At 47.1% G+C, this 72,089-nt stretch overlaps 1 protein-coding gene across 2 annotated transcripts; it reads left to right on the forward strand.

The window, feature by feature from the left end:
• Nucleotides 1-32,587: 32,587 nt before the first annotated feature.
• Nucleotides 32,588-52,538, forward strand: rnf7 (ring finger protein 7). 2 transcript variants are annotated; one of them, XM_072571955.1, is made up of 3 exons: nucleotides 32,588-33,637; nucleotides 45,399-45,446; nucleotides 52,216-52,538. In XM_072571955.1, the coding sequence occupies exons 1-3, from the start codon at nucleotides 33,428-33,430 to the stop codon at nucleotides 52,270-52,272; spliced, it is 315 nt and encodes a 104-aa protein (XP_072428056.1). In that variant the 5' UTR covers nucleotides 32,588-33,427; the 3' UTR covers nucleotides 52,273-52,538. The 2 variants fall into 2 exon arrangements, with proteins under 2 accessions (XP_072428056.1, XP_072428055.1); XM_072571954.1 differs by having other exon boundaries at nucleotides 33,323-33,644.
• Nucleotides 52,539-72,089: the final 19,551 nt, after the last annotated feature.

A 72,089-nucleotide genomic window follows, 5' to 3' on the forward strand; every position in this document is an offset into this window, starting at 1 on the left:
TTCCTCCTCTTCTTCCCGACATCATTTGTGCCGATGTGTACCACCACCTCTGGCTCTTCACCTTCGTCCTTGAGGATTTCCTGCACTCTGTCTGTGATGTCTTTAACCCTGGCACCAGGAAGGCAACACACCATCCTTAAGTCCCGCCTGCTGCCACAAAACCCCCGGTTAGTCCCTCTCACTGTGGAGTCCCCTATTACCACGGCTCTGTGCGATGTCTGACTCTTCCGCTCTGTCTCCACGCCTGCTTTTGATTGACAGACCTGGCTGCCTCGCGGACTGGCAGTGTCATCTGTCTCTACTGTTTCTAAAAGATTCAACTTGTTCCTGACAGGAACTTCCCCCGGGGTCTCTTGCACCTGTCTCCTCTCTGCCTTCCTCATCGTCTACTCTCTTCTGGCCTGATTGGTGTAATAACCTCGCTGAAGGTTTTGTCCAGAAAGATCTCGATCTCTCGGATGAGCCTAAGGTCCTCGAGTTCTTTCATCAGTGCTGCAATATGCTCGGTCAATAGCTGAACGTGCACACACTTTCCACACTTATAGGAGCCACTTATAGAACACACCCACTCAAATAACAGTCACTTACCTTCCCGACCGGCTCTGCCTTCACTTCCGCTGCTCTCTGCTGCGAAAAGGCCTGGATGGAGTGGGCTGGAGGCCCGGAGTGGAATGGGTTGGAGGCCCGGATTGGAGTGGGATGTAGGCCCGGATTAGAGAGGGTTGGAGGCCCGGAGTGGAGTAGGCTGGAGGCCTGGAATGGAGTGGATAGGAGGCCTGGAGTGGAGGGGGCAGAAGGCCTGGAGTGGAGGGGGCTGGAGGCCTGGATGGAATGGACTGGAGGCCTGGAATGGAGGGGGCTGGCGGCCTTGAGTGGAGTGGGCTGGAGGCCCAGAGTGGGTTGGGCTGGAGGCCTGGATGGAGTGGACTGGAGACCCGGAGTGGGGTGGGCTAGAGACCCGGAGTGGGGTGGGCTGGAGACCCGGAGTGGGGTGGGCTGGAGACCCGGAGTGGGGAGGGCTGGAGACCCGGAGTGGGGTGGGCTGGAGACCCGGAGTGGGGTGGGCTGGAGACCCGGAGTGGGGTGGGCTGGAGACCCGGAGTGGGGTGGGCTGGAGACCCGGAGTGGGGTGGGCTGGAGACCCGGAGTGGAGTGGACTGGAGGCCCGGAGTGGGGTTGGCTGAAGGCCCGGAGTGGAGTGGGTTGGAGGCCCGGATTGGAGAGGGTTGGAGGCCCGGAGTGGAATGGGTTGGAGGCCTGGATGGAATGAGCTGGAGGCCTGGAATGGAGGGGGCTGGCAGCCTTGAGTGGAGTGGGCTGGAGGCCCAGAGTGGGTTGGGCTGGAGGCCTGCATGGAAGGGGCTGGAGGCCTGGATGGAGTGGCCTGGAATGGAGTGGGCTGGAGGCCCGGGATGGAGTGGGCTGGAGGCCCGGAGTGGAGTGGGCTGGAGGCCTGGATGGGTTGGGCTGGAGGTCTGGATGTAGGGGGCTGGGGGCCTGGAGGCCTGGATGGAGTGGGTGGAGGCCTTGAGTGGACGGGGCTAGAGGCCTGGATGGAGTGGGTTGGAGGCCCTGAGTGGAGTTGGCTGGAGGCCCGGAGTGGAATGGACTGGAGGCCTGGAATGGAGTGGGTTGGAGGCCCGGAGTGGAGTGGGCTGGAGGCCTGGAGTGGAGTGGGCTGGAGGCCTGGAGTGGAGTGGGCTGGAGGCCTGGAATGAAGTGGGTTGGAGGCCTGGAATGAAGTGGGTTGGAGGCCTGGAATGGAGTGGGCTGGAGGCGGCTGGAGGACCGGAGTGGAGCAGGGACGGGGTTTGGTGAGGGGGAGGATCAGAGGATTGCGATCCCGGTCAGACCGATTGTGGAAGCCTCTGCGCTGATCTCCTGCAATGTAATGTTTATCTGTAATCTGTTTATCTGACTGTCTTGTTTATTCTTTTAGCTTTAATTCTTATTTTCCAACATATACCATGAATCATTGTAAGGCAATGTGACTTATTTTTGTTTGTATCTCCATTTTGTATCCCAGCTTTGTGCCTGAGATGACACTGTGAGGAGTGACATTGTAAACCTTTCACTGTACTCCTGTACTTGAGTACAAATGACGATAAACCTAATTCTATTCTAATACAATCAGGAATGAACCCATCTCGGTCTCAACTCCACTTTCTTGCCCACCCTCCATGTCTCTTCACCCCATTACAATATTAATCTATATTAATGACTTGAATCGAGAATAGAAAATACTACAGGCAAATTTACAGATGACACTAAAATAAGTGGGAAACTAATTGGATAGCTTAGGTAATTGGGCCAAATTTGGCAGCTGAAATTTAAGGTGGATAAGTGTGAGTTTATCTATTTTTGTCAGAGCAATAGATAAACAACTCACTACTAAAATGGAGAGAACCTTCAGACAGCTTCAGTGCAGAGGGATCTGGGTGTCCTTGTGCATGAAAACCAGTCTACAGATCCACCAGGTAATAGGAAGGCAAATGGAATTTTGATATTAAATGCTAAAGCAATGGAGTGTAAAAGAAGGGAAGTTTTGCTGCAAATGGGCATGGCATTGCTGAGACTGCATCTGGAATATTGCGTACAGTTTCCGCCCCTTTTACATGAGGAGGGAGATAGTCGTATTGGAGTCAGTTCAGTGGAAGGTCACCAGATTGATTCCAGAGATGAGGGGTTTGTCCAATGAAGAGAAATTGAGCAGATTAGGCCAATACTATCTTGACATTTATAAGATGCTAAAGGGGATTGACAAAGTCGATGTAGAGAGGATGTTTCCTCAAGTTGCACAAGCGAGAATGAGAGGTGATAGTTTTAGGATAAAGATTTTAAACAGAGATGAGGAGAAATTACTTTTCTCCAAGGATGGTGAATCTGTGGGATTGACTACCCCACAGTGTGGTGGATGCTGGGATACTGAGTAAATTTAAGGAGGAGACAGACTGATGTTTAATTAGAATGGGTTGAAGGGTTGTGGAGAGTTTTTTATTCCTGATGAAGGGCTTTTGCCCGAAACGTCGATTTCGCTGCTCGTTGGATGCTGCCTGAACTGCTGTGCTCTTCCAGCACCACTAATCCAGTATTTGGTTTTCAGCATCTGCAGTCATTGTTTTTACCTTGTTGAATGGAATGAGCTTTATTGTCACATGTACTCAAATGAGTCCTGTGAAAAGTTTATCAGTCACCATTTACAGGGCCATTTTAGGTACAAAGGTAGCCAGGTACAGCTTCTTCAGCTACAGATCAGGTACAGTATAATATGTCACCAGCACATGTTGCCATCTTAGATACAGAGTACCTTAGTGCAATCCTTAGTTGCAGAATAGAGAAAGGAAGAAAATAAAGTTACATTCCAGTGATAGACAGCGTAAGGTCAGAGAATCAAGAAGCAAAGTTAAAACACAAACATCGCAGTCTCTCTCCCAAAGGCTCTCCACTGCAGGGGGCCTCTACATGGTCTGACAATGGCTCCCATCATGCTCTGCACCAGGTCACTCAACTACAATCATATCATATGGCAGAGCAGGCTCAAGGGGCTGAATGGCCTCCTCCTGCACCTAGTTCTTTTGTTGTTATGATCAGTTCTGCTATAATGCGTCTTTCGTTAACATGAAGTGGCTGTAACGCGATTGGTGAATAGGGAACGCTGTTTCTAAAACGTGCACTTGTACAATGTGCGTTGGCTATGACATGATTAGATCAGCAACACTTTCCACGTAATTTGTATTGGATGATTTTTGTGTAGCGCGGGGTCGCGCTGGAATGAGATAATCATGTTATAGGAGAAATGACTGTATTTCTAATTAAAAATTAGCTTATTCCCTCCTTACATTTACTGAGTGCCCCAGCATCCACTGCACTCTGAGGGGGGGCATTCCACAGACTTTGAGGGAAGCAACTTCTCCTCATTCTCGCTTTAAATCTGCTACTCTCCCCGTGTCCCAAAACTACAATCTTTCGCTGTTTGTTTACTTGTCACAAAGCCACTCCTTTTGACCCTGCACCACCAACTCCTTTCTCATTTAATGCCAAGTGCCCCCACCTTACTAGTTCCCTCTTTTCCCCTTTCCAATTGCTTAAAACCTATCAATTTCTAACTACTCCCAGTTCTGGTGAAGGGTTAAGTCTGATCCTCTCCGCACAATGCTGAGTATTTCCAGAACTTTCCACTGTGATTTCCGAATTCCTACATCTGCAGCAGTTTGGTATAATATTTCCTAAAAGGTTTAGAGAAGTAAAGATCACTGCCTGATATCAAGTCGATCAAGAACATAATGTGAAATCCCAATAAAATCTTGTACAGAACAACATGTGTCTGGAACATCATGTTACATGCTGCATAACACTTTAAACCACAAAGAGGCATCAAGAACATGCAGTGAACAAATCAATGACAAATAAAGAATAAATGAGTGAATGTTGAGTGAATACAGCCAATGTAAAGAATGTCTATAAAGGTAATGAACATAGGGTCCATTTGCATCAATTCCAAAACACATGTGAGGAACCAGAAAATCAAGATTTGGAATGTAAAGTTGCTGAGAGACTACAAGAGATATGTTTTTGATGAACACTTCTTTTCATTGCTTACATTGTGCTGAATACTTCTGCTTATCATTTCACCAACTCCAAGGACTCTTTCCATTTAGAGTCATAGAGTCATAGAGATGTACAGCATGGAAACAGACCCTTCGGTCCAACTCGTCCATGCCGACCAGATATCCCAACCCAATCTAGTCCCACCTGCCAGCGCCCTGCCCATATCCCTCCAAACCCTTCCTATTCATATACCCATCCAAATGCCTCTTAAATGTTGCAATTGCACCAGCCTCCAGCACATCCTCTGGCAGCTCATTCCATACACATACCAGCCTCTGTGTAAAAAAGTTACCCCTTAGATCTCTTTTATATCTTTCCCCTCTCACCCTAAACCTATGCCCTCTAGTTCTGGACTCCCCAACCCCAGGGAAAAGACTTTGTCTATTTATCCTATCCATGCCCCTCATAATTTTGTAAACCCCTATAAGGTCACCCCTCAGCCTCCGATGCTCCAGGGAAAACAGCCCCAGCCTGTTCAGCCTCTCCCTGTAGCTCAAACCCTCCAATCGTGGCAACATCCTTGTAAATCTTTTCTGAACCCTTTCAAGTTTCACAACATCTTTCCGATAGGAAGGAGACCAGAATTGCACACAATATTCCAGCAGTGGCCTAACCAATGTCCTGTACAGCCGCAACATGACCTCCCATCGCCTGTACTCAATACTCTGACCAAGAAAGGAAAGCATACCAAACACCTTCTTCACTATCCTATCTACCTGCGACTCCACTTTCAAGGAGCTATGAACCTGCACTCCAAGGTCTCTTTGTTCAGCAACACTCCCTAGGACCTTACCATAAAGTTGTTAGTTGAATTGAATTAGCTTTATTGTCGCATGTACTCAAATGAGTACAGTGAAATGTGTACAAGTTGCCACATTACGGCAACATCTTAGGCACAAAGATACCAAGGTATACATTCTGAAGAACAAATTCTTAGGAAAAAATATGAGAAAAATAAAGGAAGTCGGGGAAGATCAGTTCGCTCAGTCAGCCAGTGTGAAATGGGTGGTACGGTGGTTCAGTGGTTAGCACTGCTGCTTCACATCACCAGGGACCCAGGTTCAATTCCACCCTTGGTGACTGTCTGTGTGGAGTTTGCACATTCCCCCAACGTCTGCATGGGTTTCCTCCGGGTGCTCTGATTTCTTCCCACAATCCATAGATGTGCAGGTGAGGTGAGCTGTCCGTGCTAATTTGCCCATATTGTTCAGGAATGTATAGGTTAGGTGTATTGTCAGGAGTAAATATCAAATAATAGGGTTAGGTGGGTTACTCTTTGGAGAGACAGTGTGGACTTGTTGGGTCAAATGGCCTGTTTCCACACTTTAGGGATTCTATGATAATGATAAGTAATAGCACACACCACGCAGGTTTGATTCCCACACCAGTTGAGATTACCACCAAGGTCCTACCTCATCAATTTGATCCTCAGGTTAGACTCACTACCAGTCACCTCGCTCTAACGAGACAGTGGGACTCGGGCAAATCATTTACGTCATTAAACCCTCAGAAAGATAGCCTCCAATTTATATCACTTACAGAAACATGTTATTTTAGAACATGTCCTGTGATTTTGCTTGAAGTTGTGAATGTAGGACATTTTCCACTATGTTTGTTTTGTCAGTAACACATAGCAACCAATTTGTCATGTTGCATTTCTCAATGGCTAAGTGATAGATACTTATCACAAGTGAAGTCAAAACATCAATTGTGCCAATTAATAAAGGGCCAAATCCCATCAATCTAAGTAAGTGTAACATTGCCAATATTGTGAAATCTCAGTCAATCAGTATTAGAAATTACATTAGGATTAGTTTTTATTACTGTCAGCACTGAATATGCTTGCTGTCAATGTTTTTAAGTACACATTTCTTCCCTTCTCTCCGGAAGGTGGGGACGCGTGATTCATGGAGTGGATTTGGGTGAGACTAGCCTTTAACTTGTGAAAACTGAGAATAAATCCAGCCTAGATTAACAGAATGAGATTCCTGCTACCTGCTGTAAACATCCTGTGTAAAAGGAGTTGGAACAATGACAGAGAACATGCTGGAGGAACTCAACAAGTCTGGCAACAGCTAATGGAGAGAGAAGCAGAGTTAATGTTTCGAGTCCAGAACATTTTCAGTTCTGAAGAAGAGTTGTACCCAACTTGAAATGTTAACTCTGTTTCTTTCTCTGCAGAAACCTGCTGAGTATATCCAACATTCTCAGCTTTTCTCCCCCCAGGTTTCCAGCCTCCACAGTATTTTCTTTTCATCTTAGTTATTATGGGTCTACAGCATAAAACCAAGGCACAAATTGTCAAACGCACTGACAGAAGCCATGGGCTAGCTGGTGTAACAACTTATCATGTTGGCGCATTGTGTTGTCACTTGGGTTTGGAACTGAGACCCATCTAGGAGCAGGCACAAGCAGATCAACATTGCTCCTTGTATTATGCCTGACTTGGGAGCACTTAACACTGAGAATGATGCATAAAATGGAAACAATTCCCTTTCCCAGGACTGATATCCGTCACTGTCTCAAGCACAAAATATATTCGACGTCAAAGTTCGAACAGATAGAGGTTTGAGAATACAGAGGCTTTTCCAAGAATGTATCCAACATTCAGCCTTCAACTGTGAGCTCCCTTGGTGATGGTAAAGGTGACGGTACAGGTGAGGGTATAGGTGATGGTAAAGGGGAGGTGAGGAATTCTCCTCTTCTGAGCCATTGGCATACGGTGGGCGTACAGGGAATGGACAGAGGAACTGTGAATTCTGAGAGGGAGATATGCATTGCTCACCATTGGAAGAATACAGGCCAATGGAGCCTCTCCAATGGGGAGAATGATACTGCCTTGATTACACTCCTGACCCATCCTGAAGATTCCCTCTGCCCAACCAGAGGAGCTCCCAATCCGATACTGATAAACAGTCACATTCTGCAGGTCATGTTTTGTTGCAACACCAAAGTGCCAGTGCAATGTGTCGCTGGGATTCCTGTGCTGTTTCATTTAGAAGCCAATTGGTGAGACAGGGACTCAGTCACCAATCTCAGATTCAATACCAGACTTACTTACAATGCTACAAACGTCTGGCACCTGTCAAACCAAGAGCCTGTTGACCCAGGTACCAATAAACCGAATAACTGCCCAATGTGTGAAAGCAATATTGAAGGCAATACAACAAACGAAAATGTCATCCCTGGTGTTATTGATTCACTTCCACCAGCAGCAGGCCCTGCCTTAGAGTCTCTATACATTCAGGTGGACACTCCACCTCCAAGAACAGTTCCATATCAACACACCCACAAAGGAGAGGCAGGCAGTCTGACCCATTAATGACCACCTTAGTCAGCAAGCCTCTCTTTATACCTCTCATTCAAACCTAATAATGGGAAACCCATCACCTATTACATGGAACAACAACAGAAACTGCTGGAGAAGCTCGGCAGGTCTGGAGTATCTGTGAAGACAGAGAGAGAGAATTAACATTTTGGGTCCAGTGACCCATCCCCATTTAAATGAGCCATTTAGAAAGGGAGCACTCATATCATAGAATCTCTACAGTATGGAAGCAGGCCATTCAGCCCCACCAAGCTCACACCAACCCTCTGAAGAGCAAGCCCTATCCCTGTAACCCTGCATTTCTCATGGTCAACCAACCCAGCCTGCACATCCCTGACACTATGGGCAACTTCCCATGGCCAATCCACCCTAACCTGCACATTTTGGACTGTGGGAGGAAACCCATGCAGACTCATGCAGGGAAGAATGTGCAAACTCCACACAGACAGTCACGCAAGAGTGGAATCAAATCCAGGTTCCTGATGATGTGAGGCAGCAGTGCTAACCACTGAACCACTGTGCCATCCTATGAATGTTGCTGAGAGAAAACAAACTTATAGAATTAAACTTGCTGTCTCACAGCACCAGGGAACCGGGTTCAATTCCAGCCCTGGTGACTGTATGGAATTTGCACGTTCTCCCTGTGTCTGTGTGAGTTTCCTCTGGGTGCTCCCACAGTCAAAAATGTGCAGGTTAGGTGAGTTGTCTGTGCTAAATTGCCCATAGAGTTCAGGGATCTGTAGATTAGGTGCATTAGTCAAGGGCAAATGTAGAGTAATAGGGTAGGGGAATGGGTGAGGTGGGTTACTCTTCAGAGGGTCAGTGTGGACTTGTTGGGCCAAATGGCCTGTTTCCACACAGTAGGGATTCTATGATTCTATAATTATATGAAATGATATTTCAAGGTGGAGGGGGAGGGAGTGGATGTTGGTCCTCTCCAGCTCCCTAACACACAGAAATTGTGGAAAGTCTCAAGTGAATCTGTGAACAAACGTAAGTCTCCTTTCATCTGTTCAACCTGTTCTATGACAGACCTCTGAAGCAGGTGGGGCTTGAACCCTGGCCTCCTGACCCACAGGTAGGAGACACTATCACTGCACCACAACAGGCCCAGTGAGGAGTTTATAACCACAGCTGACCAGAATCGAAGCAGTGTGAGAAGACCCCAAAGGATGTCAAATCCACTGCCTTAACCATTGAGCTACAACCAGAGGCCTGATTGTACTTTTATACTCTTTTGAGTAAACAGGAAACAAATTGACTAATGTGTGCAAGAAAATTTTCTGCTTCGGTATGTGGATGTACCTACTAGAGAAGGAGCAAAACTTGACCTACTCCTGGCAAGTAAAGCAGGGCAGGTGACTGAGGTGTCATTGAGGGAGCACTTCGAGGCCAGCGACCATAATTCAATTAGTTTTAAAGTAGTAATGGAAAAGGATAGACAGGATCTAAAGGTCAGAGTTCTAAATTAGAAGAAGGCCAATTTTGATGGTATTCAGCAAGAACTTTCAAAAGTTGATTGGAGGCGGATATTCACAGAGATAAAGGGATGACTGGAAGTGGGAAGCCTTCAAAAATGAGAGACCAAGAGTCAATAAACAATAGGTGCAGGAGTAGGCCATTCTGCCCTTCAAGCCAACACTACCATTCATTATGATCATGGCTGATCATCCTCAATCAGTATCCTGTTCCTGGCTTATCCCCATAACGCTTGATTCCACTATCCTTAAGAGCTCTATCCAACTCTTTCTTGAAAGTATCCAGAAACTTGGCCTCCACTGCCTTCTGGGGCACAGCATTCCACACACTCACCACTCTCTGGGTGAAGAAGTTTCTCCTCAACTCGGTTCTAAGTGGCCTACCCCTTATTTTTAAACTGCCCTCTGGTTCGGGACTCACCCATCAGCGGAAACATGCTTCCTGTCTCCAGAGTGTCCAATCTTTTAATAATCTTATACGTCTCAATCAGATTCCCTCTCAGCCTTCTAAACTCAAGTGTATATAAGCCCAGTCCTGATGAAGGGCTTTTGCCCGAAACGTTGATTTCGCTGCTCGTTGGATGCTGCCTGAACTGCTGTGCTCTTCCAGCACCACTAATCCAATATTTGATTTTCAGCATCTGCAGTCATTGTTTTTACCTTGTATACAAGCCCAGTCACTCCAATCTTTCAGCGTAAGATAGTCCCACCATTCCTATTAGGAATGTCTCTATTAGGGCGAAAGGCAAGGCTAGTAGATACAGGGTATGCTGGATGACCAGAGAAATTGAAGTTCAGGTCAAGAAAAAGGAGGAAGCTTATGTTGGGTATGGACAGCAGGGACCGAGTGAATCCCTAGAGGAACGTAAGGGCAGTAGGAGTGTCCTTAAGAGGGAAATCAGGAGGGCATAAAGGTGGACATGAGATAGCTTTGGCAAATAGGGTTAAGGAGAATCCAAAGGGTTTTTATAAATACATTAAGGACAAAAGGGTAATTAGGGAGCGAATCAGGTCCCTCAAAGATCAGCAAGGCGGCCTTTGTGTGGTACCACAGGAGATAAGTGAAATACTAAATGAGTATTTTGCATCAGTGTTTACTGTGGAGAAGGACAAGGAAGATAGAGAACATGGGCAAACAAATAGTGATAACTTGAAAAGTGTCCACATTACAGAGGAGGAAGTGCTGGATGTCTTAAAACACATAAAGGTGGAGAAATCTCTGGAGCCTGATCGGGTCTACCCTAGAAATGAGGAAGCTAGGCAAGTGATTGCTGGGCCCATTATAAACAAATATGTGTCATCAATCGTCATGGGTGAGGTGCAGAAAGACTGGAGGTTGGCTAACATTATCTAAGAAAGGTGGTAAAGAAAAGCCAGGAACTATAGACTGGTGAGCCTGACATCAATAGAGGGTAAGTTATTGGGAGGGAATCCAGAGGGACAGGATTTGCATATATTTGGAAAGGCAAGGAATGATTAGGGATAGTCAACATGGCTTTGTGCGTGGGAAATCATATCTCACAAACTTGATTGAGTTTTTTAAAGAGCGATGGACATTGTATATATAGAGTTAGGATTAGAGTGGTGCTGGAAAAGCACAGCAGGTCAGGCAGCATTAGAGGAGCAGGAAAATTGATGTTTCAGGCAAAAGCCCTTCATCAGGAATGAGGCAGGAAACCTCCAGGGTGGAAAGATAAATGGGAGGAGGGTGACGCTGGGGAGAAGGTAGCAAAGAGTACAATAGGTGGATGGGGGTGGGGATGGAGGTGATAGGTCAGAGGGGAGGGTGGAGCATATAGGTGGGAAGGAAGTTGGCAAGTAGGACAGGTCATGAGGATGGTATTGAGCTGGAAGGTTGGAACTGGGATAAGGTGGGGGGAGGGGAAATGAGGAAACTGGTGAAGTCCACATTGATGCCCTTAGTTTCCTCATTTCCCCTCCCCCCACCTTACCCCAGTTCCAACCTTCCAGCTCAGTACCATCCTCATGACCTGTCCTACCTGCCAACTTCCTTCCCACCTATCTGCTCCACCCTCCCCTCTGACCTATCACCTCCATCCCCACCCCCATTCACCTATTGCACTCTTATCTACCTTCTCCCCACCCCCACCCCCCTCCCATTTATCCCTCCACCCTGGAAGCTCCCTGCCTCATTCCTGATGAAGGACTTTTGCCTGAAACATTGATTTTCCTGCTCCTCGGATGCTGCCTGACCTGCTGTGATTTTCTAGCACCACTCTAATCTTAACTCTGATCGCCAGCATCTGCAGTCCTCACTTTCACCCATTGTATATATGGACTTCAGTAAAGGGTTCATCAAGGTTCTGTTAACAAGGTTAGATCACATGGAACACAGGGAGAACTAGCCATTTCAATACAACATTGACTAGAAGCAAGGAGACAGAGGATGGTGGTGGATGGTTGCTTTTCAGACTGGAGGCCTGTGACCAGCAGTGTGCCACAAGGATCGGTGCTGGGTCCATTAGTTTTCATCCTTTATATATATGATTTGAGTATGAACATAGGGGACATGGTTAGTAAGTTTGTGGATGACACCAAAATTGGAGGTATAGTGGACGGTGAAGAAAGTTATCTCTGAGTACAATGGTACCTTGATCAGATCGGCAGGTGGATTGATGAGTAGCAGATTGAGTTTAATTTAGATAAATGTGAGGTGCTACATTTTGGAAAGGCCTAGGGAGTGTTGTCGAACAAAGAGACCTTGGAGTGCAGGTTCATAGCTCCTTGAAAGTGAAGTCGCAAATAGAAGGCATTTGGAATGCTTGCCTTTTTTGGTCAGAGCTCTGAGTATAGGAGTTGGGATGTCATGTTGTGGCTGTACAGGACATTGGATAGGCCACTTTTGGAATACTGTATTCAATTCTGGTCTCCTTGCTCTAGGAAATATGTTAAACTTGAAAGGGTTCAGAAAAGATTTACAAGTATGTTGCCAGGGTTGAAGGATTTGAGCTATAGGGAGATGCTGAACAGGCTGGGGCTGTATTCCCTGGAGCATCGGAGGCTGAGGGGTGACCTTATGGAGGTTTACAAAATCATGAGGGACAGGGTGAATAGTCACAAGCTTTTCCCTGGGGTGGGTGAGTCCAGAACTAGAGGGCATAGGTTTAAGGTGAGAGGGGAAAGATATAAAAGAGACCTAAGGGACAACTTTTTCACGCAGAGGGTGGTACGTGTATGGAATGAGCTGCCAGAGGAAGTACTGGAGGCTGGTACAATTACAACACTTAAAAGGCATCTGGATGGGTATGTGAATAGGAAGGGTTTGGAGGGATATGGGCCGTGTACTGGCAAATGGGACGAGATTAATTTAGGATATCTGGTCAGTATGGACGAGTTGGACTGAAGGGTCTGTTTCTGTGCTGTATATCTCTATGACTCTATAACTCCCAGCTCCTTAAAGGAGAAGTGTAGCAAAAAAGAATCAAAGGAATCCTGTCAAGTTTACTCTACAGTGCTATTTTGTAGGCTGATGATGCATTCTAGCCCCTGTGACACCCAGCCACACAAGACATTGAGTGTTCCAGCAGAGATTGGGTAAGTCTCTCTCTATATGTGCTCAAGAGTCTTAATCAGTGCCCTCCACCCATGTGCCCTTAACCTTGCCAATACAATTACTATCTTGTGCAATCCCTGTGCCCAGGGTGATCCTTTGCCTAGTCTCAGATACCTACCAATATACAGCTCAATGCGATCAGATTGTCTACTCAACAGCTTATTTGTGATTATTCCACAGCCTTGAGTTCAAGGGAAACATTGAAAAGAAAAGCAGAAGGAATTTACCTTCAAAGTAAAAATATATTTAAGTAGCTGGACACATCCTCTACCACGCTAGGCTCAACAAAACCTTTCACTTTCACCAAAACCAACTCCAATAATAATGTAATGTTTACAATTACTCAAAGATTAAAAGCGATGGCAATTAGTTTCTACTCCAAAATTCTAAATGTGCTCAATTTAGTTTCACTCAGTTGTTCAAGCCCCCTCAGCCTCTCATTTTACAGCCCATATGGAAACAGTTGAGTTCTGGCACCATCCTTTTTAACAAAACATCCAAAATTGCATTGAACTTCATCCAAGTCTTAAGGCATGTGAAAAGGCAATATTATGTTCACTGGATTTCTCATACTCCTGACATGGCACCAATTAAAATATTTTTTTGATATAAAATGGCACCAATTAGAAACACAACTTTTTGCCAGCTTCACAAGAAATGGCGCGACAAAGACAACAACAACGGTTCCAACAAACATTGCACATTTCTCAACCAGCGCCACAATTCTATTGATAGAGAGTGCATTTGGATAGCAACGTGTTGAGAATCTTTTTTTTAAGCCAGGTTCAGAGGATTGATGGAAAGATATAAAATTTTGTGGCTTGGTCAAAGGAATTATATTTGCTATTGCAGTTTAACCAAACATATGCTCAAAATGTTAAGTGCATGTTGGATGATTATGCTCTCTGGGAGACAGCACTCAGAGATTATTAGAATAAGGACATGATATAAGTAATATTTATCAAAGAGGAAGCAGATTTATCATCCCATTGTGACAACTTGTGATGAAGCCAGTAACTAAAAAAGGAAGAAACTCTCACTGTGAACACCTGTTGTAAATCACCAATCTGATCCCAGGGTTCCACTCAACTGGACACTGGTTGGTGTCCAACAACAGCTCTGGGCACACAGGCTGAATGTAATGGTAACTGTAAAAGTTTCCTATATCAACTTCAGAAATTCCAGAACCAGGGGTTACAGTTTGAGCTTCCAGGTTTGGCCATTTCAGGCTGAGGGAAGGAGAAATGTCTTCACCCAGAGATTAGATTAGATTAGATTAGATTACTTACAATGTGGAAACAGGCCCTTTGGCCCAACAAGTCCACACCACCCCGCCGAAGCGCAACCCACCCATACCCCTACATCTACCCCTTACCTAACACTACGGGCAATTTAGCATGGCCAATTCACCTGACCTGCACATCTTTGGAGTGTGGGAGGAAACCGGAGCACCTGGAGGAAACCCACGCAGACACGGGGAGAATGTGCAAACTCCACACAGTCAGTCGCCTGAGACGGGAATTGAACCCGGGTCTCTGGTGCTGTGAGGCAGCAGTGCTAACCACTGTGCCACCGTGCCGCCCACACGTGGCGAGAGTGGCGAGCCTAGGAAATTCAATGCCATAGAGAGCAGTTAAGGCCAAAACATGGAATGTTTTCAAGTCAGAATGAGATATCATTCTTTGGGCCAAAGGGGCAGCGTTTTGAAAGCTTGTGATTTCAAATAAACCTGTTGGACTATATCCTGGTGTTGTGTGACTTCTAACGTTGTTCACCCCAGTCCAACACCGGATCCTCCACATGAACCCTCCCCCTCTCCCAACTTACAGGCAAAAGCTCAAGCAGGAGACCCCCCCCCCCCTTGCGGATACAGGACCAGTGCTGATCAAAGGAGGCAGAGGATCAACTCCGGTGCTGTCTGGAATCGGCTGATTGGGCCGTGTTCAAACAGGCCACAGGTACCTTGGACAAGTACGCCACCACCATCACAGACTTTATCAGCAAGTGTGTGGAGGACTGTATATCGAGGGTGTCTATCTGGGTGTTCCCCAAAAGGAAATCCTGGATGAATCAGGATATACAGAACCTGCTAAAAACCAGGAGTGAGGCCTTCAGATCAGGAGACCCTCTCAAATATAAGGAATCCAAGTATGACCTTCGCAGAGCCATTAAGACAGCCAAGGACCAATACCAATCCAAACTAGAGACCCAGTCACACACCCGGCGACTATGGCAGGGACTGAATGACATCACAGGTTCTAAAAAGAGACAGTGCAAGATAGAAGACAATGACATATCCCTCCCAGATTGTCTCAACGCCTTCTATGCTCGCTTTGGGCAGAATTTCAGCGGAGAGGTAACACCTATTTTGACGAGTCCTTACAAACCTATCCCAACAGTCACTGCATCAGAGGTCAGGTCAGTTTTCCTTCGTGTGAATCCAAGGAAAGCGATGGGACCAGACGGATTACCAGGCCGTGCACTCGGAGCATGTGCAGATCAACTGGCAGAGGTCTTCTCGGACATCTTCAACCTCTCCCTGCAGCAGGCCATTGTCCCTGCCTGTTTCAAGAGGGCCAACATCATCCCTGTGTCTAAGAAGGCTCATGCAGCATGTCTCAATGACTACCGCCCAGTGACCCTAACTTCGGTGGTCATGAAGTGCTTTGAAAGGCCGGTCATGGCATTAATCAACTCCAGCCTCCCCATTACTCTTGACCCAATTTGCCTATCAGACCAACAGATCCACGTCAGATGCCATATCACTTGCCCTTCACTCCTCCCTGGAACATCTTGACACCAAGGACAGGTGTGTAAGAATCCTACTCATTGACTATAGTTCAGCCTTCAACACTATTATCCCCTCGAGGCTGATGACAAAACTTAGTGATCTCAGACTCAGGCCCACTCTCTGCAACTGGATCCGCCATTTCCTGACCCACAGGACACAATCAGTGAAAACTGGGGCCAATATTTCATCCTCACTAACACACAAGACTGGAGCCCCCCAGGGGTATGTACTCAGCCCCCTACTGTACTCACTGTATACCCATGACTGCGTCGCCAAATACCAGACTAATGCCATTTACAGGTTCGCTGATGACACCACCATAGTCGGTCGAATCTCAGATGGCAACGAAACAGACTACCGACGGGAGGGAGATGACCTGGAAAAATGGTGCACTGAGAACAATCTAGCTCTCAATGCCGGCAAAACCAAGGAACTCATTATTGACTTTCAGCAGGATGTTACTCATGCCCCCCTTACACATTAACAGCACTGGGGTGGAACGAGTAGAGAGTGTCAAGCTCTAGGGAGTGGTCATCCACAACAAGCTTTCTTGGACTCTTCATGTGGATGCATTGGTTACAAATGCCCAACAAAGTCTCTTCTTCCTCAGGCAGCTGAGGAAATGTGGCATGATGGCGAATACCCTTGCCAACTTTTATAGGTGCACCATCAAGAGCATTCAGTCTGGATGTATCACTACCTGGTGTACTGTACCATTCAAGATTGGAGACGGTTACAGAGAGTGATGCACTCGACCCAGACAATCCCAAAGGCCAGCCTCCCATCTATACAATCCATCTACCAGGCCCGCTGTCAAGGAAAGGCCGCCAGCATTCTCAAAGATCCATCTCACCCTAGCAATGTTTTTCTACAACCTCTACCATCGGGGAGAAGGTACAGAAGCCTGAACACACACACACACACACACACACACACGTTTCGAAACAGTTTCTACCTGACTGTTGTTAGAATACTGAATGGACTCACAAACTCTTAACATTCACCTGTCCCTGTGTTTTTACCCCTGTTTCCCTATTATTTACTATCTATGCGACTTAACTCTGTGATCTGCCTGTATTGCTCGCAAGACAAAGCTTTTCACTGTGCCTCGGTACACGTGACAATAAATTCAATTCAATTCAATTCAGTTCATAATACCCATACTTCCAACCAATGGGAAGATTGTCAGCACACTGTAGGCATCACTACACCAAGGAAGGACCAAGTCTCCTCTGCAAGTGATCAATCCAAGTTTGCAGCGACGGTCACAGAGGGCAAGTGGTGACTTCTAAGGACATCTGAAAGTAGGGACCTCTTCGAGAGAGGGAAATAGATGCCATCATCACTCAAATAAAATGCATCTCAAAAGCAAGAGAGGTAGTAAGCCTGCCAAGGGAGGTTAGAAACACAGCTGCACCCTGCAGATCATTTTTATTGTTTCTGTTCAGCAAAAAATTCAGTCTGTATAAAATATTAACATGTCATAGAGTCTGAGAGTTCTACAGCACGGAAACAGACTCATACATGCTGATCAAATATCCAAAATTAATCTAGTCCCATTTGCCAGCATTTGGCCCCTATCCCTCCAAACCCTTTCTATTCATATACCCATCCAGATGCCTTTTAAATGCTGTGATTGTACCAGCCTCAAATTAGCCCCTTGGGTCCCTTTTATATCTTTCCCCTCTAACCCTAAACCTGTGCCCTCTAGATTTGGAGTCCCCTACCATGGGGAAAAGACCTTTGCTCCTTTACTAAGACTTAACACTATGGATTGAGATGTACAATAGTGTTCTAGACAGCCTATTTTAAGTTATAATTTTAAGCCTATTAATGCATTTAACCTTACAAAAGAGGGTCAAGATTGGGAGCTCTATTTGTCGATTTAGAGATCTCAGTAAGCTCTTTAATGTTACAAAGAGCAGTACCACCATCTTCAGATAGAGAAACACTATTACACTTTTAAAAGACAAATGAATAATCTGTTAACACTTGCAAGTCTCCATTGAACAGAACTGCATTGCAGTCAATATACGTTCACTGTCCAGGCTGTGTCAGAGTAAAATAGCTCCAAAATAAACAATGTCACAGTCAACTACTTCCAACATGGTTCATATCGATCCAAGCTATGCTACATTTCCGGAAAAAAAATTTCATAATCTTGCAGTGTTATTCCTTTACTTTTACAGGAAGCGTTGTTCTATACCTGATCTTAGTCTTCATGGGAATGAGCTGAAAATGTGTAGCTGGAAAAGCGCAAAACCGACCGACTCCCACAGCTACCTAGACTACACCTCCTCCTGGGTAAAAACAATGACTGCAGATGCTGAAAATCAAATACTGGATTCGTGGTGCTGGAAGAGCACAGCAGTTCAGGCAGCATCCAACGAGCAGCGAAATCAATGTTTCGGGCAAAAGCCCTTCATCAGGAATAAAGGCAATGAGCCTGAAGCATGGAGAGATAAGCTAGAGGAGGGTGGGGGTGGGGAGAGAGTAGCATAGAGGACAATGGGTGAGTGGGGGAGGGGATGAAGGTGATAGGTCAAGGAGGAGAGGGTGGAGTGGATAGGTGGAAAAGAAGATAGGCAGGTCGGACAAGTCAAGGAGACAGTAACTGAGCTGGAAGTTTGAAATGACCTGGGAGTTGCAGTGGGAGAGGGACTCCCTGAGATTCTTGTAGAGAGAGGAGGAAAACTTCTTCAAGGCAGGCATCCTTGCAAGAGGATTCGCAGTAGGGTTAAAATCAACAAGGTAAAAACAATGACTGCAGATGCTGAAAATCAAATACTGGATTAGTGGTGCTGGAAGAGCACAGCAGTTCAGGCAGCATCCAATGAGCAGCGAAATCAACGTTTCGGGCAAAAGCCCTTCATCAGGAATAAAGGCAATGAGCCTGAAGCGTGGAGAGATAAGCTCCTCCCACCCTGCCCCCTGTAAAAACGCCATCCCATATTCCCAATCCCTTCGTCTCCGCCGCATCTGCTCCCAGGAGGACCAGTTCCAAAACTGTACCACCCAGATGGCCTCCTTCTTCAAGGACCGCAATTTCCCCCCAGACGTGGTCGACGATGCCCTCCACCGCATCTCTTCCACTTCCCACTCCTCCGCCCTTGAACCCCGCCCTCCAACCGCCACCAGGACAGAACCCCACTGGTCCTCACCTACCACCCCACCAACCTCCATGTACATCGTATCATCCGCCGTCATTTCCACCACCTCCAAACAGACCCCACCACCAGGGATATATTTCCCTCCCCTCCCCTATCAGCGTTCCGAAAAGACCACTCCCTCTGTGACTCCCTCGTCAGGTCCACACCCCCCACCAACCCAACCTCCACTCCCAGCACCTTCCCCTGCAACCGCAAGAAATGCAAAACTTGCGCCCACACCTCCCCCCTAACGTCCCTCCAAGGCCCCAAGGGACACTTCCATATCCGCCACAAATTCACCTGCACCTCCACACACATCATCTATTGCATCCGCTGCACCCGATGTGGCCTCCTCTATACTGGGGAGACAGGCCGCCTACTTGCGGAACATTTCAGGGAACACCTCTGGGACACCCGGACCAACCAACCCAATCACCCCGTAGCTCAACACTTCAACTCCCCCTCCCACTCCCCCAAGGACATGCAGGTCCTTGGACTCCTCCATTGCCAGACCATAGCAACACGACGGTTGGAGGAAGAGCACCTCATCTTCTAACCACAAGGGATGAACTCAGATTTCTCCAGTTTCCTCATTTCCCCTCCCCCCACCTTGTCTCAGTCAAATCCCTCGAACTCAGCACCACCTTCCTAACCTGCAATCTTCTTCCTGACCTCTCCGCCCCCACTCCACTCCGGCCTATCACCCTCGCCTTGACCTCCTTCCACCTATCGTATTTCCAACGCCCCTCCCCCAAGTCCCTCCTCCCTACCTTTTATCTTAGCCTGCTGGACACACTTTCCTCATTCCTGAAGAAGGGCTTATGCCCGAAATGTCGATTCTCCTGTTCCTTCCTGCTGCGCTTTTCCAGCAACACATTTTCAGCTCTGATCTCCAGCATCTGCAGTCCTCACTTTCTCCTCCTTCATGGGAATGAGACATTGTTCTTAGGGCTAAAGGGGCAGCGCTCCAAAAGCACGTGCTTTATTCACCCCAGATTTTATTCACCCCAGTCCGACACCGGCACCTCCACATCATCCCTCCATAATACCCATTACTTCCAGCCCATGGGAGGATTGTCAGCGCGCTGTAGATATTGCTGCCCCAAGGAAGGAAACAAGTCTCCCCTGCAAGTAATCAATCCGAGTGTGCAGAGAGCCAACCTCGGAAATTATAGTTAGAGTGTAAATTACAACACTGTCAATGTAACACTGTCACAAGACCAGCAGAATACACTGGGTTGTTCAAATCTATTTCACAAGAAACAAAACAACTATTACTCACAAGTGTCTTAAGGATGGATGGTGTCCAGGCCTACGGACACCCACACCGGGGACTCTGCACACAGTGTCGTTCTGGAAGGAGGTGGACCCAGTACTGACCTCGAAACACTGAGAGGAATCAAGGTCCAGAGTATGGCTGGAGACCCTGAAGATTACAGGATTTTAAACTAAAGTCATGAATTCTCATCTAAATGGTGACTATCTGGGGTCTGCAACATGACAGCCCGAGCAACAGCCCCAGCTTGAACAGACACGTGACCCGTTTCCAGCTGCATGGGATAGACAGATACGGAGAATGGTCTCACACTACCCACTGCCCACTGCCCAACATGCCCACTGCCCACTGCCCACCATGCCCACTGCCCACTGCCCACTGCCCACTGCCCACCATGCCCACTGCCCACTGCCCACTGCCCACTGCCCAACATGCTGACTGCCCACTGCCCACTGCCCACTGCCCACCATGCACACTGCCCACTGCCCACCATGCCCACTGCCCACTGCCCACCATGCCCACTGCCCACTGCCCACCATGCCCACTGCCCACTGCCCAACATGCTGACTGCACACTGCCCACCATGTCCACTGCCCACTGCCCACCATGCCCACTGCCCACTGCCCACCATGCCCACTGCCCACTGCCCACTGCCCACCATGCCCACTGCCCACTGCCCACCATGCCTACTGCCCACTGCCCAACATGCTGACTGCACACTGCCCACCATGCCCACTGCCCACTGCCCACTGCCTAACATGCTGACTGCACACTGCCCACTGCCCAACATGCCCACTGCCCACTGCCCACCATGTCCACTGCCCACTGCCCAACATGCCAACTGCCTATTGCCCACCATGCCCACTGCCCACTGCCCACCATGCCCACTGCCCAACATGCCCACTGCCCACTGCCCACTGCCCAACATGCCCACTGCCCACTGCCCACTGCCCACCATGCCCACTGCCCACTGCCCACCATGCCCACTGCCCACCATGCCCACTGCCCACTGCCCACCATGCCCACTGCCCACCATGCCCACTGCCCACCATGCCCACTGCCCACTGCCCACCATGCCCACTGCCCACCATGCCCACTGCCCACTGCCCACCATGCCCATTGCCCATGAGTAGGTAAGCTCACACTGGCAGTAGACAATTGTGACTGTATCAGTTCTGACCACTACAGAGATGAGGTGACGGTCTAGTGGTATTAATCCAGAGACTCGGTTAAAGTCCTAGGGATGAGTGTTCGAATCCTGCTACAGCAGATGGTGGAATTTGAAATTAATAAAAATCTGGAATGAAGAGTCTAACGATGACCATGAATCCATTGTTGATTGTTGGAAAAACCCATCTGGTTCCCATTCGAGAAGGAAACTGCCATCCTTACTCAGTCTGGCCAACTTGTGACTGCAAGGTGGTTGACACTTAACTGCCCTCTGGGCAATTAGGGATGGGCAATAAATGCCGAGCCTAGTCAGTGACACCCTTATCCTGTGAATGAATTTTTAAAAAAGGTCCATTGAAACGCCTGGCATTGCAGAGCACGCATACCTGTTTAATACTGATTAACCATGATCAGGTTGTCAAAGTTGAGCATTTGTCTTTTGAAGAGTATGTACACTGGGGAGTCCAATCATTCACTGGGAATATGGTACTAATTAAGACAAGTATGGCACAACTCTTCATATACACGGTGCATCAAGCTTCCATCCCCTAGTACCAGTGTTTGCTTTTCTTAAAATTTGTTATGTCTGTCTGTATTGGGTTTAACATTTGGGCCCTGATATTGGTGCTTCACTTTTTTATTAATTGTTCATTCATGGGCATTGCTGTCTGGGCCAGTATTTATTGCCCGTCCCTGGGAAGGTGGGAGTGAGCTACCTTCTTGAATCACTGCAGTCCATATGCTGTGGGTTAACCCACAATGCCTTTAGGGAGGGAATTCCAGGATCCTGACCCAACAACACTGAAGGAATAGTGATAAATTTCCAAGTCAGGATGTTGGGTGGCTTGGAAGGAACTTGGTGACAGTGGTGTTCCCATGTATCTGATACCCTGGTCCTTCGAGATGGAAGCATTTGTGGGTTTGGAAGCTGCAGTCTGAGGATCTTTGGTGAATTTCTGCAGGACATCTTGTAGATAATACACACTGCTGCTACTGAGCGTTGGTGGTGGAGGGATTGAATGTTTGTGGATGTGGTACCAATCAAGCAGGCTGCTTTGTCCTGGATAGTTTCAAGCTTCTTGAGTGTTGTTGCAGCTGCATCCATCCAGGCAAGTGGGAGAGGTGTTCCATCACACTCCTGACTTGTGCCTTGTAGATGGTGGACAGGCTTTGAAGAGTCAGGAAGTGAGTTACTCACCACAGTGTTCCTATTGTGGTTCTGTTCGCCGAGCTGGGAATTTGTCTTGCAAACGTTTCGTCCCCTGTCTAGGTGACATCCTCAGTGTTTGGGAGTCTCCTGTGAAGCACTTCTGTGATGTTTCCTCCAGCATTTATAGTGGTTTGTCTCTGCCGCTTCAGGTTGTCAGTTCCAGCTGTCCACTGCAGTGCTCGGTATATTGGGTCCAGGTCGATGTGTTTGTTGATAGAATCTGTGGATGTATTCGCCAAAAACGGATACCCCCGCAATTTCATCAACAGATGCCTACAGGAAAGACAACGGAATGAGGACATGCCATAACCCAAAGGACTAGCCACGTTACCATACATCAAAAACATTTATGAACTGACAGCCAGACTACTGCGACCACTAGGACTCCTAACAGCACACAAACCAACAGCCACGCTCAGACAACAACTCACCAGGACGAAGGACCCGATACCCAACATGAGCAAAACCAATGTAGTGTACAAAATCCCATGCAAGGACTGCACAAAACACTACATCGGACAAACAGGAAGACAGCTAACGATCCATATCCATGAACTAGCTACGAAACAACACGACCAGCCACACATGCAGATGACAAGCAACATGAGTTCGACTGGGACAACACTACTATTATAGGACAAGCCAAACAGAGAACAGCTAGGAATTCCTAGAGGCATGGCACTCATCCACAGATTCAATCAACAAACACATTGACCTGGACCCAATATACCGACCACTGCAGCGGACAGCTCGAACTGACAACCGGAAGCGGCAGAGACAAACCACTATAAATGCCGGAGGAAAGATCACAGGAGACTCCCAAGCACTGAGGATGTCACCTAGACAGGGGACGAAACGTCTGCAACACAAATTCCCAGCTCGCGAACAAAACCACAACAACGAGCACCCGAGCTACAAATCTTCTCCCAAACTTTGAACAGTTTTCCTAGCCTCTGACCTGCTTATGTATGGCAAATCCAGTTGAGTTTCACATTAATGGAAACTCTGAGGATGTTGATAACGATGGACTCTGTCATGGAAACACCATTGTATGTGAAGGTAATGGTTAGATTGTCTCTTATTGGAGATCGTCATAGCCTGACATTTGTGTGGTACAAGTATTATTTGACACTTGTTATGGACTAGGCCAGACCACTCAAAACATTCTTAAGCAGGCACCCCAGACCATAACTTTGCAATTTGTTTTGGTAAGTGGACAATGAAAATTACCCGGAGTAAGTTAGGGAGGTTGACCCCCAGATTTTAAAACAGACAAAAGTTTATTGACAAAATTATGGTATGAAACACAAATAATTGAATAAAGGATTTTTACAGAACACAGTCTATCCAAAGTAGACTTCATTATGCTGTTTCAAATGTACGCAACAGTCCAAATAAACAAACCCCTTAAACACAGAGCAAATAAAAATGAAACAAATGCTTCCAGGTCAAAGTTAGAAGGGCAGAGGGAGAGAGAGTCTAGCAGCTTGTCTTCACACAGCCCAGTGCTGCACTGACTCAAACAAAACTTCAGTTTCTAGGACTGACCACTCCCCTTTCATTATACAGGTCACTTCTAAAGCATAAGCCTTGGCCTACAATCTCATCTGTTTCCATATAAACAAAATGGCCTTTCAGCTCTGCACCAAACCAGTCGATTCAGAGTCTGAGTGGTTTACAACCGCTCTGAAAAAAACCAAGGACACATATTCCCAAAAAAAGGAGCAGCACTTAGAAAAAGGACCAGCTTTGGGACACCTCCCCCCTTAAAAAATGTCATCAATATGAAAAGATGACTTCATTTTTAAAACCCTTCAAAAAAACTGGTTAGTAGTCTAAACACACACATACACTATACTAACGATACACATGCAAACACGCACAACTGCATTCGAATTCAGGCCGTGGCATGCATGCCAGCAAACACATATCGCGTCTCGATAATGCATCATCAATCAAATTTGCGTGACCTGTCACATGTACAATTGTCAAATTGAATGGCTGCAACAACAAGCTCCATCTAAACAGTCTGGCATTTCTGTCCTTAAATATTTCCACAAATGTCAATGGGTTATGATCAGTGTATACGATTGTCTCAGATGCATTGGTGGTAATATAAACACTGAAATGTTGTAATACCAACACCAAGGTTAAAGTCTCTTTCTCCACCATTGAATATTTCTGTTGGATGAACTTTCAACTTCCTAGAAAATACCAGATAGGTCTTTCTATTCCTTTGTCATTCTCCTGCAGGAGCATCACACCAACACCCATAGCACTGGCATCGACAGCCACCTTGAAAGGTTTCATGTAATCCATTGTAGCTAATACTGGGTCAGTGGTTAACAGTTTTTAGGCTGTCAGATGCTCTTTGACAGTCCACTGTCCACTGAAACTTCTTGCCCTTTTTTAACAATTCAGTGAGTTGAGCAGCCATGCTGCTAAAGTTTAGTACAAACTTTTGGTAAAATCTGCTCAATCCCAGGAACCGTAGTACTGCTGTTTTTTGTCGATGGTGTGGGAAATTCCCCAATTACTTCTGTTTTCACATCCTGTGGGGCCACTTGTCCATGTCCAATAACATGGCCCAGCAAAGTGACTTGGGCTTTGGCAAATTTACTTTTAACTAGATTTATCACCAAGTCTGCCTTCCAAAATCGATCAAATAAGTCCTATAAATGCTGTAAATGTACCTTCTATGAATGACTAAAAATCACCATGTCACAGATATACACCACACAGTTGGGTAATCTGGCAATGACCTTATTAGTCAGTCCCTGAAATGTGGCTGTAGCATTTTTCATACCAAATGGCATGATTTTGAACTGATATAGTCCATTTGGCGTTACAAAAACCAAAATTGACTTTGCTCTCTCTGACAGAGATACTTGCCAGTAGCCTCTGAGCAAGTCCAACTTAGAAATGCAAGTTGCTTGTTCCACTTTTTTGACACAGTCCTCCAACCGTGGAATTGGATATGCATCAGTCTTTGTAACAGTGTTGACTTTGCAATAGCCCACACGTAACTGTTGGGTACCATCTGGCTTTGGCACCATGACTATGGTGAGCTCCAGTCACTGCAACTTACTTTGATTATGCCATCTTGGAGCATGCGTTCTATCTCCTTCTGAACCTGTACTAACTTTAGAGGGTTATGTCTATAAGGATGTTGCTTAATTGGAACAGCATCTCCTACATCTACATCATGTACAATTAGGCTAGTACTTCCCAGTTTATTTCTGCATATCTCTCCATGTGATAGTAATAACTCTTTCAGGTCATTTTGATTTTCCTGTGGAAGTTAACTCAATAAGTTATTCCAATTTTTGGCAACATCCTCATTATCCAATTTAATTTGAGGAATGTCCAATTCAGAATCCTCTGAACTTGGCCCTTCCTTCTGTGCTGTAATCATTAACACCTTCTCCTCTTGCTTTCCTTCCTGATCAAAATACCTTTTGAACATATTCACATGACACAGTGTGAGATTTCTTCCTGTCTGGAGTCCTTATCAGGTAGTTCGCCTCACTCAATTTCCTCTCAATTTGATAAGGTTCACTAAACCTTGCTTTAAAAGGCTCACCTGTTACTGAAGTAACACCAATACCTTATCTCCAATTGCAAACTTGGGGATTTGTGATTTCTTTTCTGCTTCCTATTTCATTGTATGCCTGTGATACTTTTAAATGCTCTCTCGCCAACTCTCCAGCTCTATTTAGTCATTTTCTAAAATTTGACACATAGTCCAAATGAGTAGCCTCTGAATTCTGACTTATTAATTTCTCCTTAATCAATTTTAACTGTCCTCTTACTTCATGCCCAAAAATGAATTCAAATGGACTGAATTTGGTGCATCACTGATTGCAAAACATACAAATGGAACTCCCTTATCCCAATTATCTGTATAATCCTGACCATAGCCCTCAACAGGGTCTAAAGTGCTTGATGCCATCTCTCTAGCACTCCCTGCAATTTTGGGTGGTACACAATAGATCTGAATTGCTTTATTCCCAAGTTATCCATAACCTACTTGAATAGCTTGGATGTGAAGTTTGACTCTTGATCTGACTGGATCTCTATTGGTAGTCTGTATCTTGTAAAAAAAATGTAAGTAATTCTTCTACAACCCTTTTAGCTGTGATACTGCATAATGGGACTGCCTCAGGAAATCTAGTCGATACGTCCATTATTGTTAATAATACTTTTTCCCACTTTTTGTTTGAGGTAAGGGACCTACCCAGTCAACCAAGGCTCTTGTGAAAGGTTCCTCAAATGCTGGAATAGGTATTAAAGGTGCAGGTTTAATTACTGACGGTGGTTTTCTGATTAGCTGACATGTATGACACGTCTGACAAAATTCAACTACACCTTTGTGTAGTCCAGGCCAATAAAAATGTCTTTGTATTTTAGCCTGTGTTTTCCTCACCCTAAATGACCTCGAAGTGGTAGCTCATGCACCACTCGCAGCACCTCCATTCTATACCCTACTGGCAAAACAATTTGATGAATCTCTGCCCATTTCTCATCTGCTTGAATGTGTGATGGTTTCCATTTCCTTATTAAGACAGGAATGCATTCACTCTCCTTCTCTGTAAATGCCTTTTGATACAACTATTTTAAATTCTCATCTTTCTGCTATAACTCAATAAGCTTACCAGACTAAAGATATTTGTATGTTTACCTATTTGCTCCTGCACTGTCCCAGAATTAAATAAGACCAAGCTGTTGGAATTAGCAGACAGGCTGGGGTTGGAGCTGCCTGCTTCTGTGAGGAAAGGGAAGATAATGTTTTCACACAGCCCAATGCTGCACTGACTCAAACTTCAATTATAGGACTGACCACTCCTCTTTCATTATACAGGTGACTTCTAAAACATAAGCTTTGGCCTAGAATCTCATCTGTTTACACATAAACAAAATGGCCTTTCAGCTCTGCACCAAACCAGCTGATTTACAGTCTGTGTGGTTTACAACCTCTCTGAAACAAACCAAGGACACATATTCCTGAGAAAAGGAGCAGCACTTAGAAAAAGGACCAGCTTGGTGACATACTTGTCTTTGATTTGATTTGATTCATTATTGTCACATATACCGGGACACAGTGAAAAGTGAGTTTTGAGAAGATCTGTAGTTCAGTTGAGGTTCTGGATGTAAATTTGCTCGCTGAGGTGGAAGGTTCTTTTTCAGACGTTTCATCACCACGCTAGATAACATCATCAGTGAGCCTCTGGTGAAGCACCGGTGGTATGGCCCGCTTTCTATTTATGTGTTTAGGTTTCCTTGGGTTGGTAATTTAATTTCCTGCGGTGATGTCATTTCCTGTTCTTTTTCTCAGTAGGTGGTAAATGGGATCCAAGTCAAGGTATTTATTGATAGAGTTTCAGTCGGATTGCCATGCTTCCAGGAATTCTCGTGTGTCTCTTTTGTGGCTAGTTGATGATGACCCACTCTCACTAGTATCCTTACATACAGATGAGGAAGGACATCACTTCGACTGGGACAACACATCCATCCTAGGACAAGCCAAACAGAGACACACGAGAATTCCTAGAAGCATGGCAATATGCATGAGAAATACTAGAAGCATGGCATTCCAACCAGAACTCCATCAACAAACACATCGACTTGGATCCCATTTACCACCTGCTGAGAAAAAGAACCAGAAATGACATCACCTCAGGAAATGACATCACCAACCCAAGGAAGCCTAAACACATAAACAAAAAGCAGACCATTCCACCAGTTCTTCACCGGAGGCTCACTGATGATGTTAGGAGAAAGTGAGGACTGCAAATGCTGGAGATAAGAGCTTAAAAATGTGTTGCTGGAAAAGCGCAGCAGGTCAGGCAGCATTTACCTAGTATGGTGACGAAACTTCTGAAAATGAACCTTCCAGCTTAGCGAGCAAACTTACAGCCACGGTTTTGCATGCTAACCTAACAAATTGTGTCTCACAAAAGAGTGATGCACATTGCTCACTTGGACTTTAGTAAAGCCTTAGTAGATCACATGGGATTCAGGGTGAGCTTGCCAATCGGATACAAAATTAGATTAATGGCAGGACACATAGAATAATGGTGGAGGGTTGTTTTTCAGACTGGCGGCCTGTGACCAGCGGCGTTCCATAAGGACTGTTGCTGGGTCCATTCTTCTTTTCTTGTTTATACAAATTATATAGATGAGTATATAGAAGGTATTTTTGGTATGTTTGCTGATGACACCAAAATTGGTGGACAATGAAGAAGGTTGTCTAAGACGACAAAGAGATCTTAATCAATTGGGTCAAGGAGTGGCAGATGGAGTTTAATTTGGATAAACGTGAAGTGTTGCATTTTGGTAAAACAAACAAGGACAGGACTTATACAGTTAAAAGTAAGGTTTTGGGTAGTATTGTAGAACAGAAAGACCGAGGAGTACAAGTACACAATTATTTGAAGTTTGCATCACATATAAAAAGGGCTGTTAAAAAGGCATTTAGCATACTTATCTTCATTGCTCAAACCTTTGATTATAGCAGTTGGGACATCATGTTGCAATTGTACAGGATATTGATAAGGCCTTTCTTGAAGTACTGTGTGCAGTTCTGGTTACCCTATTATAGGAAGGAAATGATTAAGGGTTCAGAAGAGATTTACCAGGATGTTGCTAGGAATGGAGGGTTTGAGTTATAAGGAGACGCTCGATAGGCTGGGACATTTTCCACTGGAGCCTAGGAGATTGAGGGGTGACCTTATAGAGGTTCATAAAATCACGAGGGGCATAGATAAAGTGAGAGAAGAAATATTTTAAAAAGATATGAGTGACAACTTATTTTACACAGAGTGGTTCATATGTGGAATGATCCGTTGGGGAAGTGGTTGATGCAGGTACAGGTAAAACATTCAAAAGACATTTGGAGGAGTACATGAATTGGAAAGACTTGGAGGGATATGGGCCAAGCACAGGCAGGTGGGACTAGTTTAGTTTTGGATTATGGTCAGCATGGACTGGTTGGACCAAAGGGTCTGTTTCTGTGCTGTATGACTCTATAAATCATATCTTTAAAAAAAGTACATCAGGGTATTGGAACAAAATGTAGAATATAGTGTTACAGCTACAAAGAAGGTGCAGAGAAAGATCAACTCTAATATATGAGAGGCTGTCATAAGTCTTGATAACAGTGGGGAAGAAGCTGTTCTTGAATCTGTTTGTATGTGCTTTCAAACTTTTTTGCTCGATGGAAGAGGGGGCGAAGAGATGATAACCAGGGTGGGAAAGGTCTTTAATTATTTTGGCTGCTTTCCCGAGGGAGTGTCAGGTACAGATGGAGTCAGTGGATGGAAGGCTGGTTTGATGATGGACTGAGCTGTGTTCACAACTCTCTGTAATTTCTTGCAGTCTTGGGCAAAACAGTTGCTATACCAAGCTGTGATGCAATCAGATAGGATGCTTTCGGTGGTGCATCTATAAAAATTAGTAGGCGTCATTGTGGAGATGCCAAACTTCCCTAGCATTCTGAGGAGGTAGAGTGTTGGTGTGATTTTTTTAGAATTCCTACAGTGTGGAAACGGGCTCTTCGGCCTGATTGTCTGAAGAGTAACTCAACTGAAGAGTAAATTCCCCTACACTATATTTATCCCTGACCAATGTACCTATCCTAGGCATTCCTGAACACTATGGGCAATTTAGCATGGCCAATTCACTTGACCTGCACATCTTTGGATTGTGGGAGGAAACCGGACCACCCGAAGGAAATCCATGCAGACACGGGGAAAATGTGCAAACTCCACACAGATACAGTCACCTAAGGTCGGAGTCAAACGCAGGTCCTTTGCATTGTGAGGCAGCAGTGCTGACCACTGAGCCACCGTGCTGCCTGACTGTAACAGCATCATGGAAGGACCAGGACAGATTGTGGATAATATTTACTCCTGGGAACTTGAAGCTCTCAACCCACCTCCACCTCAGCACACTGATACAGACTGGGGCGTGTCTTCCACTCCACTTCCTGAAGCTGATGACCAATTCCTTCATTTTGCTGACATTGAGGGAAGATTGTTGTCTTTACACCACGTCACTTGTCTGTCTATGTCTTTCCTGGACTCTGTCTTGTCGCTGTTTGAGATCCGACCCACTACAGTGGTGTGATCAGCAAACTTGTAAGTGGAGTTACAGTTGAATTTGGCCACACTGAGGATTATGGTGGAAGAGGTATTGTCACTTATCTTTACTGATTGTGAACTATGGGTCAGGAAGCCGAGGAGTGGGGGGAAGCAGAGACCTAGGTTTTGGAGAATGGAGATGAGTTTTGTTCAAATTATGATGTTGAAGGCGGAGCTAAAGTCAGTAAGTGGGATTCTGACATAGGTGTCCCTGTTATCCAGATCTTCCAGGGATGAGTATAGGGTCAGGGAGATAGCATCTGTTGTGGACCTGTTGCATGGGTAGACAAATTGTAGGGGACCAAGATCACCTCAGAGGCTGGAGTTGATTTGAGCCATGACTAACCTCTCAAAGCACTTCATAATTACGAAAGTCAGAGGTAACAGGTAGGAGTCATTGAGGCATGCTGCCTGATTTTTGTTTGGCACCGGGACACTGGTGGTCTTCTTAAAGCAGGTAGGGACTTCAGATCGCAGTAAGGCGAGATTTGGGTGGCACAGTGGCACAGTGGTTAGCACTGCTGCCTCACAGCGCCGGAGACATGGGTTCAATTCCCGCCTCAGGCGACTGACTGTGTGGAGTTTGCACGTTCTCCCTGTGTCTGCGTGGGTTTCCTCCGGGTGCTCCGGTTTCCTCCCACAGTCCAAAAATGTGCAGGTCAGGTGAATTGGCTATGCTAAATTGCCCGTAGTGTTAGGTAAGGGGTAGGGGTGGGTTACGCTTCGGCGGGGCGGTGTGGACTTGTTGGGCTGAAGGGCCTGTTTCCACACTGTAAGTAATCTAATCTAATCTAAAGATGTCTGTGAATACTCCTTCCAGCTGGTCCATGCAGATACGACCCAAACTGGTTGTTTTGCATGGGTTCACCATCAGGAAGGCCAATTTGACCCATGCAGCAGTGGCTGTGGGTACAGGTACACCTGAGGCTGTTGGGGCAGGTGACATCATTTCTTTGTGTTCAAAACGAGCACAGTACACACTGAGCTCCTTGGGGAGGGATGCACTGCTGTCAGTGATTCTGGTTGAGTTTGTTTTGTAGTCCGTTATATCGTGTAAGCCTTGCCACAGTTAACATAGGCTCATTTTGTTCTTCTGAGGCTCTAGTCTGGTATTGTTTCCTTGCATACTCAGTGGCTTTCCGAAGATCGTGGATTTCCTGTATAGGTCAGGGTCACCCAACCTGAACACCTCAGACCTGGACTTTTCAGTAGGGAGTGGATCTCCAGGTTCATTCATGGTTTCCAATCGGGGAACATTCGGATTAATTTCTTTGGCACGCGGTCCAATCCTGTGCACATGGACTGCCTTATCTTTTTCTTGACTATTCAATAATTTTGAACATGATTTTATTATATTAAAGGTGCTACATAAATAGGAGCTGTGGTCATTGATTGATCTTCATCCCCTACACCTACATTTATTGAGTCCTAAGTATCTCTTTCTTTCCATTTTGGACTCTGTAACACACTTCCACGGTGGGTTGCGGTACCCCCTAGCGGTGTGGAGGAGGATTGCGGTGCCTCATCGCGATTGGGAGGAGTATTTGTTCGGCCCCCTAGCGTTGAGGAGGAGGAATTGCGGTGCCTAACGTAGTCAGGAGAAGGACTTGCGTCGCCCCCGCTGGCTGGGAGGAGGAGTTGCAGCTCCCCCAGCGGACGGTTGGGAGGAGGGTTTGCAGCTCCTAAGCGGTCGGGAGGTGGAATTGTCGCTCCCCTAGTGGCTGGGAGGAGAAGTTGCTGTACCCCAGCAGTCGGGAAGAAGAGTTGCAGTTCCCCTTGCGGATGGGAGGAGTGTTTGCCGCGCCCCCAGCGGATGGCAGGAGGGTTTGCCGCGCCCCTAGCGGATGGAGGGGGGGAGGTGTTTGCCGCGCCCCTAGTGGATAGGAGGAGGGTTTGCCGGGTCCCGAACGGATGGGAGGAGGGTTTGCCGCGCCACTAGCGGATGGAGGAGGGTTTGCGGCGCCCCGAGTGGATGGAGGAGGGTTTGCCGCGCCCCTAGCGGATGGAGGGGGGTTTGCGGCGCCCCTAGTGGATAGGAGGAGGGTTTGCCGGGTCCCGAACGGATGGGAGGAGGGTTTGCCGCGCCACTAGCGGATGGAGGAGGGTTTGCGGCGCCCCTAGCGGATGGGAGGAGGGTTTGCCGCGCCCCTAGCGGATGGGAGGAGGGTTTGCCGCGCCCCGAGTAGATGGGAGGAGGGTTTGCCGCGCCCCTAGCGGATGGGAGGAGGGTTTGCCGCGCCCCTAGTGGATGGGAGGAGGGTTTGCCGCGCCCCGAGTGGATGGAGGAGGGTTTGCCGCGCCCCTAGCGGATGGGAGGAGGGTTTGCCGCGCCCCTAGCGGATGGAGGAGGGTTTGCCGCACCCCTAGCGGATGGAGGAGGGTTTGCCGCACCCCTAGCGGATGGAGGAGGGTTTGCCGCGCCCCGAGTGGATGGAGGAGGGTTTGCCGCGCCCCTAGCGGATGGGAGGAGGGTTTGCCGCGCCCCTAGCGGATGGAGGAGGGTTTGCCGCGCCCCTAGCGGATGGAGGAGGGTTTGCCGCGCCCCGAGTGGATGGAGGAGGATTTGCCGCGCCCCTAGCGGATGGGAGGAGGGTTTGCCGCGCCCCGAGTGGATGGAGGGGGGTTTGCGGCGCCCCTAGCGGATGGAGGAGGGTTTGCCGCGCCCCTAGCGGATGGAGGAGGGTTTGCCGCGCCCCTAGCGGATGGGAGGAGCTGGTGCAGGGGCAGTGATGGCGGACGATGATCTGGAAGATTCCTCGGTGGTTCACAATGTGGCGGCGGGAGCGGGAGCGGGAGGAGGAGGCGGCGGGGGCCGGTCCGGGGACAAGATGTTCACCCTGAAGAAGTGGAACGCGGTGGCGATGTGGAGCTGGGATGTGGAGTGTGACACCTGCGCCATCTGCAGGGTCCAGGTGATGGGTAAGAGACTGCCCCAGGGGGTGGGGGCACACTGACTCACCCCCCCCCACACAGACACCCCCACACACACACACCCCCCACACACAGACACACACACACACCCCCACACAGACACACACACCCCCCCCACACAGACACACACACACACCCCCACACAGACACACACACCCCCCCCACACAGACACACACACACACCCCCACACAGACACACACCCACACAGACACACACACACACACCCCCACACAGACACACACACACACCCCCCCACACAGACACACACACACACACCCCCCCACACAGACACACACCCCCCACACAGACACACACCCCCCACACAGACACACACACCCCCCCACACAGACACAGACTCACCCCCCACACACAGACACACACACACCCCCCCCACACAGACACACACACACACACCCCCACACAGACTCACCCCCCCCCACACACAGACACAGACTCACCCCCCACACACAGACACACACACACCCCCCCCACACAGACACACACACACCCCCCCACACAGACACACACACACCCCCCCACACAGACACACACACACCCCCCCACACAGACACAGACTCACCCCCCACACACAGACACACACACACCCCCCCCCACACAGACACACACACACACCCCCACACAGACTCACCCCCCCCCACACACAGACACAGACTCACCCCCCACACACAGACACACACACCCCCCCCACACAGACACACACACACACCCCCACACAGACACACACACACACCCCCACACAGACACACACACACACACCCCCACACAGACACACACACACACCCCCCCACACAGACACACACACACACCCCCACACAGACACACACACACCCCACACAGACACACCCCCCCCACACAGACACACACACACCCCCCCCACACAGACACACACACACCCCCCCACACAGACACAGACTCACCCCCCACACACAGACACACACACACCCCCCCCACACAGACACACACACACCCCCCCACACAGACACACACACACCCCCCACACAGACTCACCCCCCCCCACACACAGACACAGACTCACCCCCCACACACAGACACACACACCCCTCCCCACACAGACACACACACACACCCCCACACAGACACACACACACCCCCCACACAGACTCACCCCCCCCACACACAGACACAGACTCACCCCCACCCCCCCACACACAGACACCCCACACACACACCCCCACACAGACACCCCCCCACACACAGACACAGACTCACCCCCACCCCCCCTCACAGACACACACCCTCCCACACACACCCCCCCCACACACACACACACAGACACAGACTCACCCCCACCCCCACACACACAGACTCACCCCCCCCACACACACCCCCCACACACACACCCACACAGACACACACACACCCCACCCCCCCCACACAGACACACACCCCCCACACACAGACACAGACTCACCCCCCCCACACAGACACACACCCACACACACTCCCCCCCACACACAGACACAGACTCACCCCCACACACACAGACTCACCCCCCTCACACACACCCCCCACACACACACCCACACAGACACATACACACACCCCACCCCCCCCCACACAGACACACCCCCCCCCACACACAGACACAGACTCACCCCCCCCCACACACACACCCACACAGACACCCCCCCCCACACAGACACCCCCCCCACACAGACACACACCCCCACACACAGACACCCCCCCCCACACAGACACAAACACACCCCCCACACAGACACACACACACCCCCCACACAGCCACACACACACACCCCCCCCACACAGACACACACCCCCCCACACAGACACACACCCCCCCCACACAGACACCCCACACAGACACAGACTCACCCCCCCACACAGACACCCCACACAGACACAGACTCAACCCCCCACACAGACACACCCACACACACCCCCCCACACAGACACACACTCCCCTCACAGACACACACACACACACCCACACAGACACACACCCCCCTCACAGACACACACACACACCCACACAGACACACACCCCCCCCACACAGACACACAAACACACACCCCACACAGACACACACACCCCCCCCACACAGACACACACCCCCCCCACACAGACACACACACACACCCCCCCCCACACAGACACACACACACACACACACCCCCACACAGACACACACACACCCCCACACAGACACACACACACCCCCACACAGACACACACACACCCCCACACAGACACACACACACACCCCCCACACAGACACACACACACCCCCCACACAGACACACACACACCCCCCCACACAGACACACACCACCCTCACAGACACACACACACCCCCACACAGACACACACACACCCCCACACAGACACACACACACCCCCCACAGACGCACACACACAGACACACACCCCCACACAGACACACACGCCCCCACACAGACACACCCCCCCCCACAGACACACACACACAGACACCCCCCCACACACACAAACACACACCCCCCACACACACACCCTCACCCCCCCCACACAGACTCACCCCCCCCCACGCAGACCCTCACCCACCCACACACACCCTCGCCACCCCCCACAAACATACAGACCCTCACCCCCCCCAAGCGCACACAGTCCCTCACCACCCCCCACACACAGACCCTCACCCTCACCCACCCCACACACCGACCCTCACCCCCCCACACACACAGACCCTCACCCCCCCACACACACAGTCCCTCATCCCCCCCACACACACAGACCCTAACACCCCCACACACACAGACCCTAACACCCCCCCACACACAGTCCCTCATCCCCCCCACACACACAGACCCTAACACCCCCACACACAGACCCTCACCCCCCCACACACACAGACCCTCACCATCCCACTCACAGACCCTCACCCCCCCACACACAGACCCTCACCCCCCCACACACAGTCCCTCATCCCCCCCACACACACAGTCCCTCATCCCCCCCCACACACACAGTCCCTCATCCCCCCCCACACACACAGACCCTAACACCCCCCCACGCACACAGACCCTAACACCCCCCCACACACAGACCCTAACACCCCCCCACACACACCCAATCCCTCACTCCCCCCAAACACACACAGACCCTCACCCCCCCCACACACAGACCCTCACCCCCACCACGCCCTCACAGACCCTCACCCCCTACGCACACAGACCCTCACCCCCACACACACACCCTCACCCCCCCCACACACAGACCCTCACCCCCCCCACACACACACCTTCACCCCCCCCACACACACACCTTCACCCCCCCCACACACAGACCCTCATCCCCCCCCACACACACACCTTCACCCCCCCCACACACAGACCCTCACCCCCTCCACACACACAGACCCTCACTCCCACCACGCCCTCACAGTCCCTCACCCCCCGCACACACAGACCTTCACCCCACACACACACAGATGCACACCCCCCCACACACACACAAACTCTCACCTCCCCCCCACACGCACCGACCCTCACCCCCCACACACAGCGACCCTCACCCACACACACACAGACCCTCCCCCACACACAGACACTCACCCCCTACACACACAAACTCTCACCTCCACGCGCACACACCTTTCCCCCGCACACATACACAGACCCTCATCATCCACACACAGACCCTCATCCCCCCCCGCACACATACACAGACCCTCACACCCCCCACACACACACACCTTCACCCCCCCCCACACACACACCTTCACCCCCCCCCACACACACACACCTTCACCCCCCCACACACACACAGTCCCTCACCCCTCCACACACTCAGTCCCTTACCCCCCCCACACACACACAGTCCCTCACTCCTCCACACACTCAGTCCCTTACCCCCCCCACGCGCACACAGTCCCTCACCCCTGCACACACAGATCCTCACCCCCCACACACACATAGACCCTCACCCCCCCACACACACATAGACCCTCACCCCCACACACACACAGACCCTCATCCCCCCCCACACACACACCTTCACCCCCCCCACACACAGACCCTCATCCCCCCCCACACACAGACCCTCACCCCCTCCACACACACAGACCCTCACCCCCACCACGCCCTCACAGTCCCTCACCCCCCCCACACACAGACCTTCACCCCACACACACACAGATGCACACCCCCCCACACACACACAAACTCTCACCTCCCCCCCACACGCACCGACCCTCACCCCCCACACACAGCGACCCTCACCCACACACACACAGACCCTCCCCCACACACAAACTCTCACCTCCACGCGCACACACCTTTCCCCCGCACACATACACAGACCCTCATCCCCCCCGCACACACACACCTTCACCCCCCCCCACACACACAGTCCCTTACCCCCCCCACGCGCACACAGTCCCTCACCCCTGCACACACAGACCCTCACCCCCCCACACGCACACCCTCACCCCCCACACACACACAGACCCTCATCCCCCCACACACACACCTTCCCCCACCCCACACACACACACACCTTCCCCCCCCACACACACACACACACCTTCCCCCCCCACACACACACAGACTCTCATCCTCCACACACAGACCCTCATCCCCCCCCGCACACATACACAGACCCTCACTCCCCACACACACACACACCTTCCCCCCCCCACACACACACACCTTCCCCCCCCCCACACACACACAGACCCTCATCCTCCACACACAGACCCTCATCCTCCACACACAGACCCTCATCCCCCCCCGCACACATACACAGACCCTCACACCCCCCACACACACACACCTTCCCCCACCCCACACACACAGTCCCTCACCCCCCCACACGCACACCCACACCCCACCGACGCATACACAGACCCTCAGCCTACCACACACAGATCCTCACCCCCCCACACACACACATACCCTCACCCCCCCACACACAGACCATCACCCCTCCACTCACACACCCTCACCCCCCCACACACACATAGACCCTCACCCCCACACACACATAGACCCTCACCCCCACACACACACAGACCCTCACCCCCCACACGCACACCGACCCTCACCCCCACACAGACCCTCACCTCCCACACACAGAAGCCCTCGTCCCCCCCACATAGAAGCCCTCGTCCCCCCCACATACAGACTCTCACCCCCCCACACACACAGACTCTCCCCCCCCACGCGCACACAGTGCCTCCCCCCCACGCGCGCGCAGTGCCTCCCCCCCACGCGCGCGCAGTGCCTCCCCCCCACGCGCGCGCAGTGCCTCCCCCCCACGCGCGCGCAGTGCCTCCCCCCCACGCGCGCGCAGTGCCTCCCCCCCACGCGCGCGCAGTGCCTCCCCCCCACGCGCGCGCAGTGCCTCCCCCCCACGCGCGCGCAGTGCCTCCCCCCCACGCGCGCGCAGTGCCTCCCCCCCACGCGCGCGCAGTGCCTCCCCCCCACGCGCGCAGTGCCTCCCCCCCACGCGCGCGCAGTGCCTCCCCCCCACGCACCCCTTCAACCCCCCACACACACAGTCCCTCAGTCCTACACACAGTCCCTCACCCCCCCCACACACACAGTCCCTCACCCCTCTCACACACACAGTCCCTCACACCCAATCCCTCACCCCCCTCACACACCCAGTCCCTCACCCCCCTCACACACCCAGTCCCTCACACCCAATCCCTCACCCCCCCACACACAATCCCACACACAATCCCTCACACACCCCCCACAAACGCAATCCCTCACCCCCCCCATGCACACACAGACCCTCACACGCACACACACACACACACACACACACACACACACACACACAAGTAGGTTAGACCAGGGGAACCCAGTGGATGTGGTCTATCTGGACTTTCAAAAGGCCTTTGATAAGGTCACGGGAGACTGCTGAGCAAGGTGAGGGCCCATGGTGTTCGAGGTGAACTGCTGGGATGGATTGAGGATTGGCTATCTAACAGAAGGCAGAGAGTTGGGATAAAAGGTTCTTTTTCAGAATGGCAGCCGGTGACGAGCGGTGTCCCGCAGGGTTCGGTGCTGGGGCCACAGCTGTTCGCATTATATATTAATGATTTGGATGAGGGAACCGGGGGCATTCTAGCAAAGTTTGCCGATGATACAAAGTTAGGTAGACAGGCAGGTAGTACTGAGGAAGTGGGGAGGCTACAGAAGGATCTAGACAGGTTGGGAGAGTGGTCCAGGAAATGGCTGATGGAATTTAACGTGAGCAAGTGCGAGGTCTTGCACTTTGGCAAAAAGAATATAGGAATGGACTACTTTCTAAATGGTGAGAAACTTAATAAAGCCAAAGCACAAAGGGATCTGGGAGTGCTAGTCGAGGATTCTCTAAAGGTAAACATGCAGGTTGAGTCTGTGATTAAGAAAGCGAATGCAATGTTGTCTCTTATCTCAAGAAGGTTGGAATATAAAAGCAGAGATGTACTACTAAGACTTTATAAAGCTCTGGTTAGGCCCCCTTTGGAGTACTGTGTCCAGTTTTGGTCCCCACACCTCAGGAAGGACATACTGGCACTGGAACGTGTCCAGCGGAGATTCACACGGATGATCCCTGGAATGACAGGTCTAGCATATGAGGAACGGCTGAGGATACTGGGATTGTATTCGTTGGAGTTTAGAAGATTAAGGGGAGATCTAATAGAGACGTACAAAATAATACATGGCTTTGAAAAGGTGGATGCTAGAAAATTGTTTCTGTTAGGCGAGGAGACTAGGACCCGTGGACACAGCCTTAGAATTAGAGGGGGTCATTTCAGAACGGAAATGCGGAGACATTTCTTCAGCCAGAGAGTGGTGGGCCTGTGGAATTCATTGCCACGGAGTGCAGTGGAAGCCGGGACGCTAAATGTCTTCAAGGCCGAGATTGATAGGTTCTTGTTGTCTAGAGGAATTAAGGGCTACGGGGAGAACGCTGGCAAGTGGAGCTGAAATGCGGGGAGAACGCTGACAAGTGGAGCTGAAATGCGGGGAGAACGCTGGCAAGTGGAGCTGAAATGCGCATCAGCCATGATTGAATGGCGGAGTGGACTCGATGGGCCGAATGGCCTTACTTCCACTCCTATGTCTTATGGTCTTATCCCTAATGCTCTCATTCCATCTGGAGTCCTTCTCATCTTTGACCTGGATATTTTCGCTGAGAACTCCCGATGTTTCATCTTTCCTTTTTCTGCTCTCCTCACACAGTCTAAGCTGTCTCCCTCTGAACCTGCTGCACTGCATTCCCTCAGATCCCAGCCCATTCTTGTCATCAAACCTGCCGATAACGGTGGTGTGGTTAACAGCTGGCATTCTGATCTCTGCCTGGCACTTCACCCTATGAAGTCTACCCACCAAAACCCTTCTTCACAGGGACAAACACGTGGCTGGGGGTACCTACATGGGTCCCAGTCATATCTATCTCTTCTGGGCTCTGTGGAGCATCCTTTGTTCTAGTCTTACTGTGACCCCACCCACATCTCTTTTTTGATGTTTTTCTGCTGTCATCCAAAATTGGAAGCATCCAGCATCTTTGCTTCCAATTTCCATCCTTCTCTCACCTTCATGTGGTCCATCTCTGACTCTTTCCTTCCCTCCTTCAACTTCTCTGTTTTCATTACTGAGGTTAGGCTGTCCACCAACATCCGTCACAAAGCCATGGGGTCCCACAGTTACCTTGTTTGCACCCTCCTCATACCCTGCTTCCTGCAAGAATTCCATTCTCCCAGTTTCTGCATCTCAGTCACATCTGTTCCACTGATGCCACTGGGGATCTTCCAACATACCTACTTTTTCCTCAACTGAACATTTCTTCCCCCACCTCCACAGTATGGTTGACAGCTGTCTCTGATCCGTCTTGCAGATTGTTGCCTCAGCTCTCCTACCTCCTAGACCAACTATAGGATGTACCTTGTCTTCATTTTCCACTCCACTAAAACTCTGCCACTAAAGGAATACCTTCGGCCTCCTCTGGCAGGACGTCACCACTAAACACATCATCTTCACTCCTCCCCTGTCAGGAACCATGACACCCAACTTGACCCCCTCCCCCTCCTCACACTTCCTTACCCCGATACAGCACCTTCCCACACAACCGCAGAAGGTCTGACACTTGCCTGTTTACCTCCTCCCTCCTCACTGTCCAAGAACCGAAACACATCTTTCAGGTGAAGCAGCTTTTTACTTGTACTTTCAATCTAGCCTATTGCATTTGCTGCTCACGATACAGTTATCCTTACATTGCTAAGGCCAAACACAGACTAGCTGGCCATTTTACAGAACGGTCTGTAGGAATGACTCCAACCTCCCCAGCTGCTTACCATTTCAATAAATCACCTTGCCGTCATGCTAACATTTCTTCTTGAGCTTGCTGCAATGTTCCAGTGAAGCACACCAACGTCTCATTTTCCGCTCAGTCCACTTATAGTCTTGAAGTCTCAACATGGAATTTTGCAACTTCAGAAACTGACCATATTACATCTGTTCTCCATTTTGCTTACATTCTCTCCCCAGCCCCTACAGCCGTGTCTTGTTTACTTTGCACTTCGTAAGGAGAATCCATTTGCTCCATTTTACGCCTTAATTTACATCCTTTGTTGCTCCACCATTACCAAATCCTTTGTATTTTGCATTAGACTCCTACACTACCTGGCTCCTTCGATAAGGTTCCCCACAGTAGGCTATTATACAAAACGCGGAGGAATGGGATTGTGGGAGACATAGCAGTTTGGATCAGTCATTGGCTTGCTGAAAGAAAACAGAGGGTTGTAGTTGATGGAATGTGTTCATCTTGATGTCCAGTTACTAGTGGCGTACCGCAAGGGTCGGTGTTGGGTCCAATGCTGTTCGTCATTTTTATAAATGATCTGGATGACGGCTTAGAAGGGTGGGTTAGTAAATTTGCAGACAACACTAAGGTCGGTGGAGTTGTGGATAGTGACGAAGGATGTAGTAGGTTGCAGAGAGACATAGATAGGATGCAGAGCTGGGCTGAGAGGTGGCAAATGGAGTTTAATGTGGATAAGTGTGAGGTGATACACTTTGGCCGGAGTAATCGGAATGCAAAGTACCGGGCTGTTGGTAGAATTCTTGGGAGCGCAGATGAGCAGAGAGATCTCGGTGTACATGTACACAGATCCCTGAAAATTGCCACCCAGGTTGACAGGGTTGTTAAGAAGGCATACAGTGTTTTGCCCTTTATTAATAGAGGGATTGAGTTCCGGAACCAGGAGGTTATGCTGCAGCTGTACAAAGCTCTGGTACGGCCACACTTGGAGTATTGTGTACAGTTCTGGTCACCGCATTATAAGTAGGATGTGGAAGCTTTGTAAAGGGTGCAGAGGACATTTACTAGAATGTTGCCTGGTATGGAAGGAATGTCTTACGAGGAAAGGCTGAGGGCCTCGAGGCTGTTCTCATTAGAGATAAGGTTGAGAGGTGACTTAATAGAGTCATACAAGATAATCAGAGGGTTAGATAGGGTGGACAGGGAGAGCCTTTTTCCAAGTATGGGAACGGCAAACACGAGGGGACGCAACTTTAAAGTGAGGGGCGATAGGTATAAGACAGATGTCAGAGGTAGTTTCTTTACTCAGAGAGTAGAAAGGGTATGGAATGCTTTGCCTGCAAAGCAAAGTTTAAAAAAGGGGCATCTTCAGTGTGCCCCAAATGTAAAATAAGTGTAGGTAATCTTACCCATTGCTTCTGGACATGCCACAGGCTTTGTGTTTATTGGAGCGCTGTGGCAGGAGAGAGAGGGAGGGTATTGAGGACTGAAGTCAAAAGTAGACCCGATATCTCTCCTCTTGGGTCTACCAAATTTACCATCTTTAGATGAGCATGGGAAGAAACTACTTACTATTCTTGCATACTGTGCACGGAAGAATATTCTGATGAACTGGCTATCTGAGAACCTGCCAGGCTGGCTGAGATGGTGGAAATTAATTATGGAATACATTCCTTTGGATTTTTTTTACAAACGTGGTACACCGCACAACAGACCATTTTTATAAGACATGGCAGCCCTATTTGAGTTACTTAGATACAGATTTGCCGGCTATCTTAACTAGAACGTTTGTTTAACCAGGGCGGTTAGGTTTGTTGAGGGGCAACTTCTGAGTTAAAATACAATGTTCCCATTTTTTTTGTTTGAGAGCTTTGCACCGAACATAGCTGTTCTGTATCCTGTGTTTTTTTGGGGGTGGTTTTTTGTTGCTTTTATTTTTATTTTGATCTATTATTTATTTACTGGTGTTGCTTTGCACAGTGTTAGGGTTTGTTTTGTATTATAGGGTAGGTTAGTAGTTAGTAGACAGTAGTTGTATTGTAATTTGTGGAGTTTTTTCCTCTTTATTATACTGGTGTTTGTTATTGGTTGTATTTTTAATAACTTTGTATTTTTGTGAAGAAAAATACATTTACAAAAAAAGAAGGCATACGGTGTGTTAGCTTTTATGGGTAGATGGATTGAGATTCTGAAGCATGAGATCATGCTGCAGCTGTACAAAACACTGGTGTGGCCACCTTTGGAATATTGCAAACAGTTCTTGTCACCACATTATAGGAAGGATGTGGAAGCTTTGGAAAGGATTCAGAGGAGATTTACTAGGATGCTGTCTGGTATGGAGGGAAGGTCTTACAAGGAAAGGCTGAGGAACCTGAGGCTGTTTTTGTTAGAGAGAAGAAGGTTGAGAGGCGACTTAATAGAGACATAGAAGATAATCAGAGGGTTAGATGGGTTGGACAGTGAGAGCCCTTTTCCTCGGATGGCGATGGCTAGCATGAGGGGACATAGCTTTAAATTGAGGGGTGATAGGTATAGGTCAGTTGTCAGAGGTAGTTTTGTGACTAAGAGAATAGTAGGGGCATGGAACGCCCTGTCTGCAACAGTAGTAGACTCGCCAACTTTAAAGGCATTTAAATGGTCATTGGATAGGTGAGAATGGAATCGTGTCGGTTAGATGGGATTCAGATTGGTTCCGCGGGTCAACGCAACATCGAGGGCTGAAGGGCCTGTACGGCACTGGAATGTTCTGTGTTCTGTGTTAGCAAAACAAAAGCACAATGTCGGGAGGTGAAATAAAAACAGGAACTGCTAGAGAAACTAAGCAGGTCTGGCAGTATCTATGGAGAGAGAAAGAGTTAATATTTCAAGCCCAGTGTTACCATTGTCATTGACTGATCTGTCCGATATGACAATGTGTCAGGGAAGTTGGTGATGTCATGGTAATGTCACTGAACTGCTAATCCAGAGGCCCAGGCCATTGCTTTGGAGACACGAGTTCAAATCCCATCACAGTTGCTATTGGAATTGGAATTCCACCAATTTAAAAAAATCCTGGAACTAAACGCTGAAATGTCATGATAACTCAGCTGTCACTAAAGTCTTTGAGGGAAGGATATCTACTGTCCAAACCCAGCCTGGCTAATGTCTGATTCCAGACACAAGGCAATGTGGCTCTTAAATGAGTTCTGAAATAGCCTAGTGAGCCACTCTGCTCAAGGGCAATTTGAAGTGGCCCACATCCCATGAAAGAGTTAAATAAAAAGTCTTCTTTGTGACTAAATCAAATCATGAAGCCTCCCCACTGTGAATGGGGTAATGTGGTGCCTCCCCACATTTCTGCAAAAGAAATGCCAAAGTTGTAGAATTTCACTAAGCAACGTCGAACTGGTTTTCAGATCCATAACTTCTGCAGCATTGTCAAAATGATTTCTTTTCCTTTGTTTAGATGCCTGCCTTCGGTGCCAAGCTGAAAATAAACAAGAAGACTGTGTTGGTAAGTTTTACTCACAGTTACCCTGTTGTATTCTGTCCATTTCAGTTTCCTGTTTATTGTTTTGCAAATCTGTGACTTGAGTTTTTATTAAAATCAAAATAGACTTCATATGTCCCACAGAAGGCTAGAAATCCTTTGGTTTTTGCATGTACAGGTCCACCAGAAAAAAGTGAGTTACGCCCTTAGCATGTCTTTAACTCCAAGTTCAAAATGATAACAAAGCCCAAATGTAGAGCAGTTGATGTGAAAAGCACCTCCTCTGAAAGATCACAACAGCTGCTCTGCCAGTGTAGTATGAGCCAAGCAGAGCGATAGCACCGCTTGCTGTCTCCATAGGTGCACAGCAAGCCTGTCTTCAACCGGATTCTGCAGTCGCACAAGTTCTTTATCAGGAGGGGGTGAGTCAGTGCTTCTGAAAGATCCAACAGTGCTGTCTTGTCTCATTCTCCATCAACCGCATTAGTCATTTCCTGCCAATATGTCTTTTTTCAGCAATGAGGGCTTCTCATTAATATCAAAGTCACCTCATCGAAATCTGTCTGAGCTTGAAACATGAAGCAATTGTTTACCGAAGTTGGATGAAGCTGGGAAGCAGCAGCAACTAGCGTTTATCCAGCACCTTTATCGACATAAACTCAGCTATAGATAAAGATGTTAGTGCATTTAATCAAAAGATTAGTCCATGATTTAGATTTTAAGGAGCATCTCAAAGGCAGATAGGTTTGCAAGAGAAAGAAAAGTGTATGCAAAATAAATTGTGGAACTTGAAAGAGTTCAGAAAAGATTTACAAGGCTGAATAGACTGTGGCTGTTTTCCCTGGAGCGTCAGAGGCTAGGGCATGATCTTATAGAGGTTTACAAAATTATGAGGGGCATGGATGGGGTAAATAGACAAAGTCTCTTCTCTGGGGCAGGGGAATGCAGAACTAGAGGTTTAGGGTGAGAGGGGAAAGATATGAAAGGGACCTAAGGGGCAACATTTTCATGAAGAGGGTGGTATGTATATGGAATGAGCTGCCAGAGGAAGTGGTGGAGGCTGGTACAATTACAACATTTAAAAGGCATCTGGATGGGTATATGAATAGGGAAGGTTTAGAGGGATATGGGCCAAATGCTGGTAAATGGGACTAGATTAGATGAGGATATCCGGTCAGCATGAACGAGTTGAAGTGAAGGGTCAGTTTCCATGCTGTACACCTCTACGAGTATAGCTGACGAGCTGAGGTGCAAAGTGTTAGCTAAAGCATCCTCATAAATGATGCAAGGATTTTAAGTTACTTAGGAGAAAGTGAGGACTGCAGATGCTGGAGACCAGAGTTGAAAAGTGTGGCGCTGGAAAAGCGTAGCAGGCCAGGCAGCATCCGAGGAGCAGGAGAATCGACGTTTCGGGCATAAGCCCTTCTTCAGGAATGAGGCTGGTGTGCCAAGCGGGCTGAGATAAAAGGTGGTGGGGGGTGTGGAATTTGGGGGAGGGGTGCTGGGATTACGATAGGTGGAAGGAGGTGAGGGTGAGAGTGTTAGGCCGGAGAGGGGGTGGGGGCGGAGAGGTCGGGAAGAAGATTGCAGGTCAAGAGGGCGGTGCTGAATCCGGGGGTTGGGACTGAGAGAAGGTGGGGGGAGGGGAAATGAGGAAGCTGGAGAAATCTACGTTCACCCCATGTGGTTGGAGGGTTCCTAGGCGGAAGATGAGGCGCTCTTCCTCCAGGCATCATGTGGCCAGGGTCTGATGATGGAGGAGGCCAAGGACCTGCATGTCATTGGCGGAGTGGGAGGTGTGTTGAGTCGATATTTACTACAAACCGACCGATTCCCACAGCTACCTAGATTACACCTCCTCCCACCCTGCCCCCTGTAAAAACACCATCCCATATTCCCAATTCCTTCGCCTCTGCCGCATCTGCTCCCAGGAGGACCAATTCCAATACCAAACAGCCCAAATGGACCCCTTCTTCAAAGACCGCAATTTCCCCTCCGATGTGGTCGACGATACTCTCCACCGCATCTCCTCCACTTCCTACACCTACGCCCTTGAACCCCGTCCCTCCAATCGGCACCAGGATAGAACCCCACTGGTCCTCACCTACCACCCCACCAACCTCCGGATACAGTGTATCATCCTCCGTCATTTCCGCCACCTCCAAACAGACCCCACCACCAAGGATATGTTTCCCTCCCCACCCCTATCAGTGTTCTGGAGAGACCACTCCCTCTGCGACTCCCTCGTCAGGTCCACACCCCCCACTAGCTCAACCTCCACTCCCGGCACCTTCCCCTGCAACCGCAAGAAGTGCAAAACTTGCACCCACACCTTCCTCCAAGGCCCCAATGGATCCTTCCATATCCGTCACAAATTCACCTGCACCTCCACACACATCATTTACTGTATCCGCTGCACCCGATGTGGTCTCCTCTACCTTGGGGAGACAGGCCGCCTACTTGCAGAACGTTTCAGGGAACACCTCTGGGATACCTGCACCAACCAACCCAACTGCCCCGTGGCTGAACACTTTAACTCCCCCTCCCACTCCGCCAAGGACATGCAGGTCCTTGGCCTCCTCCATCGCCAGACCCTGACCACACGATGCCTGGAGGAAAAGCGCCTCATCTTCCACCTAGGAACCCTCCAACCACGCGGGATGAATGTAGATTTCTCCAGCTTCCTCATTTCCCCTCCCCCCACCTTATCTCAGTCCCAACCCCTGGAGTCAGCACCGCCCACTTGACCTGCAATCTTCTTCCTGACCTCTTCGCCCCACCCCCCTCCGGCCTATCACTCTCACCCTCACCTCCGTCCACCTATCGTAATCCCAGCGCCCCTCCCCCAAACTCCCCCCCCCCCCCCCCCCCAAACTCCCCCCCCCCCCCCCCCCCCCCCACCTTTTATCTCAGCCCACTTGGCACACCAGCCTCATTCCTAAAGAAGGGCTTATGCCCGAATCATCGATTCTCCTGCTCCTCAGATGCTGCCTGGCCTCCTGCGCTTTTCCAGTACCACACTTTTCAATTTAAGTTACTTAGACAAGGTGACATTACAAGATTTTGGCAGAAGCTACAGTGATTAGACACCCAGATCACTTACTTTCAGCTGATGGGGAACTTTCGCTGAATTGTTTGCCATATCTTTGTTCTGCGTTGTTGGTTTCTTTTGAGGAAAACCAGCAAAAGTTATCAAAGCTTTTGTCTGGACATACTTGCAAAGAAATTTACATAGAAAAGCAACACTTTGCATAACTGAATCTTAACAAGACTCTGAATGGTAACTGTAGATGGTCTGAGGAAATAGAATATTTACCGAATCAAAACGTTACAGCCAGAATAGAGACATGTTGAGATGTTTGCTGCAACAAAAAGACAACTTGTACTTTCAACTTCAGAACAGAAGTTTTAGTGGCTGTGAAGCCCAATAGTAATTTTGTTATGTCACTTAAGTAGACAGGCAGTTCTCCCAGGATTGGTCCAAAATTATTCTAAGCTCCTGAGAGTTGCTTCCAAACGTTTCCTTTCCCAGTCTGGATATGTCTAATTCCAGAATAGTCTTTCAAGGTGTGATCTGTTTTACAGATTCCTCCCTCTAGCTAAAGCTATGATGTGGAGGTGCTGGTGTTAGACTGGGGTGGACAAAGTTCAAAATCACACAACACCGGGTTAGCTAAAGCTAGATAATTCTGCCAACTTTGGTTTAACTCCTCGTGAATTTGGACCTCTTGCTGCATGTAGCTGTTCTCTTTCCTGCCCCCACACCAAATTCTCCCTGATATTTTAGGAAAACATATGATCCAATCTTTACAGTGGGCTTTTCTGCATCTTTCAAGCAACAGGAAAATCGATATTTCGGGCAAAAGCCCTTCATCAGAAATGAAGGGCTTTTGCCCAAAACGTTGATTCTCCTGCTCTTTGGATGCTGCTTGACCTGCTGTACTTTTGCAGCACCACACTCTCGACTCTGATCTCCAGCATCTGCAGTCCTCACCTCCTTTTCTGCACTATTCTCCACAGCAACATGATTCGTAGATTTGTACAGTACAGAAAAGGCACTTTGGCCATTCGAGTCTGCACTGACATAACTGCCACTAAAAGTGCGCTCAGCCCAATTTTCTGCACTTGCCCCATATCCTTGAATGTTGTGATATTTGAAGTGCTCATCCAAATATCTTTTAAAGGTTGTGTGGTTTCTACCCTCCACTACCTTCCCAGGCAGTGCATTCCAGATTCCCACCACCTGCTGAAAAAGTTTTTTTCCCCAAATCCCCTCTGAATCTCCTGCCCCTTACCCTAAAACTATGCTTTCTTGTGATTGACCCCTCAACCAAGGGGAACACTGCTCTCCATTCACCCGATCCATACCCCTTGCACACCTAAATCATGTCCCCCTCAATCTTCTCTGCTCTAAACAAAACAATACAATCCTATCTAGTCTCTCCTTATAGCTCAATTTCTCCATCCCAGGTAACTTCCTGGTGAACCTCCCGTGTGCACCCTTTTGTGCTATCACATCATGGCTGTAGTGAAGTGATCAAAACTGCACATAGTACTCCAGCTGTGGCCTAACCAATGCTCTGTACAACTCCAACATTACCTCCTTGTTCATACTCTGTGTCATGATTGTGTCCCTAATAGTTTCCCTACCACTGACCTGAAACTCTCTCAGTTCATCTCTACCAGCCCTCTTAAAAAAACCACATGAGGCATCCTCCAACCCTCTAGCATGTCCCCTATGGCCAGAGAGGAATTAAAAACTTGTGTTTGGAGCCTTTGCAGTTTCCTCCCACAGCATCCTGGGATGCAATTCATCCAGGCCAGGGCATTTGACTGTTTTTCAGTCTGACAGAGCCTCCAATATTTCCACATTTCCTATGTCAAACTGTGCAAATTTAATGATGCCCGTGCTAAAGAATTAACAGCAGGGGGCAAAATTATTGCAAACTAATCAAGTAAAATAAATGACAAGCTTTACCCAAATATAGGGTAATACTACATAGGACAGTACTGTGGTAGATGAAGTTGTTCCTATGGCAACCTTATGTCTATCCCAGTATCAGAAGTGTCAGTAATTATTATTGTATGATGTGTATGTACTACAATGCAGTGGCTCTCAAGCTGGGGAAGGTGGATACTTTGCAGGGGGTCCACAACACAATGCCAGTCCACAAGTGGGCAATGGTCCAGGAACCAAGGTCAGGGGTAAATGAGTAAGCAGTGGCTGGAGAGGGGCTCTCCTGCTCTGTCTTTCCCCCACTGCTCCTTCTATACAGCAGTTTCTTTCGTGTGCTCTCTCTCCAAACTCCGAGACATGGGTTCCTCCCTTCCCCATGCTGGACGTAAGCTTCTGTTGTAGTCACACCAAACTCTGCAGTAAGAAGCAGGTACAGCAATCTTACTGACACTTGTGAGTGCATGTTTTATCTGAGAGCTCTTTACCAGTATGTTTTATTTTACAGTTAATTTTTAAAAAGTGGTCTTCAACCCAAAGCAAGTTTGAAAACCCTATTACATGTTCCACATGTAAACAGGTTAACAAGGTTAGATCATATGGAATCCAGAGGGAGCTAGCCAATTGGATGCAAAATTGGCTAGAAGGTAGGAGACAGAGGGTGGTCGAGGGTTGCATAGACTGGAGGCCTGTGAGCAGCATTGTGCTGCAAGGGTCGGTGCTGGGTCCACTGCTTTTTGTCATTTATATAAATGATTTGGATGTGAACATATGGTTAGTAAGTTTGCAGATGACACCAAAATAGGTGGTGTAGTGGACAGTGATCAAGGTTATCTCAGAGTATAATGGGACCTTGATCAGTTGAACCAGTGGGCTGAGGAGTGGCCGATGGAGTTTAATTTAGATAAATGTGAGGTGCTCCATTTTGGAAAGGCAAAACAGGGCAGGACTTATACACTTAATGGTAAGATCCTAGGGAGTGTTGCTGAACAAAGAGACCTTGGAGTGCAGGTTCATAGCTCCTTGAAAGTGGAGTCTCATGTAGATAGGATAGTGAAGAAGGTGTGAGGTACATTTGTCTTCATTGATGAGTATGTTGAGGAATTGAGTTGGGAGGTCATGTTGTGGCTGTACAGGACATTGGTTCGGCCACTTTTAGAATACTGTGGACAGTTCTGGTCTCTGCTATAGGAAAGATGTTGTTAAACTTGAAAGTGTTCAGAAAGGATTTACGAAGGATGTTGCAGGATTAGAGAGTTTAGGCAGAAGCTGAATGGGCTGGGGTTGTTTTCCCTGCAGCATTGGAGGCTGAGGGGTGAATTTATAGTGATTTATAAAATAATTAGGGACATGGATAAGGTGAACAGCCAAGCTCTTTTCCCCAAGTTTGGTGAGTTCAAAACTAGACTGCATTGTTTTAAAGTGAGAGGGACCTAAGGGGCAACGTTTTTCACGCCGAGGGTGGTGCGTGAATGGAATGAGCTGCCAGAGGAAGTGGTGGAGGCTGGTACAATTATAGCATTTAAAAGGCATTTGGATGGGTATATCAATAGGAAGGGTTTGGAGGGATAAGGGTCAGGTGCTGTCAAATGGGACTGGATCAGTTTTGGCTATCTGGTTGGCACGGACGAGTTGGACCGAAGGGTCTGTTTCCATGTTGTATGACTCTATGGAGAATAATATCAATCAACTATATGTGTTTGGACTAAAAGGATTTTATTTATTTCTGTGTGATTATTTATGCAAGGGAACATTCTTGTTCAGCTATTTAGAGTGACACGATATTAAAAAAATGTTTGGTAGCATTGACTCCATTTTGTTTTTGTTTGTATTTTCTAGTGGTTTGGGGAGAATGCAACCACTCCTTCCATAACTGCTGTATGTCACTGTGGGTGAAACAGAACAACCGCTGTCCACTTTGCCAGCAGGACTGGGTGGTACAGAGAATAGGCAAATGAAAATGTGGAGTATTCTTTTACTTGCGTCTCTGTGGGTGTTGATGTGTCTGATTCGGTGGACTCCTGTTTGCTGTCCTTCTGAAGTGAGCACCATAAGAGTGGCCTCAGCCTTTTTAGATAAAGGTGATCAGCCTGTACTAATTTAATTGAATCGTATACCATTGTAAACTTGTATATATTTATTAAAATCTGGAGAGAAATAAACATTTCTTTGCCTTTTTGTTTCTTTATTTCATTAATTGTGAATTTTTCCTACAAAAACATTTGTGTATTTGATTTGGTACTGAATAAAATACATTTTCTTTAAAAGTGTGTCTCACCTCTTCCAATTGTTTTCAAACTGAATTGAGCCATGATTCATTTTTAAAATTGTTGTTAAAAAATAAAGTTCTGTTGTGTATTTCCAACCTTGCCTTATTAACAGATGTGGACATGTGTCCTTGCCTCTTTCAGACAGAGTAAAAGTTTGGGTTTACTATGAATTTTCCTATGTTGTGTTGCCAATGGAATAATTTCAACTTTCCTGCCGTGCAGTTAATTAATAATAAAGAGAGAAAAGGATTTGTTTGAAAGACAGATGGCACCTTCTCCTGGAACCATGATGTGGAGGTGCCCATGTTGGACTGGGTGAACAAAATCAACAATCACATGACACTAGGTTGTAATCCACTTTATTTGAAACCACAAGCTTTCGGAGCCTGCTCCTTCAGGTAGCTAGCTACCTGATGAAGTAGCAACGCTCTGAAAGCTAGTGTTTCCAAATAAACCTGTTGGACTATAACCTGTTGGCGTGTGATTTTTGACTGGATCCAGTTCCGACGAGGTGTTAATATTCCTCTTTCATTGAGCGTCCACTCGACCATAATTTTGAACAATATTCCCGTTATTGGTTTTAACATCTATCATTGGCATTTTACCTAAATTTTTTTCCTAAGGCCTTTCGGCCAACATTTATAGGATCAAAATGTTCAGGGATATGGGCATTGCTGGCTAGTCCAGCATTTATCATCCATCCCTAATTGCCCAGAGGGCAGTTAAGAGTCAACCACATTGCTGTGGGTCTGCGATCACACGCAGGGCAGACCAGGTAAGGATGGCCGTTTCTTTCCATCCTTCCAAAGGACATTAGTGCACCAGATGGGATTTTCTGATAATCAATTTATGGTCGTCATTAGACTCTTAATTTCAGAGATTTATTGAATTCAACTTCCACCATCTGCCGTGGTGCAATACAAATCCAGGTCCTCAGAACATTATCTGGGTTTCTGAATTAATAGTCCATTGATAATACCATCGGCCATTGTCTCCCCATTGCCAAACTTGGAGAGATTGTGTAGCAATTCTGTTTCTCCTTACAACATGCCACTTTGTAAATGTGCTACAGTGAGTCCACGTGTTTTGTTTTTAAAAGTCACTTAGATCAATAATATTGAGCTTTGAAGGCCATAAATGTTATGACCTTTTCTACAGAACTAGGTGCGTTGACACTGGAAGATGATAACTGCCGATTGGAAATAAGCCTTTCCATAACTTGTTTCAGAAAAATAGGGAGCCACAGAAACACTGACACACAAGTTGCATTCCTTCTCACCACATTTTGAATAATGCTCACTAGGAAATGCTGAATTGGGTTGGTTTACCCCTTACAGCTAAAATATCAGATTTGGGTTCGGGGTCTGTTTCATATTTCACCATCATGTTCCATCAGCTGAAAATTGAATGCATTCACTTGTAATTAAATAATGCATAAAAGTTGACAAATAACATACCTGCGACAGATAGCAGCAACTGAGGAGCATGAGCTTTCTCAAATTTAACCGAATGCAATCAATCTCATAAAAAGGCAAAGGCTGTAAAATTTCCTGAGGTTTCTTGAGTTCTCTAGGCTAATGAATAAGAATATAATTGGGAGCAGTAGGCCATTCAACCTCTTGATTTGATGCCATCATGGCTGATCTCATCTTGGCCTTAACTCCACTTTCCTCTCGATCTCCGGTGGCTCAGTGGTTAGCACTGCTGCCTCACAGTGCCAGAGACCTAGGTTCAGTTCCCACCTCGGGTGACTGTCTGTGTGAAGTTTGCACATTCTCCCTGTGTCTGCGTGGGTTTCCTCCAGGTGCTCTGGTTTCCTCCCACAGTCCAAAGATGTGCAGGTTAGGTGAATTGGCCATGCTAAATTGCCCGTAGTGTTAAGTGAAAGGGTAAATGTAGGGGAATGGGTCTGAGTGGGTTGCTCTTCGGAGGGTCGGTGTGAATGTGTTGGGCCGAAGGGCCTGTTTCCACGCTGTAGGGAATCTCACCTAATCATAACTTTTCAACCCCTTCTATCTCCTTAAATTTTCTCAATGTCCCAGCATCCACTGCACTCAGGTAGTAAACTCCACAGATTCACAATTTTTTGAGAGAGGTAATTCATCCTTGTTGCTATTTTAAATCTGTTAACCTTTATCCTGAAACCATGACCTCTTGTCTTAGGTTGTCCCATGTGAGGAAACATCGCCTCTACGTTGTCTCTGTCAATCCCCTTTAGCATCTGATCAATCAGATAGAGTCAAAGAGTTCTACAGAACAGGGACAGGCCCTTTGGCCCAAACTGGTCCATGCCGATCAACGCTAACCTCATTTCCATACACTTGGCCCATATCCTTCTAAACCTTTCCTCTCCATTTAAAATGCCTTTTAAATGTTGTTAATGTACACGCCTCAACCACTTCCTCTGGCAATTTATTTCATAATCATACCACCCTCTCTAAAAAATGTCCTCAGTCTTCTCCTCAGTCTTCTAAATCCCAGGCAGTATAGGCCTGAACTGCTCAATTTTTCTTCATAAGACAAACCCCTCAACTCTGAAATCAATCTAGTAAACCTCCTCTGAACTACCTCCAATACAACTGTATCCCACTTTTGTCCTTACAGTAGCCAATGGCCAAATCACATCAAGGAAATTAGCAACTAGGGAAGTTGATTGAAAGCGTTATTTTCTAATGCCATCTGAAGTAGTCTTTAATCAATAAAAGTTGAACGGTTTAATTTGCTCCATTGATTAAATGGGAACTTTGGAATATAAAACTGTTTTTGTGTACAGGTTGTATTTCTGATAAACATTTTCCTCATTAGTTCACAGAAACATATAGTAAGCAGCTGGTGCCTGATAATAGGATTCAAGTTGTCTTTACACTGGAGCAGCATGTAGTATTACCACCCACCTGATTTGTGTTTCTCAGGTAATGAGCTTGTATATGTGAATAATCAGCTAAGCATTAATAGTTAGATGAGCATCAGCTATTGTATAAGTCATTTGAAAGCTACTGGAGCTAAGAATACAAATGTTAAATGTTTTTGGGCAAAATCTGTGGGGAGTTAACATTTCATCAAAACTTGATGCGTTCTGGTAAAAGGACATTGAACTGAACAAGCTAACTTTCTTTTCTGTACAGAAGTTGCCAGATCCGCTGAGTATCTCTAGCATCTTGTGTTTTTACTTCAGAATTTCCAGGAGCTTTAGTGTTTTTGTTTCCATTTTTTCACTTCTTTTGGTTCGTAGAGAAAGTAAGAATTTTGTTGAATTCGGAAGCAGTTTCCTTTGCAGAACTAAGCTGTTTAAACTTAAAAGTTACATCAAGATTGATTTGGGAATAAATTCCCCCAGCCCTTTCTGTCATTGGTGTACATTATTAGTTATGTAATGGCAAAATTCACGGAATATTTCGAAGTATAAAGCTGAGCTAAATATTGTTATTAGAATTGCAATAAAAATTGTGGAGTAAACGCTATTCCTTAGCTTGGGAAACAGGGTATCTGATGCTGGTAGTGCTGTGCAATATTTTACAGAAGTTGTTTTCCATGGTAAAGACTGAAAACTGCAGCATCGTTCCATTTACTTTCTCCAAACTATTGTGGATAAATATTCTTGGGGACCTATCTTCCCAATTTGAGGAAAGTGAATAATTTCTATTTCTTTGGTGTTACTTATAAAAGCCTGTCATCCAGTCACTAGAGACCATGGTCTCCAACATGTAAGTCCTTATTGACTTGTCAACCCCAGAGCCTCTGACAGTCAATCATGTTCACTCTCTGGTCTGAGCACCGATCTTCATGCCATTGCTTGACCTCTGTTTCCAGCTGCATGGCTGGAGAAAGATGCACGACTTTTATGTCATTCAGCACAGAAAACAGACCCTTCGGTCCAACCTGTCCACACTGATCATAATCCCAAACTAAACTAGTCCCACCTGCCTGCTCCTGGCCCATATCCCTCCAAACCTTTCCTATTGATGTATCTATCCAAATGCCTTTAAAATTTTGCAATTGTATCCACATCCACAGGAAGTTCATTCCACACACAAACCACGCTCTGTGTGAAGAATTTGCCTCTCGTGTTTTTTTCAAGTCTCTCTCCTCTCACTTTAAAAATGTGCCCCCTAATTTTGAAACCCCCACTCTAAGGAAAAGACACCTACCATTAACCTTACCTATATCTCATTATTTTATAAACCTCAATAAGATCACCTCTCAAACTCCTACGCTGCAGTGAAAATAGTCCCACTCTATCCAGCCTTTCTTTGTAACTCAAACTTTCCGAACCCAGCAACATCCTGGTAAATCTCTTCTGAACCCTCTCCAGCTTAATAAATTCCTTCCAATAACTGGGTGACCAGAGCTGGACACAGTGCTCCAACAGAGGCCTCACCAACATCCTGTACAACCTCAATCTTGTTGCACCATGTTTCAGTTTGGTCCAGATGGGTCCTCGTTGAACGGTAATGTAACTTTTGTGTTGGAAATACAAGCAAATGAATAAGAAATATACCAGAAAATGGTGTGTGAAGCCACCAGATATTCCAGCCCTTGAAACATACAAAGGATATTCAGCCCATCATTTGTATGCAGACACGTTGCTTGGGATCACAGCCAGTCCTGCTCCTCTGCCTGTTCTCTGTAGAGTTGCAGTTTGTTAAGGTGCTTGTCTGATAGGTCTGTGCGTGATGGTGGTAAGTTTGGGAAATTGCTGTTGTGCTCCACATCCAATATCCAAACAACGCAATCCAGAAACAAATGGTGACCATGCAGTGACCTCCTGTGCCTCCAAACCTGAAAGCCATGGCAACATTCTAGATATTCCAGAGACACGGATCCAGGGATGGAGCTGCAACGTGACCAGCAGCAGAGTGACAGCATAAACTACATGGTGAATTGATAATGATGAGTGATGACCCTGGACCTTCTACAAAACGAGCAAATCTACAAATTCCACATGGAATGGAAACATTAATTTCTGTTCACAACTGTAAAAGACAATTTTTTTAAAAATCTGGAATTAGGAATCTGTTATGACTGTGAATCCATTGTCAATTGTCAGGAAAAGTCCATCTGGTTCACTAATATCCTTCAGGGAAGGAAACTGTCATCCTTGCCTGGTCTGGCGTACATGTGACTCCAGACCTACAGCAATGGGGTTCACTCCCAACTGCCCTCTGAAATGACCAAGCAAGCCACTCAGTTCAAGGGCAGCTAGGGAGGGGTATTAAATGTTGGCCTGTCAGCAATGCCCACATCCCATGAGTGAATACAAAAAGCCAGCGGCAGAAAGGGAGACCGGGCTTTTTGAATTGGGACCCAGCTGCCATTATCCCTGACCTGCATGCATTCCAGTTTCTAAGGGGGCTGCAAAAATCCAATCCAAAGTGTCCATTAAAATGTTCCACTTTTACTCCACCCATTGGAGCGTCAGCCACTTCTTCACTCTTTATATATTCCTGAAGAACATTTGTAACTTATTTTTCACAATCACATTTAGAGTCATAGAGCCATACAACACAGAAACAGACCCTTCGGTCCAACTTGTCCATGCCAACGAAGTTTGCCCAAGTGGCACAGTGGCTCAGTGGTTAGCACTGCTGCCGCACAGTGCGAGGGACCTGGGTTCAATTCCAGCCTCAGGCGACTGTCTGTGTGGAGTTTGGACATTCTCCCCATGTCTGTGTGGGTTTCCTCCGGGTGCTCCGGTTTCCTCCCACAGACCAAAGATGTGTAGGTTAGGTGAATTGGTCATGCTAAGTTGCCTGTAGAGTGAGGCGCATTAGTTAGGGGAAATGGGTCTGGGTGGGTTACTCTTCAGAGGGTCAGTGTGGACTGGTTGGGCCAAAAAGGCCTGGTTCCACACTGTAGGGAATCTCATCTAAACTAGTCCCACTTGCCTGCATTTGCCCCATATCTCTCTAAACCTTTCCTATTCATGTACCTGTCCAAATGTCTTTTAAACGTTAGCCATGATGTGGAGATGCCAGAATTGGACTGGGGTGGACAAGGTTAAAAATCAAATGCCATCAGCTTATAGATGCTGCTATTGGCACTACAATCGCCAGCTCAAACTAGAGAGGATCGCCAAAAGGATCACATATTATAGACACAGAAATCAATTTTCTATGGAAATGCAAGAAAGCAGAGAAGATCCCAAAAGGACCAAGGACCACAAATCCACTCAGTCAACCTACAGTCAGTCGACAGTGCAAAATAGCAGACGATGACATATCCCTCCCAGATCGTCTCAACACCTTCTATGCTCGCTTTGAGCAGAATTTCAGCGGAGAGGTAACACCTACTCTGACAAGTCCTGATGAACCTATCCCAACAGTCACTGCATCAGAGGTCAGATCAGTTTTCCTTCATGTGAATCCAAGGAAAGTGATGGGACCAGACGGAGTACCAGGTCGTGCACTCGGAGCATGTGCAGATCCACTGGCAGAGGTCTTCTGGGATATCTTCAACCTCTCCTTGCAGCAGGCCACTGTCCCTGCCTGTTTCAGGAGGGTCAACATCATCCCTGTGCCTAAGAAGACTCATGCAGCATGTCTCAGTGACAAACGCCCAGTGACCCTAACTGGTGGTCATGAAGTGCTTTGAAAGGCTGGTCATGGCATTAATCAACTCCAGCCTCCCCATTACTCTTGACCCAATTTGCCTATCAGACCAACAGATCCACGTCAGATGCCATATCACTTGCCCTTCTCTCCTCCCTGGAACATCTTGACACCAAGGACAGGTGTGTAAGAATCCTACTCATTGACTACAGTTCAGCCTTCAACACTATTATCCCCTCGAGGCTGATGACAAAACTTAGTGATCTCAGACTCAGGCCCACTCTCTGCAACTGGATCCTCGGTTTCCTGACCCACAAGCCACAATCAGTGAAAACTGAGGACAATATTTTGTCCTCACTAACAATCAACACTGGAGCCCCCCAGGGGTGCGTACTCAGCCCCCTACTGTACTCACTGTATACCCATGAATGCATCGCCAAAGACCAGACTAATGCCATTTGCAGGTTCACTGATGACACCACCATAGTCGGTCAATTATCAGATGGCGATGATACAGACTACAGACGGGAGGTGGAAGACCTGGAAAAATGGTGCTCTGAGAACAACCTAGCTCTCAATGCCAGCAAAACCAAGGAACCCATTATTGACTTTCAGCAGGATGTTACTCATGCCCTCCAACACATTAACAGCACTGGCGTGGAACGAGCTCTAGGGAGTGGTCATCCACAACCAGCTTTCTTGGACTCTTCATGTGGACGCACTGGTTACAAAGGCCCAATAACATCTCTTCTTCCTCAAGCAGCTGAGGAAATTTGACACAAATACCCTTGCCAACTTTAATAGGTGCTCCATCGAGAGCATTTAGTCTGGATGTATCACTACCTGGTATGGCAACTGTACCATTCAAGATCGGAGACGGTTACAGAGAGTGGAGACCTCAGCCCAGACAATCATAAAGGCCACCGTCCCATCTATAGAATCCATCTACCAGGCCCGCTGTCAAGGAAAGGCCACCAGCATTCTCAAAGATCCATCCCAGCCTGGCAATGTTTTTCTACAACCTCTACCATCGAGGAGACGATATAGATGCCTGAACACATGCACCAGCCGGTTTCAAAACAGTTTCGACCCGACTGTTGTTAGAATACTGAATGGACTCAGAAACTCTTAACATTTGCCTGTACCTGTGTTTTTGTTTTTACCCCTGTTTCCCTATTATTTACTATCTATGCGACTTAACTCTGTGATCTTCCTGTATTGCTCGCAAGACAAAGCTTTTCACTGTGCCTCGGTACACGTGACAATAAATACAATTCAGTTCAATGCAGCACAGAGTGCGCTGAGAAGCTCTGCCATCTCATTTTAACCAGCAGTCTACCTCCTTACTGATTAAAGGATTCAACAAGGGCAGCTAGTTTTAAAATTGTTAACTTTTTGTTTTATACCTCCCTATCATACCATGCCTGAGGAAGGAACTGAACTCTGAAAGTTTGCAATTTCAAATAAACCTGTTGGACTATAATCTGGTGTCTATAATTTGATTTTTGACCTTTTAAATGTTGTAACTGTACTTACATCTACCACTCCTCCTGCCTGATTATTCTACAAACTATTGTGTGTGTGAAAATGTTGCCCTTCAGTTCCCTTTTAGATCTTTCTCCTCTCACCTTAAAAATATGCCTTCCACTTTTGAACTCCCCTACCCTGGGGAAAAGACTTTTGCTATTCACCTTATCCATGCCCTTCATGATTTTTTAAACCTCTATAAGATCTTCCCTCAACCTCCTATGCGCCAGTAAAAACAGTCCCAGCCTATCCTTATAACTAAAACCCTCCATTCCCAGCAATATCCTGGTAAATCTTTTCTGAGCCCCCTCCAAGTTAATGATATCCTTCCAATAGCAGGACAATCAAAACTGGACACAGTTCTCCAAACGTGGCCTCACTAACGTCCTGTACAACCTCAACATGATGTTCCAACTCCTATACTCAGTGGTTTGAGCAATGAAGGCAAGTGTGCTAAACTCCTTAACCAGCCTGTCTACCTGTGATGCAACTTCCAAAGAGCTAACCCTTAGGTCACTCTGTTCGACAACACTCCCCAAAGCCCTACCATTAAATGTATAAGTCCTGCTAGTAGAGAGTGAGGGCTGCAGATGCTGGAGATCAGAGTCGAGAGTGTGGTGCTGGAAAAGCACATCAGGTCAGGCAGCACCCGAGGAGCAGAAGAATCGATGTTTCGGGCTTATTTGAGCTTTTCCAGCACCACACTCTCAACTCTGTATAAGTCTTTCCCTTGTTTTACCAAAATACAATTTCACCAACATTTTCTAAAACATTTTGCCTACATTTTGCAATGGCCAGACTCACCCCCACCCCAGGACCTGACAACACCCTCTCCCTGGGATCAGAGACCCTCCTCTGGAACCCATCGCAACCCACCTACACCCTGCCAGAGACGATATTTCCCACCTAACCCAACTTAACTGAAACCCTCAACCTGGTCCCCTTGCCACTCTGTCCATCTGGCACCCTACCCCCCGGTACCTGACACCCTTACCCATCTGGTGCCTTAATTGCCTACTTCCATATCCTGTAGGCTCTGTTATCAAACAGGCACCTTACAATGTATTTAGCCGAGCCTTTCACAGGAGCAGAGGGAGTTCAAAAGGGAGAGGCATCACTTTGGAGTAAACATGACAGCCTGGAAGCAGTCACCTGCACTCAAGAGTAGATCATTGTGGGCTTGGTATCAAGGAGTGCTTAAGACCCAAACTCTATATCATAGTAGTGTTTCCCTCCTCCTCTAACCAAACAAAAAACTGTAGAGAGATGTGCTATTACAAAATTTGTTGGTAGCAGAGTAAGTAGCAAGAGGCGTCAGAGAGCAGCAGCTCAGAAATAGTAGCGGTAAGCTCAGGTAAAGTCTTTTTAACTTTCCTCTTTAGTCTTACAGCGGGTGGAGGGGATGACTGTTCAGGGGAAAGCAGCTACAAACGCCTCTGGGGTACAGTGGGAAAGGGTTAAGTTAAACAGGACCTTCATGATAGGAGACTTGATAGTTAGGGGGACAGACAGGAGCTTCTGTGGCCGCAAATGGGTTTCTAGGTTGGTGTGTTGCCTCCTGGGGCCAGGGTCCAGGATGTCTTGGAGTGACTGCAGAATGACCTCCAGGGGGAGGGTGAACAGCCAGAGGTTATTGTGCATGTTGGCACAAATGACATAGGGAGAACTAGGGATGAGGTCCTGCGGAGTGAGTATAGAGAGGTAGGAAAAATGTGAAAATCCAGGACCTCGTTGGTAGGAATCTCCAAGTTACTTCCAGTGCCACGTGCTAGTGAGGGTAAGAACAGGAGGACATGGCAGATGAATGTATAGCTAAAGAATTGGTGCAGGGGGCAGGGATTTCAATTTTTCAATCATTGGGATCTTTTGTGGGGCAGAGGTGACCTGTTCAAGAGGGATGGTTACATCTGAACTAGAGGGGGACTAACATCTTGGCGGCCGGGTTTGCTAGTGCTGCCAGGGAGGGTTTAAACTCAATTGCCAGGGGGGTGGGATTCTCAACAGCATGGAGGCAAGTGCGAGGCTGGAAGGAGATACAGCAATCAGAAATAGTAACATGAAGGGACAGGTCAGGCTGGAAAATGACAGGGAGCAAGGAATGCCTGTTGGATTAAATTGCATTTATTTCAATGCAAGAGGGCTGACTGGTAAGGCTGGTGAACTTGGAGCATGGATAGGTATGTGGGACTGGGATATTATAGCCATTACAGAAACATGGCTAAGAGAGGGATAGGACTGGAAACTTAACATACCAAGGTACAGGTGCTTTAGGTGGGACAGGTGTGTTGGAAAGAAGGGAGGGGAGTTGCATTTTTTGTTAAAGCGAGTATCACAGTAGTAACCAGAGATAAAGTAACTGACAGATCATCCAGTGAGGCTTTGAGGATGGAACTAAGAAATAAGAAGGGGATGGTGACATTATTGGGGCTGTACTATAGGCCCCCAAATGGTCAACGGGAATTAGAGGAACAAATATGCAGGGAGACTGGGGGGACTTCCAGGAGCAATAGGGTTGACATAGTAGGGGATTTTAATTAGATGGGGTGGAATTTGTTAAGTGCATTCAGGAAAGTTTCCTTAAACAGTATATAGAGGATCCTATTTGGGAAGGGGCAAAACTCGACGTACTCTTAGGAAATAGGGCAAGACAGGTGACGGAGGTGACAGTGGGGGAGTACTTTGGGACCAGTGACCATAGTTCTATTAGTTTTAAAATAGTTGCAGAGAGGGACAAAACTGGGCCACAGGTTCAAGTTCTAAATTGGGGCGAGGTGAATTTTGACGGAATTAGATGGAGCTTGCAGGGGTTGTTTGGAATAGTTTGTTTGCAGGTAAAGGGACGTCTGGCAAGTGTCATAGGGTCATAGAGATGTACAGCATGGAAACAGACCCTTCAGTTCAACCCGTCCATGCCAACCAGATATCCCAACCCAATCTAGTCCCACCTGCCAGCACCCGGCCCATATCCCTCCAAATCCTTCCTTTTCATATACCCATCCAAATGCCTCTTAAATGTTGTAATTGTACCAGCCTCCACCACTTCCTCTGGCAGCTCATTCCATACATGTACCACCCTCTATGTGAAAACGTTGCCCCTTAGGTCTCTTTTATATCTTTCCCCTCTCACCTTAAATCTATGCCCTCTAGTTCTGGACTCCCCCACCCCAGGGAAAAGACTTTGTCTATTTACCCTATCCATGCCCCTCATGATTTTGTAAACCTCTATAAGGTCACCCCTCAGCCTCCGATGCTCCAGGGAAAACAGCCCCAGCCTGTTCAGCCTCTCCCTATAGCTCAAATCCTCCAACCCTGGCAACATCCTTGTAAATCTTTTCTGAACTCTTTCAAGTTTTGCAACACCTTTCCGATAGGAAGGAGACCAGAATTGTACGCAATATTCCAAAGGTGGCCTAACCAATGTTCTGTATAGTCGCAACATGCCCTCCCAACTCCTGTACTCAATACTCTGACCAGTAAAGGAACGCAAAAGCAAACGCCTCCTTCACTATCCTATCTACCTGCGACTCCACTTTTAAGGAGCTATGAACCTGCACTCCAAGGTCTCTTTGTTCAGCAACACTCCCTAGGACCTTACCATTAAGTGTATAAGTCCTGCTAAGATTTGCTTTCCCAAAATGCAGCACCTCGCATTTATCTGGAAGGCCTTTAAAAGTGAGATGGCTAGAGTTCAAGATCTACATGTTACTATGAGGGTGAAGGGCAAGGTTACCAGGAATAAGGAACCCTGGATGGCAAGAGATATTGAGGCTTTCACCAGAAAAATGGAGGCATGGCTCAGGTACAGGAAACTGGGATCATGGGAATCCCTGGAGGTATATACGGATGCAGGAGTTTACTGAAGAAGGAAATCAGGAGAGTGAAAAAGGGGGCACGAGATAGTCTTGGTTGAGAAGAACAGGGCGAATCCAAAGAAGTCCTTTAAGTAGATTAAAGGAAAAAGAGTAACTAGAGAGAGATTGGGCCCCTCGAGGACCAAAGTGAACATGTATGTGTAGAACTGCAGAAGACTGGCGAGGTTCTCAATGAATATTTCTCCTCTGTGTTTACCGTGGAGAAACACGTGAAGACTTGAGAACTTGGGGAAGTCAGTGGTGATATCTTGGGGACAGTCCATACCACAGTCAAGGAGGTGTTGGATGTATTAGATATATCCAAGAACACTGCTAGAGGCTAGAGAAGAAATTGCAGGAACCCTGGCTGATATTTTTGCATCATCGTTAGCTATGGGTGAGGTTCCGGAAGGCTGGAGGGTAGAGTCCTTATTCAAGAAGGACTGCAAAGAAAAACCTGGGAACAACAAGACCATAAGACCATAAGACATAGGAGTGGAAGTAAGGCCATTCGGCCCATCGAGTCCACTCCGCCATTCAATCATGGCTGCTGGGCACTTCAACTCCACTTACCCGCATTCTCCCCGTAGCCCTTAATTCCCCGAGACAACAAGAATCTATAGACCGGTAAGCTTAATATCTGTGGTGGGTAAGTTACTTGAGAAGATTCTGGGAGATAAAATATACATGCATTTGGAAAGACAGGGTTTGATTAGGAGCAGTCAGCATGGCTTTGTGAGTGGGAGGTCATGCCTCACAAATTTGTTAGAGTTCTTTGATGAAGTGGCCAGGAAGGTTGACAAAGGCAGGGCAGTAGACATAGTCTATATGGATTTCAATAAGGCCTTTGATAAGGTTCCACATGGTAGGCTGCTCTGGAAAGTTAGATCACATGAAATCCTGGACGAATTGGATACACAATTGGCTTGATGGTAGGAAGCAGAGGGTAATAGTGGAAGGATGCTTGTTGGGCTGGAGGCCTGTGACTAGTGGAGTACCTCAGGGGTTGGTGCTGGGCCCTTTGCTGTTTGTGATGTATATCAATGATGTGAATAAGAATGTACAAGACATGATTAGTAAGTTTGCAGATGACACTAAAATAGGCGATGTCATGGACAGTGAGGAAGGTTATTGGAAATTGCAGCAGGTCCTTGATCACCTGGGGAAGTGGGCCGAGAAATGGCAAATGGAGTTTAATATGGATAAGTGTGAGGTCTTGCATTTTGGAAAGTCAAATAAAGGTAGGAGTTCCATAGTGAATGGTCGGGCCTTATGGAGTGTAGTGGAACAGAGGGACCTTGGAGTTCAGGTTCACATTTCTCTGAAAGTGGAGTCACAGGGAGGCAGGGTAGTGAAGAAGACTTTTGGCACACTGGCCTTCATCAGTCAGCACACTAGATATAGAAGTTGGGAATCTGCTGTGCTCTTCCAGCACCACTAATCCAGTATATGGTTTTCAGCATCTGCAGTCATTGTTTTTACCATAGAAGTTGGGAAGTTATTTTGCAGTTGTACAGGATGTTGGTGAGACCGCAATTGGAGTATTGTGTTCAGTTTTGGTCACCTTGCTATAGGAAGGATGTTATTAAACTGAAGAGAGTGCAGGAGAAATTTATAAGAATGTTGACAGGACTCAAAGGTCTGAGTTATATAGAGAGGTTGGACAAGCTAGGACTTCTTTTTATTTAGGAGACTGAGGGGGGACCTTACAGACATATATAGGATCCTGAGAGGCGTGGATAGAGTGAATGCACTCAGTCTTTTTCCCAGGGTTGGGGAATCGAGGACTAGAGGGCATCAGTTTAAGGTTAGAGGGGAAAGAATGAAAGGGAACCTGAGGGGCAACTTTCTTTACACAGAGGGTGGTCCGCATATGAAATGAGCTGCCAGCAGAGGTTGTTGAGGTGGCACATTAACATTTAAAAGGCATTTGGACAAATACATGGATAGGAAAGGTTTAGAAGGATATGGGCCAAGTTCAGAGAAATGGAGTTAGTGTAGGTGGATATTTTGGTCAGCATGGAACCAGTTTGGGTCAAAGGGCCTGTCTCTCTGCTGTCAAAGGGGCTGTCTGTGATGCTGGACCTTTATGTCACAGAACTGACTGCTGTAAGGTGGGGGGGGGAGGGGGTTTGCCCCATTGGTTCTACACTACAAGGGACCTGTCACATTTAAAGACAGCTCCACATTTCTGAAAGAGCTTTGATCAGAATCTTCTGTCAGATGTGAGAGATCGCTCCTCCTTGGAATATCCAGCTCTTAATCCAATATGTCAAAAAAAATCCCTGCTTTTGAACCTACTCTTTAAAATTTTCCATGGACCATCAAATAAAGAATTGATTTTGAAAAAAAGAATCAGATTCCAGAGGATCCCATATACAGTACATATTAGTCTGTTGCAAAGAAATAAAATGTTCAAGTCTCTATAGTCCCATTCTCCCATTAGAGAAGGTGACTGGTGGGGGTTTAACCTGAGGATCAGCATGCTTCAGGCAAGAGGAAGAGGTTCAGAAGCAGAGTCCTTCATGGTAACCTCAACCAGTGCCGCAATTGAACCCATACCATCACTCTACGTTGTAAACCAGCCATCCAGCCCGCTGAGCTAACCCACCTCCATTATTATTCCCAGTCATGGGATTTTATGAAGCCTTGTTAAAAAAAAAACTGTGTCCCCACAGAGAACTGTCAGTAATCTCTTTGAAAGAAACAACTCCAGTTATTTCTGCAAAACCTGAAAGAAATCTACTTTCCACAATCCTTCCAAATTTAAGATTAGATTAGATTAGATTAGATTCCTTACAGTGTGGAAACAGGCCCTTCGGCCCAACAAGTCCACACCGCCCCGCCGAAGCGTAACCCACCCATACCCCTACATCTACATCTACCCCTTACCTAACACTTTGGGCAATTTTTAGTATGGCCAATTCACCTGACCTGCACATCTTTGGACTGTGGGAGGAAACCGGAGCACCCAGAGGAAACCCACGCAGACACGGGGAGAATGTGCAAACTCCACACTTAAGTCCTTCTACCAATACTGTAGCTGAAACAATGACAATTTGTTATGTACACATCCCTATTTCCAGGGGCACTGAACATTTCTGCAGCATGTGTCATCACTCACAACTACATTATTATTCCAGTTCTTTTGCATTAGGGTGGGAAGGTGAATGTCAGAAACTTATGTAACAACAGATGATATTTATTTTTCTCTTGACATTGCAACACAGTTAGCAAAGTGAAATCCGACTACTACGTGTGGTTGTCCAACACATTAATCTTAATCAATACAGAAGGATCATGCAGCACAATTGTCCAGTTTAATAATTGATAAGTACAGTTGATTCCATCTACAGATTTATTTCTTCAGTGCCCTAATTACCCACAGGCTGCAGCTCAACTGCACAGAGATTTGTCCTTTTAAAATTACTTACGGTTTAGGTTACCTTGTATTGAAGAGTTTTACTGTGATCACTTGTGTTTACATAGCACTGTAATGAAGTAAAATATCCCAGGGTGATTCAGGGGAATTTTATCAAACAGGGGAATTCCTTCCCCCAGGACATTGTGGGTCAGCCTACAGCACATGGACTGCAGCAGTTCAAGAAGGCAGTTCACCCCCACCTTCTCAAGGGATGGGCCATAATTGCTGGCCCAGCCAGTGATGTCCACATCCCATGAATGAGTTTTTTAAAAGTCCAAAGTTTAGTTAATCACTGTATCACAAAGGAGGCCATTCAGCCCAAGATGCCTGAAACCAACTCTTCAAATATGCATCATTACCTCCTGCCAACCTCCTGCTCTTTCCTCATATCCCCGGCACATTATTTTTATCCAAATATTCACCCAGTTTCCCCTCTTGAATGCCTCCATTGAACTTGCTTCTACCACATTTCCAGGCAGTGCATTTTGTATCCTAACCATCCACGTTGTGAAAAAGTTTGTTTCTAAAGTCACCCTTGCTTCATGTACATATCCCTTTAAAACTATACTTACTCATCCTTGTCCCTTTTAGGAGTGGGAACAGCTGCTCCCTACCTACTGATGACAAGGTCTGCAGTGTGGGGTTTGGTGTCATCACATGGGCTGTGACTACAACCATTCCATTGTCAGCCAGTAACGGTCCCCACTAGCAACTATCCACTGTCCCAGCTGACCCTTAGCCATTCCTTTGCCCAACTGTTTTTCTCTCCCTCTGGGCTCCATCTTCACCCATCATTTAGTCCTTCCCCCTTCCCCCCAACCCTCAGCATATATACCAATCTTTCCATAGCTACTATCATTTCTGAAAAAGGGACACCTAACCCAAAAGGTTCACTCTGCTTTCTCTCCACAGATGCTGCCAAACCTGCTAAGATTTTCCAGCGATTTCTGCTTTTAACCTGTGTATCCTTTATTAATTGCTGTCTCTACCTATCCTGCCAGTTTCAATGATCTGTGTGTGTATCTACCCAGCTTCCTGCATCCCCTGTTAGAATTATTTTATATTGACGTTCAATGTTCTTCTGACTAAATTGCATCATCTCACACTTCTCTGCATTGAACCAAATCTGCCACTTCTCCACCCACTCCATCAACTTGTTTGTGTCCTTTTGGAGTTCCGTTCCGCTCTGCACTCGCAATATATAATTTTTCCAAGTCTTGGGTCATCCCCAAATTGTGAAACTGTCCCCTTCACACCAAGATCAGTATCATTAAAGAGTATCTTAAAGGAGGAGAGAAAGAGGTGGAAAGGTTAATGAAGGAAATTCCAGAGCTTAGAGCACAGGCACACAAAAGCATAGCCTTCAGTGTGGGGACAATGAAAATCAGGAATGCGTAAATAGCCAGGAACCAAAAGGAAATGTAGGAATGGAGGAGGTTATCGAGATGTGAAGGACACTGTCATGATGGTAAATGTGCTAAGGGTTTTGAAGTGAGGAGTTATTGGATCAGGAAACACTGCAGATCAGTTAGCGCAGAGGGATGAGGGATGACTAGGATGTAGAGCAAGGCAGGACACAGCAGGAGAGTTTTTGATGAGCTCAAGTTTATGAAAGATGCAGCAAGGGAAACCAGCCGTGAATGCATCAAAGCTGAAAATGTGTTGCTGGAAAATCGCAGCAGGTCAAGCAGCATCCAAGGAGCAGGAGGATCGACGTTTCAGGCATAAGCCCTTCTGCAGGAATGAGGAAGGGCTCATGCCCGAAACGTCGATCCTCCTGCTCCTTGGATGCTGCCTGACCTGCTGCGATTTTCCAGCAATATATTTTTCAGCTCTGATCTCCAGCATCTGCAGTCCTCACTTTCTCCGTGAATGCAGCAAGGTCAGCGTATCTCACAGTAACATGGGTACAGATGAGGACTGGGTTAAAGCAGAGGCTGAGACATTACAATAGGTGGTCTCAGCAGTAGTAACACTCAGAATCATATAAGATGCTGCTGTTTTGAACACCAAGAGAACAGAATGATCACTGTCCTTTGTGACTGAATACTGATTTTGACAATGGTAGGGGCTGTCCAGTGGAAGAGAGCAGCATTTTGAAAAGTGTTTATACAAATCCAGTTTAAACCAAAGTGAAGTTACCAACCCGTGGGTTTTGAAAAAATTGCACATTTAGTGTCCATAAAGAGGACATAATATTCCTTGTCAGCTAACTACTGCCCAAGATACATTTTAAACTAATTGACACCATCAAACTTGAGGGGACAAAAATGGCTCACCCAGGAGAACAGTTTATTTTTTTCTCTCAAGTGCACTGTCACATTTTGTGATCTTTTGATTTCTTTGCCATAGAAAGAAGCTAGGAATGAAAACGTTGTGCATTAACGGAAAGTATGTTAGAATGTTAATATGTAATATGCTAATATTCTTTTCCCCAAACCATGTAAACAATAAGCAATTCATTAACATATTTTGGAATTGATAACTTGGTCCCACCCATTGTATTAGGAACTCTCTAATTTCTTGGTAAAATAAGGGCCTTTTCATTTTTGCTCCCGGATGGTAACAAAGGAAAAAGAACAAACTGAGACACAGGTCTCAGAAACTGAGAAACTCAGAACTGAGAAATCAGCCCCTTTCTAAATCAATTAGACACAAGAGTTTTAGTTGAGACTAATTGGCAGAAGTTTTTTTTTCAAAAACGTATTTTATTCATAAATTATTTCTAAGTATATGCAAGTACAGAACAGTTCTATACAGACTTTACAGAAAATGTAATGGAGTTTTGACATTCCTCCTTAGAAACTAAATCCAAAACAAGTATTTTCTAAACATGAAAGGAAACTACTTAGATTCCCTTTAAGATGACAAGGATATCTTGAAATGTAATTGACCCCCAGACCTTAGACAGTTCTCTTTCCACTTTGCACCTTTGGCAGGAACTTCCCTACATTATAGTTCATCCCTCAGCACATTGTCCCGTACCTTGGAATGTGCCAGTCCACAACATTTGGTTGAGATTCACTCTTTATACAATAAGACCAGCAAGTTTCAGTCAGACCAAAGAGTGATAGACCTCCAGGCACATTTTATGTTTGTCTCAGTGTGTGTTCCAGGGAACAGCCCATTGGCACAGAGTGCTATGTGGATGGAAGTGCTGGAGGACGGTTAGAGGTCACCATCTTTATTGTGAATTAAAGCAATTATTATTTTGTATCAGGCTGTATCTCGTTGAGCATTTTCTGGTTATGCCTTCTGAAAAGTTGGAGAAACTCATGAGGTTATGTGCAAAATTACGGAGTGGTGTGAACACAGCCCAGTCCATCTCGAAAACCAGCCCGTTCCATCTATACTTCCCACTACCTCAGGAAGGCAGCCAACATCATCAAAGATACATCTCCCCACCCCTGTTATACCCTCATCCACCCTCTTCCATTGGCCAGAAGATACAAAGTTTGAATACACACACAACTAGATTCAAAAAACAGTTTCTTCCCCACTGTTATCAGACTTTTGAAGAATCCTCTCACATATTAGAGTTGATCTATCTCCTCGCCTTCTCTGTGGCTGTAATACTATATTCCACATTCTGTTCTATTACCCTGATGTACTTATGTAAGGTATGATTTGTCTGGTTAACACACAAAACAATACTTTTCACTTTATCTCAGTACATGCGACAATAATAAATCAAATCAAATCAGATCAAAAGGTGCAGATATCCAGTCCAGAGTAAAAGAAGGAACTATCATTGCAGCCCAGGGTTACATCATGCAGGTGAATAGAGAAGAGTGTGAATTAACTCTGATTAGAAGGAACACTTACATTATCTGCAAGATTGATTGAAGCACTGAAGCTGAGAAATTATCAGCAGCAGACCTAAATTTCTGACTTACATTCTTTCAGTTTGGCAGCATTGTACCTTTCTGTTCTTGGCTCACCAGTTGGTTCTCAATGGTAATAACCTAATTTTCAACCCTTGATGTCCATCAATCTGATTAACTGCATTTGAAAGAAGTACAATTCCAATTAGCATTCCTCTTGACAGGATTCCACCCATGTATCACACTAATTAGACATTCCTTTGATGTAT

Source organism: Chiloscyllium punctatum, chromosome 6 (genome assembly GCF_047496795.1).
Source record: "Chiloscyllium punctatum isolate Juve2018m chromosome 6, sChiPun1.3, whole genome shotgun sequence".
NCBI lineage: Eukaryota > Metazoa > Chordata > Chondrichthyes > Orectolobiformes > Hemiscylliidae > Chiloscyllium > Chiloscyllium punctatum.

Coding starts and splice junctions, on each gene's coding strand:
- rnf7 (XM_072571954.1), top strand. CDS start 33,428: ATGGGAGGAGCTGGTGCAGGGGCAGTGATGGCGGACGATGATCTGGAA. Junction 33,645..45,398: donor CTGCAGGGTCCAGGTGATGG/GTAAGAGACTGC, acceptor TCCTTTGTTTAG/ATGCCTGCCTTCGGTGCCAA. Junction 45,447..52,215: donor TAAACAAGAAGACTGTGTTG/GTAAGTTTTACT, acceptor TGTATTTTCTAG/TGGTTTGGGGAGAATGCAAC.